This window comes from Garra rufa, chromosome 1, assembly GCF_049309525.1.
Source record: "Garra rufa chromosome 1, GarRuf1.0, whole genome shotgun sequence".
In the NCBI taxonomy this organism is placed as follows: domain Eukaryota; kingdom Metazoa; phylum Chordata; class Actinopteri; order Cypriniformes; family Cyprinidae; genus Garra; species Garra rufa.
The window spans coordinates 72101851-72163864 of NC_133361.1; the positions used below are offsets into that span (position 1 = coordinate 72101851).

A 62014-nucleotide genomic window follows, 5' to 3' on the forward strand; every position below is an offset into this window, starting at 1 on the left:
CCATTGTTTTATGGGGATTCTCCAGGAGCAATTCCAGATGCCGTCCTCATCCAACATTTTCATGGCTTGACCTCTAACAGAGCAGTATCTACCCAGCCAAGTGCATATATCTTCTCCACTAACGGTTTCATTGAACATTCGGACAATAACCATTTTTTGGGTATTGTCGGTCAGTTTCTCCACCTTAAACATGGAAAAGAGGGTCTTTACATTTTCAAATCTAGTCCAGAAGTCATTCAGCAAACTAGCTGACTTAAAACTTACATCAAAACCTTTGTTAAACGGGAGAGACAGGATACAATTTATATCATTTGGTGTAAAACTCAAAGTTTGCTGCACAAATTTTTGGGAAAAGTCTAAGCGAGACATCTGGACAGGCTTCCCGTCTTTCTCTAAGAATATAAAACAAGTGTAAAAGAAACAAAAAAGGACTTACCTTGACAGATTTCTTCTGTAGAATCTTTTTCCTTTAAAACAAAATCAATACAACAACTAAGGGTAAATAAAACAGCACAGCTGAAAGCAATACAAAACAATATACCTCTTAGCAAGTATAGAAAATGCTATAAAAGAGCACTCCCCAAAACTGACAAAGAGGCGATCGCAGCACTGCCGATTAACAAGATACTTGATCTTAGCCAAAAGGCCGAGAAGCGATGCCGTTGTGAGGCGGCGGGGAGGAAGCCGGAAACAGCGGCGGCCGCAGAGCCCTGAAACGTCGGGGGACGGCAGTACCCACCCCCGCCCGCAACGTCACCGAGCCTCGCCCCGATCGGCCGGGCGGTGGCGCTGCAGCGTTGGAGAGTACGGCATCGCTCGTAACTCCCAAACGGTTTGTCGCAGAGCCACGTGCCTTGTGTCATCGGAATCCTTGGCTCGAGCCGGACGAGAGGCAGGCCTCGGATTCGCTCGTCGGCTATTTTGGATTTTGTCGAAAACCTACTTTTGCAAACCAGCGCTAGGCATTTGGCCCAGTCTGACCCGGAGCAGTGCAGAAAGATTCCCTGGAGTCTGAGCGGACGGCCAAGGGAAGCTTTTGTTATTCATATCGCGCCCTTCCAGAGCAATTAGAAGTGCGAAGTTTGTTGCATTTGAGTTTCGATTAGAGCCATTTTGCGTGCGTGCAATACATTTGCGGCTGACTGAGCCCAGGAGGCGTCCCTAGCTGTTTCAGTAAAGCTTTGTTTGGTTGTGTATTTAACGGTGTCATACCAGCTGACGCTGAAGTGTCAGCGGAAGCGTTCAGCCTCCTCGCGTGAAGACCGACGAGAGTAAAGACCTGCGACTTGTCCTGCGCGACTTATCCGAGTAACGACACCGACAACGCACTTAAGTACTCCTTTCCTTTACCTCACTCTTCTTTCTGTCCTCCTCTATCATGTGTTTCCAACTCATTCCGGTGCTCTCTACACACCGCACTAACATCACACGCACACGTCAACGCAATCTCTCTAACCTGCGTCCTATCGACACCTCTTCCACTGAACCTTTCTCTTTCACGGTTGGACTCTGGAACTGTTAGTCAGCTGTTAACAAAGCTGACTTCATTTCAGCCTTTTCTCTGCAATCTGGCCTGAGCATCCTTGGTTTGACTGAGACCTGGATTCGTCCTGAAAACTCAGCAACCCCAGCCGCTCTCTCGAATAACTTCTCCTTCTCTCACACTCCTCGTCACTCTGGAAGGGGATGCGTTACCGGGTTACTCATTTCAAACAACTGGAAATACTCAACCCATTCTCTTCTATGCAATTACAACTCATTTGAATCTCATTCAGTCACTATAACAGCTCCTATCAAACTGCATGTTGTGGTAATTTACCGCCCTCCAACTCAACTTGGCATCTTCCTAGAAGAGCTGGACAGGCTGCTGTCCTCATTTCCGGAAGATGGCAGCCCTCTTCTAGTCTTTGGGGATTTCAACATTCACACGGACAAACCCTATGCTGCAGACTTCCATTCACTTCTTGCTTCATTTGATCTAAAACGCATTAGCACTACACACACTCATAAATCTGGCAACCAACTTGATCTCATTTACACTCGAAACTGTATTACAGATAACATATCAGTCAAACCCTTACACATCTCTGACCACTTCATTACATTTGAGCTACATCTCGCTAACTGTGCACCCCCAACCCCTCTACCTGTTACTTTCAGACGAAACCTTCGCTCTCTTTCACCCTCCCACTTTTCTTCCACAGTATCCTCCTCTCTTCCCTCTCCAACCCACTTCTCATCCCTGGATACTAATACAGCAACTGACACCTTGTGCTCCACTCTTACCTCTTGTCTAGATGACATATGCCCTCTCTCCTCCAGGCCTTCACGAGCTATTCCTTCTAACCCTTGGTTATCCGAAGTTCTTCGTGAGCAGCGCTCCAAACTTAGGGCAGCTGAGAGGAAATGGCACAAATCTAAGGATCCATCTGACTTGAGTAGGTATCAGTCTCTGCTTTCATCCTTCTCTACCCAAGTCCATACTGCCAAATCTTCATACTTCCACAACAAGATCAATAATGCTCCGGTCACACGCAACCTCTTCAAAACTTTTAATTCTCTGCTTTGTCCTCCTCCACCACCTCCCACTACTTCTATAACAGCTGATGATTTTGCCACATTCTTCACAAACAAAACTGCATCTATCAGTAACCAGTTCTCAGCTCCACACATACAGGAATTAACATTAACCACACCCACAACTGGAACTCCCCTCTTCTCCTTCAGTCCTCACTCTGAGGCAGAAATAACCAAACTTCTCCTCTTCAGTCGTCCGACAACATGCCCTTTAGATCCTATCCCCACACACCTTCTCCAAGCAATCGCTCCCACAATCCTACCGGCACTCATACACATCATCAACACATCTCTTCTCATAGGCACTTTCCCCACTACATTTAAGCAGGCCCGGGTAACCCCGCTGCTCAAAAAGCCTACACTTAACACTTCACTTATAGACAACTATAGACCCGTCTCTCTCCTTCCATTCATAGCAAAAACACTAGAACGAGCTGTTTTTAACCAGCTATCTTTATTCCTCTCACAGAACAAGCTATTGGATGCTAACCAATCAGGGTTCAGGAGTGGCCATTCAACTGAGACCGCACTACTGTCTGTCACTGAAGCCTTACGGACTGCAAAAGCTGAGGCCAAATCATCAGTACTCATTTTGCTGGATCTATCTGCAGCTTTTGACACAGTGAATCATCAGATTCTCCTGTCCACCCTCTCATCGCTGGGCATCACAGGGACTTCACTTCGCTGGTTCAAATCCTACCTCTCTGGTAGGTCTTTCAGAGTGGCCTGGGGAGGGGATGTATCCAAAACTCATCAACTGGTCACTGGGGTTCCTCAGGGATCAGTTCTTGGTCCCCTCCTCTTCTCCATATACACCACATCTCTAGGCCCCATCATACAGGCACATGGCTTCTCCTACCATTGCTATGCGGATGACACACAGCTCTATCTCTCATTCAAACCAGATGACCCAATGGTAGCTGCACGGATCTCAGGCTGCCTGGCGGATATCTCTGCATGGATGAAGGAACACCATCTACAGCTCAATCTAGCAAAGACCGAGCTCCTTGTCTTTCCTGCCACTCCAACTTTACTACATGACTTTTCAATCCGGTTAGGTTCATCGACAATTACCCCATCAACTTCAACCAGAAATCTTGGAGTAATCTTTGATGATCAATTGACTTTTAAAGACCACATAGCTAAAACTGCTCGATCCTGCAGGTTTGCACTGCACAACATCAGAAAGATCAGGCCCTTCCTAACAGAGCATGCTGCACAACTCCTCGCCCAGGCCCTGGTCATTTCTAGGCTAGACTACTGCAATGCTCTTTTAGCCGGTCTTCCAGCATGTACAATCAGGCCTCTACAAATGATTCAGAATGCAGCAGCACGGCTGGTCTTCAATGAGCCCAAAAAGGCCCATGTCACACCGCTCTTCATATCTCTGCACTGGCTACCGGTTACGGCTCGCATCAAATTCAAGACACTGATGCTGGCATATAGGACAGCCACCGGCTCTTCTCCTGCCTTTCTCCATCCACTACTACGAATCTACACTCCCTCCAGAAGTCTGAGATCCTCTAATGAAAGCCGCCTCATTGTACCACCACAGAGAGGCATGAAATCACTTTGCAGAACATTCTCCCTCAACGTTCCTGTCTGGTGGAATGATCTTCCCACCCCTATCCGGAATGCAGACTCCTTAACAGCCTTCAAGCGTCTGCTGAAAACCCATCTTTTTCGACACTATTTGACTCAATAAGAGAAAAAAAAAGAAAAAAAAATTCTTGATCTTCCCTTTCTTTCCAGCACTCATCTAACAATGCCTGAGATATATGGTATTTTTGAGCACTTCCTATGTTGAACTGCCTCCTTAGGATGAATCACTTGTTGTATTCCCAATTGTAAGTCGCTTTGGATAAAAGCGTCTGCTAAATGAATAAATGTAAATGTAAAACACAATAAAAACACCAATTAAAAGTCCTTAAAAGTAATCTCTTGTGTAAAACCGGGGGTGAGTCCTTATCAAGCATGTCATCACCCCACTCCCCAGAACAGGCCAGTGCAATGTTATTGCCTGGGCTCAGCGGAGAACCCCTCTCCTCCGGCCCGCTGTTCCCGTAGCCAGAGTGGTGAGGGTGCATCTACGGGCGGCCAGGGACGGTGGCGGCCGGGACCCTCCCTGTGTGACCCCGGCCCCCTCGTCCGAATATCGTCGCCCGGTACCCCGTAAAACACCGACCTCTCCAGCTTTCCCAGGAATCTTCGGGGTGGACTAAAAACAGAACAGACAAGTAAAATCAGGGGTAAAATCACAGATTTAAAAATTAAAACCTTGCCTTCAAACGTCATCTGTCTTAGTCCCCAAAAACCCAGTTTTTGCCTAACTTTCCCTAACATGTCGGTCCAGTTGTCCCATCCACCTCCCTCTTTGTCAAATTTTATTTATTCGTATGGATAAAACGTCCGTAGCTAAAAGAGTTACGTCGTCCATGTATAAAACACAGGTCGCTGTCAGTCCACCTGTCCCAGGAACGTTTAATCCTCTGATCCATTTATCCCTTCTCAAGATCTGTGCCAGTGGCTCGATGCAAGCCACATACAGAAGAGGAGATAAAGGACAACCCTGACGGACACCGCTGTGGATGTTTACAGCTTTGGAAAGATGCCCATTTACAAGGATTTTGCTGACTAGGCCTTTGTGCAGCAGTCCCACCCAGGCTATAAACCTCTCTGGAAAACCCATATTTTGCAGTATCTGAAGCAAATACTGGTGCGAGACCCAATCAAATGCTTTTTCAAAATCTAGATTTAGGACTACTAGTCGAATATTTCTGTCTCTCGCGTAACAGATGGCGTCTCTAATCAGCACTAGGCTGTCTGTTATCTTTCTCCCGGGCACAGCACAAGCTTGATCCGGGTGGATCACGTCCTCTAAAACAGTCGACATGCGTGTCGCTAAAACTTTGCTAAAAATCTTACAATCAAAATTTAAGTGTTATAGGTTTCCAGTTCTTTAAGTCAGTCCGGTCGCCTTTTTTGTGAAGTAAAGAAACTATCCCTATTCTAAAACTGTCTGGAAGTCTGTCGAGGGTCTCAAACTCTTTAAAAACTGTGAGTAAGTCGTGTGTTAAAATGTCCCAAAAAGTTAGATAAAACTCCAGGGGAAGCCCATCCGCTCCCGGGGACTTCCCCCTCTTAAAACCTTTAAGAGCTTTTTGGATTTCTAAAACTGTCCAATCCTAGGATAAAAGCACGTTCTTACTGTCAACCCTCTTATCCATAAAATTTAAAACTTCCCTTACTGTATCGTTGTGTACTTCCTTAAAACTATATAACCCCTCATAAAAATTTTCTACACCCTCTAAAATTTCTTTTGTTGTCTTTAATTCCCTCCCTCCTGATTTTACACTGGTTAACTTCCCACCCCTACTTAAAATCTTTTTAAAAAAGTATCTAGTGCACTTTTCACCTTCTTCTGTTTCTCTTTCTTTACTTCTTAAAATGACCCCTTTACTTTTTATATTAGCTAAAACTGACATTTCATTTTTGACCTCTTTCACTTCATTTTTTAAATCAAAACCATTATTTAAAAGATTAAAATACCTTTGTAGTCTTTTTTGCAACCCCATCATGCGTCTCTTTTCTTTATGTTTCTTTTGTTTACCAACCTTCTTAAAAAACTGTCTCGTCCGGTCCTACCCTAAACAGCCACCGGCACAAGGCCACGGGAACCAGATGAGTCCTCTCCAATTTGACTTTGCTGCAATATGGAACTTTTGCACTTTTATTGACATTTTATTTTATTATTTTAATACTGTAAGGTTGCTTTGACACAACTTGTATTGTAAAAAGCGCTGTATAAATAATCTTGACTTGACTTGACTTAACCATCTCCCACCACTGTGCACGTGTGTCATACATGTCTTGGAGGGTCTGCCATTGGCTGAGCTGTTCCCTATATTCCTTAACTACCTCCTCTTCTTCCAATAGGGAACAGTTCAGCTTCCACAGCCCTCCCCCTACCGTCACACCAGTGAGCAGTGAAAGGGTGCAAGACAGCATCATGTGATCTGAGAAAAAGAGGGGGGTTAATGTAGCATCAGTCGGCGGGCAGTCCCTTGTAAAAACATAGTCGATTCGAGAGGCTCTGGTGCAGTCACCACTGAACCAGGTGAAGCCCTCCTCTCTTTGATGCAGATTTTTAAAACAGTCGACTAGGTTAAAATCTCTAACTAAAGCCTGCAATAAAACCGACGTTTTGTCTACTTTAAAATCTTCTCCTAACCTCTTCCTGTCTTTTTTAGTTAAAACACAGTTAAAATCCCCTGCCACTATTAGGGGAGTTCTACCTAACATGTGGGGTTGCAAATCTTCTAAAAGCTCATATCTTTTATTTTTTTTCCGTAAAACCATATACATTAAGAACATTAAAATCCCTGTCTAAAAAGGTCAGATTTGCTAAAAGTGCCCGCCCTTCCCTCACCACTGTGCTGCCCTTCACCAAGATGTTAGGATTATTGATTAAAACTGCAACTCCGTCGTTTTTATTAAAATTTGAACCACTCCATATGGAGGGTCCAGATGGCCAGAGCTCCTCCAACTAGAGGTCTGCATTCCCGCGGCTCTCCCGCGGGAACCGCGGGACCCGACCAGATTTCTTGCGACGCGGGAATAAATTTCCAAATAAAAGCGGTTGCGGTCGGTAACTCTGGTGTAATTTGAACAGGAGCGGGCGGTAACAATATCCCGTTCCCGACGTCTTTTCTGAACAGCAAATCTGCGCTTTACTCATTCTTATCGAGCACCTGTAGGCTACATTCTGCGCTCAAAACTGTTATGCACTCGCTATACACTCATGGACCGGTGCTTTCAGAATCATGCATTTTACTGGCAATGTCTCATAGGCGCGGAAAGTGAGGGTACTACTGGTGTTTTTTCTGTGGGCAACTGTTTATCAGTTTATCACATTACTCCAGAGCGCAAAGCCATGTTTGGACTGCCAAAATCTTCATAAGGTTATGCTGACTGATTTTTCGCAAACAGTGTGGTTGTTAACTCCTGACCCGAGCCCATCTTTTTTCCCCTTTGCTAAAACAACTTATACTACTGTTATGGCAATTAAAATAGTTCAGTTTTGAAATGACAAAGTGGTTATAATTTTGTTTCTTTTTTATTAAGTTAATTAAGGAAAAAAAAACGTTTGGAGCATTTTTTTGTTCGTTAAATGTAAGCTTTTAGTTTCTTAAAGTAACTCAAGCGGCGGCGGGAGACAGTAAATTGACCTACTCTATGTTTGAATTTGCCTTCTCAAATCACGAATTGGCTAAAATAAAATCTATAGATTTAAATAATATTGAAATAATAGCCTAATAATAATGTTCGCTATTAGGCGCATTTCCAGAGAGTGAAAACCAAAACGCTTTTTAGGTATAAACTAATTAACCGTTTTTTTGTTTTGTTTTGTTTTTGTCAGACATGATAAATATATTTGTAGAAAGCTTTAAATTAGTACTTAACGAAATAAAACAAATCGAAAACAAAAACTCTTTTATTATGTAGCTAATCTGTAAAGATGCATTTTTCTTTAAAGACGCGTCCAATGAGGAGATGGATGAGGAGCAATGAGCATCGTTAACTTCATCATCACTGACTCAGAAAACAGTTTATAAATTATTAAAATATCTCCTTACTATATTTCACAGTCATGGTAATTATTTTTGCCGGTGCTTTGTGGCAAGCTTTATCCTATTGCGTGCACTTGAACGCGTAACCCTGAAGATGCGCTCAATGCTGCAGACAGGACCGTCCGAGCCGCTCTTGATCATGTTCATGGTAGTCATGGTAGCCTGGTCTGGTGTTTCCACCAGCACTGCATTTTTTATCACCATTTAATGTCTGAAATATCATTTTAGAACGCATTTGATCTATGACTGGCTGAAATGAAGGGCTATAATAGCCACGTCTTAAAAGTGGAAAATGGAAATATAATGGATGTATTGCGAAAAAAGTTTTATATACCCGGTATTGTTTCCTAATGGTTAAATGTGAGATTCTGGAAACGAGAACTAAATTTAGCGGGAACGGTCGGGTCGGGAAGAAAATTATTCTAAGCGGGCAGCGGGTGAACAAAGCCTGAATATATAGCGGGAGCGGGTGGGTGCGGAATAAAACCTCGCGGGAGCGGGCGGGAGCGGGACTAGAAAAGCAGTCCCGCGCAGACCTCTACCTCCAACTTCTTGTACCTGGTTAAAAAGGGCAGAGAACACTCTTGCAATAAAAACAAATCTGACTTAAAAGTTTTTAAAAAGGACAAAATGCTCTGTGCTCTGAGAGTGGACCTCACACTTCTTACATTGATGGTAGAGATGGTGAGGGCCATGAGCAGTGTGGTTAAAAAGATATGAGATAAAAAGAAAAAAAACATTAAAAGACTACAAAGGCACAATTAAAATCATGTTATGTCTTGTTTCATTTTCCCTTTCCTTTTCCCAGAGGAACTGGGATCAGGCAGGAAAATGCTCGACACCTCAGGTGTTACAGAGAGACCGTCTTGTAGGTCCTTTGTTGACGATGTTCTTAGCTTGAAGTGCAAAAAGGACACCTCATTTGGGGACTCTAGGGGCCACATGTGTCACGGGTCTTGTTTTTTTTACTCTTTCTTCTGCACTGTGATTTGGCGAACCCGACCATACGATCAGGAATCAGCGATCTCAATTCCCCCCAATAAAGACCAGGACACAGCGTTTTCGTTGACTCTTGATTTTACTGAAAGGGTGAAATAACATCCCTTTAGTGGTGTTTCGCTGCAGACATTAGGCATCCACAGCGTGCTTTTCTCTTTGCAACTGCTCGTTGCATTGCTAATGTACATCAACATAAATTTACATATAAACCAACAGCAGTATCGCAACACGCGACCACAATTTGTATGAAACAACGTTCGTAATAAACAGAAAACTATATAAAAACATACCTGAAAGGGTGAAATAACATCCCTTTAGTGGTGTTTCGCTGCAGACATTAGGCATCTGAATAAAATACAAGTCAAAATTAACCTCATGGCCTTGATAACGAGAGCACCATCCAACGGAAGTTTACAAAAGGCCATATAACTATTAAAATATACATTGCTACTTGGATTAAATGCTCAAAATAATAACTGAATCCAAATAATAAACAAAATAGCATGAAATCACCACTTATTTTGTATTATTCACAATAAGATCGCCAAATTGAGACGGAGCATGAAAATACGTACCCACAGCGTGCTTTTCTCTTTGCAACTGCTGTGTTGCGTCATCTTCAATCAAACTAAACATTCTTGTCTGCAGCTCCAAAAACAAACCACAAGAGGGCACCCTTACAACATTGAATTAATAGCTGCCATTGAATTCAGGAGGATTCACAACAACAATTCTAACTCTGTTACACTCACCCCCACTGAAATCTTCTGAATTAAGGCAGCAGTAGTACAGAAAGAATACATCCTCTCATACATTTGCATATACTGTTTACACATAGAGATACCCACTGGTAAGCCAAACACAAAGTTATCTGAAAAGATGAAGTGGTAAGAGAGGAGCGCCAGTCTCTCGGACCAACATCTGGCAGTAAGATGCCCATATACATCTTATTTTACTCTATTAAAGGCATATGGTAAGCAAAAAAACGGATTGAAGCACGTCATAGAAAGAAAATACATCAAATAAAACAAAGACAAATCTTGAGTATTGAATGTTTACAATATGCTGAGCAACAAAGCATTCAAACAAATAAAAATAAAACATTCAAACTGTCTGAATTCTGTGATTCTGCATTGACGCAACATTTTGTCCAGACATGGTGTACAAGAGTCTATTCACGGGTTTGAGTAGGCGTCCAAAACGAGACCTGTGTACAACAAACGTCCCAGAATCAGAAACTGACCCATTGTCGTCATCAACTTTGGAAATATCAGCTGAACGATTTGAAATTACCGAATGAGCAAGACTCACAGCTTCTACGTCAGAAGTCCCAGTAACACTCACATTATCAGACTGTTCAGTTTTCGCACTCATGGACACATTGCTCAAAGACGTAGCTGATCCCAACTCAGAACATCCATTTGGCAACCCCGAAACCCAGTCAGACGTTCGGTCACAACTGTCTGCTTTAGCGCTTGAAACATTGGCATAGAGAGATAACCCATCATCAGGTTTTGCAGACACTGAAGTCCCATATGACTGTGCTAGCCCACCATCTTTGACACGCAACTCGGATTTTGAACCATCAACAACCAAACTTGTCAAGGACTCATTGGGTTTTTCACATGAATCAGTCGAAGAAGAAACTCTGTCGGATGCTGCATACTCTGCTCTGTCCAAAGGCAAAAAGTTCACAGGAAGCAAAAGGTTGCGATGCACTACCTTTTCGTGACCAGTGCTCATGTCCCTTATCTTAAAAATGTGAGTGTCAATATTCCTATCCACCACAAGAAAAACAGCAGACATCCATTTGTCAGCTAGCTTTCGCTTGCCTCTTCCTCCCTTGTTTGCCAGAAGTACACGATCACCGATATCAATGTCCTGACCCTTAACCCTCCTGTTATAGAGCACTGTATGTCTGTACTGTTCCTTCGCAGCATGCGCTTGAGCTATCGACAAGGCTTCCCCTAAATCTTTCAAAAGAGAAGCCACATACTTATCGTAGCAAGTCACAGTGTGATCCTCCAGAACAGAGCGAAAAACAACGTCTACTGGAAGGCGCGGAACTCTACCGAACATGAGATAAAATGGTGCATAGCCTGTAGTCTCATGAACAGTACAGTTGTACAAGATTGCAAGGATTGCAGTTGTCTTGGCCAATTACGCTTTGCTTCAGGGGCTAAAACGCGAATCATACTCCCTAGGGTCCTGTTAAACCGCTCCACACTCCCATTCCCCATAGGGTGGTAGGGAGTTGTGTGCGATTTTTGTACCCCGGACACCCGAAGAAGCTCACTAATCAGCTGGCCCTCAAAACTTGCTCCCTGATCACTGTGTATGCGTTCAGGAAATCCAAACGCACAGAAGTATTTATCCCACAAAACACGAGCCACCTGTTTAGCAGATTGATCTTTACATTGGAATGCTTGTGCCAATCGGGTAAAGTGATCAGTGATCACTAAGACATCAACCGACTTATTATTATGATCTTCAGCAGACCAAAAGTCAATGCACACCAACTGTAATGGTCTACTGGTCACAATATTTTCTAAGGGAGCTCGACCCTCAGGCTCAGCGGTTTTACTGACAACGCACCTTTGACAGTGCCGTACGTACTCTCTAACATCCCTGTCAAGACTCAACCAAAAGAAACGACGTCTCGCAAGTCCTAAACTTCTGGACTGCCCCTGATGGCCCGCTTGGTCATGAATGCCCCTTAACACCTCTAACTGAAGCGACTGAGGGACAACGTATTGGAAACGCTTTCCCTTAGACAACGGATCATGGGAGACCCGGTAGAGAATCCCATTTCTCACAACAAACTTCTCCCAATGCTTAAGGTATCTAAGCACCTTGACAGATTCCTTTGCTCTTTCACGCCTGCTTGGTCTGCGATGTCGCTCCACATAATGAATAACTCTCGACAGCACACTATCAGAGAGCTGTTTCTCACGCAGATCACGCTCGGAATAGGTTAGTTGCATCTCTGGCTCAGAAACCATTTGGGGAAGATGATCCAGAACAGATATACCCCGAAGTCTTGCCCCATCTTCCCATGCTCTTTGTGAATCAAGCACAGCCATCACACTCTCCTTATCCAAGGAGGCCCATGCAACACTCATGGGATTACTGTGCAAAAGCTCACTACTAGGAGCGCTCAGCTTTCCTTCAGACCCACAAGACCACCGAAAAGCATTCTGAACTGAACCAACTGAAACTTCCTGTACGTCAGACAAAAGTTTGTCATATGATTCACTCAACAGTCTAGAGGCAATATTAGATCTCACAAACGGAACCCTACTTAAAGCGTCAGCCACAACATTCTGTGAGCCTGGTACATATCTGATGTCAAAATTGTATGCCGCAAGTTTGGCAACCCAACGCTGCTCACAACAGTAAAGCTTAGGTTTAGACAGGATATGCGTGAGCGGGTTATTATCGGTCCATATCGTAAAATCATGTCCCTTCAGCCAATGGCTGAATTTTTCACAAACCGCCCATTTCAATGCTAAAAACTCTAAGCGATGTGCCGGCTAATTACGCTGAGACGGAGAAAGCGACTTACTGGCAAATGCTATGGGTCTAGCTCTGGTGTCACCTGCCTGCACCTGAGACAGAACAGCTCCAATGCCATCTGAGGAAGCATCAGTTGAAAGAACAAACGGGCGGCTGAAGTCGGGGTGAGCCAGTACAACTGCTTCAACCATGGCTGTCTTAAGATTTTCAAATGCCAGCCGTGCCTCAGGTGTCCAATCAGCTACAGTCAATTTCTTCAACGCACAATTACGTTTATTTGTGTGACCTCTTTTATTCTTCTTCATTTGACCTTTCAAAAGATTAAAAAGGGGTTTTGCCACAGTTGAGTAGTTAGGTACGAAATGCTGATAATAGTTGACCATCCCAAGGAAGGACCTTATGCGTTTCTGGGACGGTGTGACTCCATCAGGTTCCATCAGATCCAAGCTGGTCATTTTGGATATACTCTCAACCTTACTTGGATCTGTGGACACACCAGACTCATCAATCACATGTCCCAGGAATTGCACAGACCTCCTGAGGAAGTTACATTTCTTGGGAGCAAGTTTTAGATTGTGTGTTCTCAATCGATCGAATACCATCTTAAGACGGTCTAATGCTGTCGTTTCGTCTTGTCCAAAAACGATCAAATCATCCAAGTAACATAACAAGCTCAGGAAGTTTTGGTCCCCAAAAATACTTGTCATCATGCGCATGAAACTTCCTGGACTATTACATAGCCCCTGAGGAAGCCGATTGTACTCATATAAGCCCATAGGTGTTGTAAAGGCAGAGTACTTTCGGTCATCCTCATGTAACGGCATATTGTAAAAGCCGATTGTCAGGTCCATCGTACTGAAGAGTGAATTCCCCCCTAACGCAGCTAAAAATCGGCCTGGTGGGGAAGTGAATGTGCATCTTTCAGTGTCCTTTTATTTAACCACCGAAAATCCGTACATACCCGCAAGTCTCCATTTTTTTTCCAAACAAGAACTAAAGGAGACGCAAACTCACTAGCTGATTTGCGAATAATCTCCTTTTCCTCCATTTCACTCAACACACGACGCAGCACCTGATAATCACTGGGAGCTACACGTCGGTACGGAAGTCGGTTTTGTGTCTAAAAGATGGATCCTATGGACAAATCCAGTCGCATTTCCACAATCCAAATGATGGCGTGAAAATATATCCTTGTACTGCATGACTATATCGGCCAACTTCTGTCTACAATGATCAGACACATCACAGGAATCTAGATCAAGCCCTTCTAGACCAACTGACCTTAGTTTTTCAACAACAGACCTCAGATCAATAGAGCCACTATCCACTGGCTGAGTCTGCTGCATATGAGAAAACATGTTCCCATCATCCAAGTCTTCGAGCGCAATACCTGGAAACAGGTCAGCTATCTTGGCATTACGTCTCAACATAACAGGTTTGTTCCATGTATTAATGAACTTCAATGGAACCCACCTGTCTCCCCATAAGTGTGTGACAAGCCTAGCCACAAGAATGCCTCTCGGTGCCGACCGCGAACTTGTAGGCTCCGTCAACACCGCACTACCTGGAGACACTTCTACGTGCTTCGGTAACCTGCCCCACACAAGGTACTCACGACCAGGCTCGAGAGAGATTGCCGAATTACATCTCACTGTGCCGATTTTGTCAGGCACCCTGTCACCCCTCCAACGATTCAAACCTGCAAGCATAGAGAGGTAAGCCTCTGACGTAGGGTCATTACAAACATTAGATGTCGAAACAGTCTTCCAAAACAATTCACACTGCTTAGAACATTGTATGATATGTTTGATGACGTTTGTACCAACAATAAAGTCATCATGCTGCCCACTGACAACTAAGGTGGGTACCAACATTTTGCAACCGTAAATCTCCAGCTCAAGCGTGACTGTACGACTGCTGACAACATTTGTGTTTTGAAACACTAGATTTTCACCACAACCAGACTGTTTTGCAGACATGAAAATTTTTTCAGCATTTGGAATATCATTTTGGGAGTTGCTATCCAAACCTGTACAGCCTCCCACCATATACAGGTTGGTCAGTTTCCCGACTGAGACTGTGGACAGGCTGAATGAGCATGTCCCGGCGAAAAACAACCAAAACATAACCTGTCTTTGAGGCAATGTGACTTAGTGGAATGTGCAGTATTACCGCAAACACTGCAGCTCCTTCCTCTACCTCTGTACCTATAATTCACATTCCTCTCAGGCTGGATATTGGTACCCTGCTGCACCCTTTCCATCACCTGCTCCAGCATACCCATCATACGGTTCAGAACAGTTTCATCTGACTTAGGAACTGCTCGATCCAGACAGCAAGCACTGCGCGACTGGTCCTGCATGGCATTAGACACAGGAGAAGGACTCACATAGTTTACAAAGCCAGCACCAGTTTCCTGCAGATGAGACATCGGTAAAAGCTTATCAGTTAGTGCAACGTCAACATTTCTCTTGCTGAAAGAACTAGCAGAGGTCAAAGAAGAGCGTTGTTCTCTCTGATACTCATCCAACCTCCCTTGCACCTCTTTCGCAGTCCATTCACGGATCGGTTTGTGCTTAAAAAGACCAGACAGTACAGGATCAGGGCAATATTTTACAAACATGTGGGCCACCTCTTCACTGATATTATCCATAGCACGTCCCTGTCTACGCAGGCCTTCATTTGCTAGATCTGCTGCTTTATTGACCCTGATCCAATAATCTACCGCAGACTCACCAGGTTTGGGCAGAGTTGAATAAACGTCTGCCAAAGGAAGGCATGATGGTGCGACACTAAAATATTTCAGCAGAATTTAGTAGATTACGTCGGGGTCACTTCTGACATCAAGAGATGTGTCACTTCTTAAACTGATTCTCACAATGTCCCCCGCTCTGCCCATCAAGCGCAACATTATCTCATCTGCCTGATTTTCAACAGCACACTTCTTCACACTTTCTGCCATTTTGACACTCTTCAAAAGTGTGCCCAATTTCTCTGCACTTCCTGCACACTACTTCCTGACATGCCTCAGCAAGATGTCCAAGTTTGCCACACTTGCGACAAAGCTTGGGCATCCCTTGATAGTGAATGTAGCCTCTGTTCTCACCCAACACAATCATAGAAGGTATGTGACTCAGGCCATGGTAGCTGTTGGGATCTGCCCATTGTTTGATGGGCACTCTCCACTCTCCAGATGCCATCCTCATCTAAAACCTTGACTGGTTGTCCTCGAACAGAGCAATATCTTGCCAACCACACTGCTATGTCCTCCCCACTCACAGTTTCATTAAACATCCTAACAATCACCACTTTCAGTGAATTGTCAGTCAGTTTTTCCACTGTGAACATGGAGAAATTGGCTTTACATATTTCAAACCGAGACCAGAAAGTGTTCAGCAAAGAAGCAGATGCAAAACTTACATCAAATCCACGATTCTGGGGCAGAGTCATCAAACAATTAATCATCAAATAATTCTAATCCTCACTCTGAACAACTCTCTAAACCATTGACCATCCAGGAAAAAAAAGAGATAAAGACCAAACCACAACAAAACAAACAAACAAACAAACGAAAAAAGAGACAAAAACCCAACTAAAACATCTGCCTTTTCAAACCAACAAATCCAGGGGAGAGCGCGAACGCAGTCCCCCACTACCATAAATTATGCAGTCGAGATTCCCACATTTGGGGAATTCGCAGGGGTCAGCACGGCCGGAGTGCAATGGACGAGCCTCGCCCTGGGTGAACCACCTTCTTGATCATGGTGTCTCCCCTGCCAGGTAAGTATGAAGCTTTAGGCCGCCTGTCAGAGGAACCGCTTCCCTGTCTACCATCCTTATCAACGGTGACCCCCATCCCAAGCAGAGGAAGGGCGGGTGCCCTGCGTTGACCAAGCCTGCAAACTGCCAAGCGTCTTCATCTTCTCTTGCTTAATGGCAGATCGCAAACAACTTTTAGGTGCGTGGCGCCACCCGCTGCACAGGAGTGTGTAACATCACGTCGTTTGAGCGTTCTTGTACTCTATTTATTAGCCCAGAGTTTTTACCCCACCTCATTATCAGAAGACTCCAAGATCTCAGATGGGCGTGCCGGGTGGGGAGACCTCAAGAAACGGGAAGCACGGCTTTGAACCCGACGTCACCAGCTCTGCTATTAGACACAAAAATGGGAAAAGCGCACCGTTCCTGGAGACACTGCAATACCAGGCCGATGCATGGAGTGGACGGAGCAAGCCCCGGCTCCAGCTCCCTGATCCAAAAATCAATTTAATATGCAGCCCCCGGGTAGGAAAATGTTTTATTGTCACCATTTTCAAACAATTATTTCACACATACATTTTTCTTTTAATACCCATTTTTAAAAACAAGCATGAATAAATAGAATAAATACATATGGTTTAAAAGGAAAATACACTTTGGATAAAAACAGAATATGCTTTTAAAACCATTGTGTTTGCTTGTTTTAAAAGTCCATATCGTTGTGTGTGTTAAAAGGTGTGAGTGTTAAAAAATAAAATACAGATTTAAAAAAACCACAAGCATCTTATGCAATAAAACACAATAAAAACACCAATTAAAAGTCCTTAAAAGTCATCTCTTGTGCAAAACCGGTGGTGAGTCCTTATCAAGAAAGTCATCACCCCACTCCCCAGAACAGGCCAGTGAGGTGTTATTTCCTGGGCTCAGCGGAGATCCCCTCTCCTCCGGCCCGCTGGCCCGCTGGCCCGCTGGCCCGCTGTTCCCGTAGCCAGAGTGGTGAGGGTGCATCTACGGGCGGCCCGGGTCGGTGACGGCCGGGACCCCTTCCGTGCGACCCCGGCCCCCTCGTCCGAATATCGTCGCCCGGTACCCCTGCAGCATTGATGTTACCTTTAGCTCGCATGCATGGAGGGGCACCGTAACGCGCTTCCCCACCAGCAGATTTCTGGTGGCCCAGATGGCATCCTTGATGACATTAAGGGTGAGCCAGAGCGAGGTAAAGTCCTGTGCTGTCAAATCCTTCAAGCCCTGGCCCACCCCAAGGATGGCGAGCTGGTACCCTATCTGGGCCCCACCTGCTGGTAGGCACGGGAAATACAGGGGGCCGGTCTTGGCCCACAGGGCCCGCGCAGCGCCGCACTCCCAGAGCAGATGCCGCACGGTCTCCGGGGAGTTGCATCCGGACCGTGGGCATGTCGGATTATTGGCCATGCCTCTGGAGTGCATAACCGCCCTGACCGGGAGGATCTTATGAGCCACCATCCACGACAAGTCTTTGTGCCTGTTCTGGAGAGCGGGGTGAGAGGCATTCCTCCAAACTTCTTTGGCCTCAAGTAATGTGAGGCCTGGAACTGGACTCACCGGTTCCCGGTCCTGCACAAGAGAGATAAGATGCTTGTGGTTAGTTAAAATGGTGACATCTTGATTCTCTAAAACAAACTTCTTTAAAAATTTCTTGATAAAACAGTACTCTTTAGGCAAATTAAAAGACACTGGGGTTTTTAAATCGACAGGTAAAATCTTTAATGTTCTTAGATAGTCACTGCATATTGAATATGAAGTGCGATAAAACGACTGCCTAAAAACAGGTGGGGGTCTGGGAGGCCTTTTCCTCCGTTTTCTGTCCTCTTCTTAATTACGTCTCTCTTTAGGCGCTCCCACAGGAAGTAAAACACCGCCCTCTCCAACTTCACCAGGAATTTTCGTGGTGGGCTAAAAACAGAAGAGACAAGTAAAATGAGAGGTAAAATCACAGATTTAAAGATTAAAACCTTACCCTCAAAAGTCAACTGTCGTAGTCCCCAAAACCCTAGTCTTTGCCTAACTTTCCCTAAAATGTCCGTCCAGTTTCCCCGTCCTCCACCCTCTCTGTCGAATTTCACTCCTAAAATTTTAAAATCATTGTTTTTAAAAGCCAAATCAAGTCCACCTGTGTCCACTTCTCCCAACGGCCCGAAGAGCTGGGCCTCGGACTTGTTCCTGTTAAGCTTAGCGCCCGAGGCCCGACCGTACTAGTCAGTCAAGTCCATTGCTCTTCGTATAGATAAAACGTCCGTGGATAAAAGAGTTACGTCGTCCATGTATAAAACACAGGTCGCCGTCAGTCCTCCTGTCCCAGGTAGGTCCAGTCCTTTAATCCATTTGTCCCTTCTCAAGATCTGTGCCAGTGGCTCAATACAAACCACATACAGGAGAGGAGATAAAGGGCACCCCTGTCGGACGCCGCTGTGGATATTCACATTTTTGGATAAATGCCCATTAACTACAATTCTGCTGACCAGATGGCTGTATAGCAGTCCCACCCAGGCTATAAACCTCCCTGGAAACCCCATTTTTTCCAGTACCTTAAAAAGGAACTGGTGCGAGATTCGGTCGAATGCTTTTTCAAAATCTAACTTTAGGACTACTAGCCGAATATTTCTGTCTCTCGCGTAACAGATGGCGTCTCTGATCAGTATCAGGCTGTCCGTGATCTTCCTCCCGGGCACAGCACATGCTTGATCCGGGTGGATAACGTCCTTTAAAACGGTCGACATACGCATTGATAAAATTTTGCTAAAAAGTTTGCAATCAAAGTTTAAAAGCGTAATTGGTCGCCAGTTCCGTAAGTCAGTCTTGTCCCCTTTTTTATGTAAAAGTGAAACTATCCCTATTCTAAAGCTGTCGGGAAGTCTGTCGAGAGTCTCAAATTCTTTAAAAACGGTCAGTAAGTCCTGTGCTAAAATATCCCAAAATGTCAGATAAAACTCTAGAGGAAGTCCATCCACTCCAGGGGACTTTCCTCGTTTAAAACTTTTAAGAGCTATCTGCATTTCTAAAATGGTAAAATCTTGGGATAAAATAGTGCATTGACTGTCAACTTTCCTTTCTAAAAAATTTAAGACCTCTTCTACTGTATTGGCATGTACCTCTTTTTCATTATATGGATTTTGATAAAAAGATTCAGTTTCCTTTAAAATGTCCTGATTAGTGCAAAACTCCCTCCCTTGACTTTTTAAAACAGTAATTGCCCCACCCCGTGAAATGATCTTTTTAAAAAAGTACCTGGTACACTTTTCGCCTTCTTCTATCTCCTTTTCCCTGCTCCTTAAAATAACACTTTTACTTTCTACTTCGGATAAAACTGACATCTCTTCCTTAACTTTTTTAATATCTTCATTAAAATCAAAACCATTGTTTAAAAGATTAAAATACCTCTGTAGTCGTTTTTGCAGCCCCATCATGCGCCGTGTTCGCCTTTTCTTTTTTTCCCTACCTATTTTCTTAAAATACTGTCTCGTCCGTTCCTTCACCATTTCCCACCACTGTGCTCGTGAATCATAAAAGTCTTGGAGGGTCTGCCATTGGCTGAACTGCTCCCTATCTTCTAAAAGGGAGCAGTTCAGCTTCCACAGCCCTCCACCTATAGTCACACCAGTGGGGAGTGAAAGAGTGCACGACAGCATTATGTGATCGGAAAAGAAGAGGGGGGTCAATGTAGCATCAGTTGGCGGGCAGTCTCTCGTAAAAAGGTAGTCGATTCGAGAGGCTTTGGTGCCATCACCACTGAACCAGGTGAAGCCCTCCTCTCTTTGATGCATTTTTTTAAAACGGTCAACTAACCTAAAATCTCGGACTAAACTCTGTAATAAAACCGATGTCTTATCAACCTTAAAATCATCACCTACCCTCTTCCTGTCTGTTTTAGATAAAACACAATTAAAATCCCCTGCTACCACTAGGGGAGCCCTCCCTAGCATGTGGGGTTGCAGGTCTTCTAAAAGCTCATACCTGTCGTTTTTCTCTGTAAAACCATACACGTTTAAAACATTAAAATCCTTACCTAAAAAAAGTCAGATTTGCTAAAATTGCCCGCCCATCCCTCACCACAGTGCTGCCCTTCACCAAGATATTGGGATTGTTTATTAAAATGGCAACACCGTCATTTTTGTTAAAATTGGACCCACTCCAAATGGAAGGCCTTAGGGTCCACATTTCTTCCCATTTCCTGTAAGTTGATAAAAAAGGCAAACCACATTCTTGTAATAAAAACACATCTGACTTTAAAATTTTTAGGTAGGATAAAATGCTCTGTGCTCTTACATTGCTCTTCACACTTCTCACATTAATTGTGGAGATGGTGAGAGCCATGAGCAGTATGGTTAAAAGGGCGGTATAAGACATTTTAAAAGAAACAATACAAAAGACTACAAAAATACAATTAAAATCATATTATGCTTTGTTTCACTTTCCCTTTCTTTTTCCCAGAAGAACTGGGATCAAGAGAGAAAGTGCTCGACCCCTCAGGTGCTACAGAGAGACCCTCTTGTAGCTCCTTTGGTGACGATGTTTTTAGCTTGAAGTGCAAAAAAGACACCTCATTAGGGGACTCTAGGGGCCACATACGTTCTTGATCTTCTGAATCAGAACTATCAAGTTGTTGTGCTGCCCTAGCTTTTTTCTCCTCTGTTTCAAACAGAGGAGATCCCGCAGGTCTCTTTTGCACTTGAGCACTTGGGAGTGAACAATCGTTTTCACTCCCACTACTAGCCTCCGAGACGGTTTTTAGGGAGGAAGCCGTTTCCTCCTCTTCCTCCTCCATTTCGCCTCCATTTTCCTCTTGTTGGGGAGTGGCTTCCTCCCTCTGTTCGTTTGACTCCGCCCCTGTGGCCGCCCCACTTCCTCCTTCCTGTCCAATCCCTGAGGTTGGCGGGAGATTTGAATCTCCCGCCAAAACCTCAGGACCCGCCTCCTCGTTAGTTTGCTGTTCCGGTGGGGCGGCCATTTTGTTGCCTTTCAGTTTGTTGGCAAAACTCTTAGGGCAAACTCTGTAGAGATGGGTTAATTCACCACAGAGGTTGCACTTTCTGCCATTTTGACACTCTTCAAAAGTGTGCCCAATTTCTCTGCACTTCCTGCACACTACTTCCTGACATGCCTCAGCAAGATGTCCAAGTTTGCCACACTTGCGACAAAGCTTGGGCATCCCTTGATAGTGAATGTAGCCTCTGTTCTCACCCAACACAATCATAGAAGGTATGTGACTCAGGCCATGGTAGCTGTTGGGATCTGCCCATTGTTTGATGGGCACTCTCCACGCACAGCTCCAGATGCCATCCTCATCTAAAACCTTGACTGGTTGTCCTCGAACAGAGCAATATCTTGCCAACCACACTGCTATGTCCTCCCCACTCACAGTTTCATTAAACATCCTAACAATCACCACTTTCAGTGAATTGTCAGTCAGTTTTTCCACCGTGAACATGGAGAAATTGGCTTTACATATTTCAAACCGAGACCAGAAAGTGTTCAGCAAAGAAGCAGATGCAAAACTTACATCAAATCCACGATTCTGGGGCAGAGTCATCAAACAATTAATATCAACCGCCTTAAATTCCAGTAGCTGTTGGATGTACTTCCTAGAAAAGTCCAACCTGGACATAGACAGGAGAGTACCATCCTCTTTTTTCTTAAAGTTAAAACGCACGCTGTGGTGCCTCCTCACGCCGGCACGAGCAGCCGACATGTTGGAGGCACCCACAGCTCTAAAAACACAATAAATACAACAATAAATAAGTAAAAAGACCTTACCTTAAAACAAGAAGATTCCCCGAGAGAACGGGTCGTCGCCAGGTAAAAAGCTGCTTGTCCTTTACCTCCTGAAGGATAGGGGCGATGAGTGACAAGCCACACACAGGCCCGAAAGGTCCCGCAAGAGGCGATCGCTGTCACTGCCGTTTGACCAGACACTAGATCTTAGCCAAAAGGCCGAGAAGCGATGCCGTTGTGAGGCGGCGGGGAGGAAGCCGGAAACAGCGGCGGCCACCTCGGCCGCGGGCGGTCGCAGAGCCCTGAAACGTCGGGGGACGGCAGTACCCACCCCCGCCCGCAACGTCACCGAGCCTCGCCCCGATCGGCCGGGCGGTGGCGCTGCAGCGTTGGAGAGTACGGCATCGCTCGTAACTCCCAAACGGTTTGTCGCAGAGCCACGTGCCTCGTGTCATCGGAATCCTTGGCTCGAGCCGGACGAGAGGCAGGCCTCGGATTCGCTCGTCGCACTAACGAAATTTTCGGCTATTTTGGATTTCGTCGAAAACCTACTTTTGCAAACCAGCGCTAGGCATTTGGCCCAGTCCGACCCGGAGCAGTACAGAAAGATTCCCTGGAGTCTGACTGTCAATAATGATCCAAAAAAACCGGAAATTTCCATTCACCCTGGCGAGGGGACCCCAAAACGTTGGAAGGTCGTGTGGCCAAGTTTGCTAAAATGGCTATAACTCCCGCAAGGAATGAGATCGGTTCACCCAAATCGGCACACCTGTGTAGGGGCTCGGTCTGTGGTCAGGTGTAAAGGGGCGCTGCGACTGGCCACTTGGTGGCGCTGTAAGGTCAAAAAAATAGGAAAAGGATACAAAAAGGACAGCCAAACAAACACGCAAACAGCTACAGCTACGCAACGCTTAGTCCAATCCACTTGAAAAGCGAGGTCTGTGAGAAATTTGAACTGAAACGCCCACCAGGGGGCGATCTTTCAAGACCGCGAGTGACTTTGTTTTCACGCACAACACACACACACACACACACCCCCCAGGTGACAGACCTCCTCACTCTGAACAACTCTCTAAACCATTGATCATCCAGGGAAAAAAAGAGACAAAGACCAAACCACAACCAACAAACGAAAAAAGAGATGAAAACTCAGCAAAAACATCTGCCTTTTCAAACCAACAAATCCAGGGGAGAGCGCGAACGCAGTCCCCCACTACCATAAATTATGCAGTCAAGATTCCCACATTTGGGGAATTCGCAGGGGTCAGCACGGCCGGAGTGCAATGGACGAGCCTCGCCCTGGGAGATCCACCTTCTTGATCATGGTGTCTCCCCTGCCAGGTAAGTATGAAGCTTTAGGCCGCCTGTCAGAGGAACCGCTTCCCTGTCTACCATCCTTATCCACGGTGACCCCCATCCCAAGCAGAGGAAGGACGGGTGCCCTGCGTTGACCAAGCCTGCAAACTGCCAAGCGTCTTCATCTTCTCTTGCTTAATGGCGGATCGCAAACAACTTTTAGGTGCGTGGCGCCACCCGCTGCACAGGAGTGTGTAACATCACGTCGTTTGAGCGTTCTTGTACTCTATTTATTAGCCCAGAGTTTTTACCCCACCTCATTATCAGAAGACTCCAAGACCTCAAATGGGCGTGCCGGGTGGGGAGACCTCAAGAAACGGGAAGCACGGCTTTGAACCCGACGTCACCAGCTCTGCTATTAGACACAAAAATGGGAAAAGCGCACCGTTCCTGGAGACACTGCAATACCAGGCCGATGCATGGAGTGGACGGAGCAAGCCCCGGCTCCAGCTGCCTGATCCAAAAATCAATTTAATATGCAGTCCCCGGGTAGGGGATGTATCAGATATTAAACTGATAAGAACAGATTTTTCTTTCGAAAATGTTTTATTGTCACCATTTTCAAACAATTATTTCACACATACATTTTTCTTTTAATACACATTTTAAAAACAAGCATGAATAAATAGAATAAATACACATGGTTTAAAAGGAAATACAATCATTGATAAAAACCAAAACAAAATAATCTTTTAAAACCATTGTGTTAGCTTGTTTTAAAAGTCCATGTCGTTGTGTGTGTTAAAAGGTGTGAGTGTTAAAACATAAAATACAGAATTAAAATGACCACAAGCATCTTATACAACAAAACACAATAAAAACACCAATTAAAAGACCTTAAAAGTCATCTCTTGTGTAAAACCGGGGGTGAGTCCTTATCAAGCATGTCATCACCCCACTCCCCAGAACAGGCTAGTGCGATGTTATTGCCTGGGCTCAGCGGAGATCCCCTCTCCTCCGGCCCGCTGGCCCGCTGTTCCCGTAGCCAGAGTGGTGAGGGTGCATCTACGGGCGGCCAGGGACGGTGGCGGCCGGGACCCTCCCGGTGCGACCCCGGCCGCCTCGTCCGAATATCGTCGCCCGGTACCCCTGCAGCATTGATGTTACCTTTAGCTCGCATGCATGGAGGGGTACCGTAACGCGCTTCCCCACCAGCAGATTTCTGGTGGCCCAGATGGCATCCTTGATGACGTTAAGGGTGAGCCAGAGCGAGGTAAATTCCTGTGCTGTCAAGTCCTTCAAGCCCCGGCCCACCCCAAGGATGGCGAGCTGGTACCCTATCTGGGCCCCACCTGCTGGTAGGCACGGGAAATACAGGGGGCCGGTCTTGGCCCACAGGTCCCGCGCAGCGCCGCACTCCCAGAGCAGATGCCGCACGGTCTCCGGGGAGTTGCATCCGGACCGTGGGCATATCGGATTTCTGGCCATGCCTCTGGAGTGCATAACCGCCCTGACCGGGAGGATCTCATGAGCCACCATCCACGACAAGTCTTTGTGCCTGTTCTGGAGAGCGGGGTGAGCAGCGTTCCTCCAAACTTCTTTGGCCTCACGTAATGTGAGGCCTGGAACTGGACTCACCGGTTCCCGGTCCTGCACAAGAGAGACAAGATGCTTGTGGTTAGTTAAAATGGTGACATCTTGGTTCTCTAAAAGGTATCTCTTTAAAAACTTTTTAATAAAACTGTACTCATAAGGTAAGTTAAAAGACACTGGCCATTTTAAATCTACAGGCAAAATCTTTAGGCTCCTTAGGTAAGACCCCATCCAAAATCGCGTCATTGCGGCTGTTTTATTTTCTTTGGATGGGGTCGTGGCATATTTAAAATGCAGGGCGGTGAAACGGCTGCCTAAAAACAGGTGGGGGTCTGGGAGGCCTTTTCCACCATTTTCTGGTCTCTTCTTCACGGTGTTTCTCTTTAAACGCTCCCACTTGGACCCCCACAGGAAGTAAAACACCACCCTCTCCAGCTCTGCCAGGAAACTTCGAGGGGGACTAAAAACAGAACAGACAAGTAAAATCAGAGGTAAAATCACAGATTTAAAAATTAAAACCTTGCCTTCAAACGTCATCTGTCTTAGTCCCCAAAACCCCAGTTTTTGTCTAACTTTCCCTAACATGTCAGTCCAGTTGTCCCGTCCGCCTCCCTCTTTGTCAAATTTAACCCCTAAAATCTTAAAATTTGAGTCCTTAAAATTCACGTCCAGTCTCCCTGTGTCTACTCCGTCCCACGGCCCGAAGAGCTGGGCCTCGGACTTACTTCTGTTCAGCTTGGCGCCCGAGGCCCGACCGTACCAGTCAGTCAAGTCCATTGCTCTTCGCATAGATAAAACGTCCGTAGCTAAAAGAGTTCATATATAAAACACAGGTCGCTGTCAGTCCACCCGTCCCAGGAACGTCTAGTCCTCTGTTCCATTTATCCCTTCTCAAGATCTGTGCCAGTGGCTCGATGCAGGCCACATACAGAAGAGGAGATAAAGGACATCCCTGACGGACACCGCTGTGGATGTTTACAGCTTTGGAAAGATGCCCATTTACAAGGATTTTGCTGACTATACCCTTGTACAGCAGTCCCACCCAGGCTATAAACCTCTCTGGAAACCCCATCTTTTGCAGTACCTGAAAAAGATACTGGTGCGAGACTCGGTCAAATGCTTTTTCAAAATCTAAATTTAAGACTACTAACCGCATGTTTCTGTCTCTCGCATAACAGATGGCGTCCCTAATCAGCACTAGGCTGTCTGTTATCTTTCGTCCGGGCACAGCACAAGCTTGATCTGGGTGAATCACGTCCTCTAAAACAGTCGACATACGTGTTGCTAAAATCTTGCTAAAAAGTTTACAGTCAAGATTTAAAAGCGTAATGGGTCTCCAGTTCTTCAAGTCAGTCTTGTCTCCTTTTTTATGTAATAAAGTAACTATCCCTACTCTAAAGCTGTCAGGAAGTCTGTCGAGAGTCTCGAGTTCATTAAAAACTGTCAATAGTTCCTGTGCTAAAATGTCCCAGAAGGTCAAATAAAACTCAAGGGGAAGTCCGTCTATGCCGGGGGACTTCCCTTTTTTAAAACCTCTTAAAGCTTTTTGTATTTCTAAAAGTGTAAAATCCTGGGATAAAAGCACATTTGGGAAAAACCTCATTTTCCACCTCTTTTGAACTATATAAAATATTATAAAAATTTTCAGTTTCACCCAAGATCTCATCTGTATTATTTACTTCCCTCCCGATAAAAGACTTTAAAGTAGTGATTGACCCTCCCTGTGTTATAATTTTTTTGAAAAAGTATCTAGTGCATTTCTCCCCTTCTTCTATTTCTCTTTCCTTACATCTTAAAATGACTCCTTTACTCTGAACTTCAGACAAAACTGACATTTCCCTCTTGACTTCTTTAATTTCTTCCGTAAAATCTATACCGTTGCTTAAAAGGTTAAAATATCTCTGCAGTCTTTTCTGCAGCCCCATCATGTGTCTTCTTTCCTTATTCTTTTTTTGTTTGCCTATTTTTTTAAAAAACTGTCCTGTCCTTTGTTTAACCATTTCCCACCAATGTGCTCGTGAATCATAAAAGTCCTGGAGGGTCTGCCATTGGCTGAACTGCTCCCTATACTCTCTAATCACTTCCTCATCCTCTAATAGGGAGCAGTTCAGCTTCCACAGCCCTCCACCTATAGTCACACCCATGGGTAGTGAAATGGTGCAAGACAGCATCAAGTGGTCAGAAAAGAAGAGGGGGGTTAATGTTGCATCGGTTGGCGGGCAGTCCCTTGCAAAAACATAGTCAATTCGAGAGGCTCTGGCACTATCACCACTGAACCAGGTGAAGCCCTCCTCTCCTTGATGCAGTTGTTTAAAACAGTCAACTAACTTAAAATCCTTGACTAAGTTTTGCATTAAAACCGACGTTTTATCAACCCTAAAATCATCTGTTGTCCTCTTCCTGTCTTTCTGAGATAAAACACAATTAAAATCCCCTGCTACCACTAGGGGGACCCTACCTAACATGTGGGGCTGCAGGTCCTCTAAAAGCTTGTATCTCTCATTTTTATCTGTAAAACCATACACATTTAAAACATTAAAATCTTTACCTAAAACAGTCAGATTGGCTAAAATTGCCCGCCCATCCCTCACCATAGTGCTACCCTTCACCAAGATGTTAGAGTTATTGATTAAAATGGCGACCCCATCATTTTTGTTGAAATTGGAGCCGCTCCATATTGAGGGCCCCGTGGTCCACATCTCCTCCCACCTCCTGTAATTATTTAAAAAGGGCAGAGCACACTCTTGCAGTAAAAAGATGTCTGACTTAAAATATTTTAAATGTGATAAAACACTCTGTGCTCTCAAGGGGGACCTCACACTTCTCACATTGATTGTAGAGATAGTGAGGGCCATGAGCAGTATGGTTAAAATACAAGCCTTAAAAGAGGGGGGAAAAAAAGACTGCAGAGGGATATTAAAATCACGTTACCTCTCCTTTTCCCCAGAAAAACTGGGATCAGGAGGCAAAAAGCTTGCTACCTCCGGGTCCACAGAGTGATACTCTTGTGGTTCCTTCGGCGACGATGTTCTCAGCTTGATGTGCAGAAAAGAGACTTCATTTGGAGATTCTGCGGGCCACATACGGTCTAGATCTTCCAATGAGGAACTATCTAGCCGATGCGATACCCTCAGCCTTTTCTCCTCTAAGGGGACTAGAGGAGATCTCGCAGACCTTTTCTGCACTTGAGCATTGGGGAGTGAACAATCCGTTTCACTCCCACTATCCACACCGATCTCTGATACAGTTTTTAGGGAGGAAGCCGTTTCCTCCCCATAATCCTCCATTTTATCTCCACTTCCATTTTGATGGGGAGTGGCTTCCTCCCCCTGTTCACAAACCAAACTTGACTCCGCCCCTGTGGCCGCCCCACTTATTCCTTCTTGTCCAATGCCTGAGGATGGAGGGAAAAGGGAATTTCCCGCCAAAACCTCAGGCTCCGCCTCCTTTTCTTCCTCTGTTTGTACCTTTAGTGGAGCGGCCATCTTGTTACTCTTTAGTTTGTTGGCAAAACTTTTTGGGCAATCTCTGTAGAGATGATCAGTTTCACCACAGAGATTACACCGCCTGCCATTGGTACACTCCTCAAAACTGTGACCAGTTTCTCTACACTTCCCACACACAATTTCTTGGCATGCTTCCCCCAGATGCCCCATTTTCCCGCACTTTCTGCACAATTTGGGCATTCCTTGATAATGAATGTAACCACTGTTCTCTCCCAACACAATCATTGAAGGTATCTGACTTAGACCCTGGAATCCACTTGGATCTTCCCGTTGTTTTATGGGCACTCTCCAAGCGCAATTCCAGATGCCGTCTTCATCTAACACCTTGACTGGTTGACTGCGAACCGTGCAAAATCTACCCAACCATACAGCGATGTCGTCTCCACTGACTGTTTCATTAAACATTCTAACAATCACAGTTTTAAGTGAATTGTCAGAAAGCTTCTCAACAGAGAACATGGAAAACTGGGTCTTACACACACCAAACTTTTGCCAAAAATCTTGCAACAGGGAAGCAGATCTAAAACTTAAATCAAAGCCTTTGTTCAGGGGCAGAGTCATTAAACAGTTCAATTCAGTCGGCTTAAAATGAAGGGTTTTCTGGATTAGCTTCCTGGAGAAGTCAAGACGTGACATCCCCAGGAGCTTACCATCCACCTCTTTAAAAAGGAAACGCACGCTGTGGTGCCTCCGCACGCCGGCACGAGCAGCCGACATGGTGGAGGCACCAGCAGCACTTAAAAACTATAAAACAATAAATAAATAACTTACCTTAAAACCAATGGAATCCTCGAATACCGAATCGTCCGATAAAAAAAGGCCACCGCCAATGTACCTCTTGAAAGTTTGGGACAAAAGTCACTATATGACCAAAGCCAGGAAACCTACAAGAGGCGATCGCAACTCAACCGTGTGACCAGACACTTGATCTTAGCCAAAAGGCCGAGAAGCGATGCCGTTGTGAGGCGGCGGGGAGGAAGCCGGAAACAGCGGCGGCCACCTCGGCCGCGGGCGGTCGCAGAGCCCTGAAACGTCGGGGGACGGCAGTACCCACCCCCGCCCGCAACGTCACCGAGCCTCGCCCCGATCGGCCGGGCGGTGGCGCTGCAGCGTTGGAGAGTACGGCATCGCTCGTAACTCCCAAACGGTTTGTCGCAGAGCCACGTGCCTCGTGTCATCGGAATCCTTGGCTCGAGCCGGACGAGAGGCAGGCCTCGGATTCGCTCGTCGGCTATTTTGGATTTTGTCGAAAACCTACTTTTGCAAACCAGCGCTAGGCGTTTGGCCCAGTCCGACCCGGAGCAGTGCAGAAAGATTCCCTGGAGTCTGACTGTCAATAATGATCCAAAAAAAACAGAAATTTCCATTCACCCTGGCGAGGGGACCCCAAAACGTTGGAAGGTCGTGTGGCCGAGTTTGCTAAAATGGCTATAACTCCCGCAAGGAATGAGATCGGTTCACCCAAATCGGCACACCTGTGCAGGGGCTCGGTCTGTGGTCAGGTGTAAAGGGGCGCTGCGACTGGCCACTTGGTGGTGCTGTAAGGGCAAAAAAATAGGAAAAGGATACAAAAAGGACAGCCAAACAAACACGCAAACAGCTACGCAACGCTTAGTCCAATCCACTTGAAAAGCGAGGTCTGTGAGAAATTTGAACTGAAACGCCCACCAGGGGGCGATCTTTCAAGACCGCGAGTGACTTTGTTTTCACGCACAACACACACACACACACACACACACACACCCCAGGTGACAGACCTCCTCACTCTGAACAACTCTCTAAACCATTGATCATCCAGGGAAAAAAAGAGACAAAGACCAAACCACAACCAACAAACGAAAAAAGAGACGAAAACCCAACAAAAACATCTGCCTTTTCAAACCAACAAATCCAGGGGAGAGCGCGAAAGCAGTCCCCCACTACCATAAATTATGCAGTCGAGATTCCCACATTTGGGGAATTCGCAGAGGTCAGCACGGCCAGAGCGATTGAAGAGCCTCGCCCTGGGTGAACCACCTTCTTGATCATGGTGTCTCCCCTGCCAGGTAAGTATGAAGCTTTAGGCCGCCTGTCAGAGGAACCGCTTCCCTGTCTACCATCCTTATCCACGGTGACCCCCATCCCAAGCAGAGGAAGGGCGGGTGCCCTGCGTTGACCAAGCGTCTTCATCTTCTCTTGCTTAATGGCGGATTGCAAACAACTTTTAGGTGCGTGGCGCCACCCGCTGCACAGGAGTGTGTAACATCACGTCGTTGGAGCGTTCTTGTACTCTATTTATTAGCCCAGAGTTTTTACCCCACCTCATTATCAGAAGACTCCAAGACCTCAGATGGACGTGCCGGGTGGGGAGACCTCAAGAAACGGGAAGCACGGCTTTGAACCCAATGTCACCAGCTCTGCTATTAGACACAAAAATGGGAAAAGCGCACCGTTCCTGGAGACACTGCAATACCAGGCCGATGCATGGAGTGGACGGAGCAAGCCCTGGCTCCAGCTCCCTGATCCAAAAATCAATTTAATATGCAGTCCCCGGGTAGGGGACGTATCAGATATTAAACTGATAAGAACAGATTTTTTCTTTCGAAAATGTTTTATTGTCACCATTTTCAAACAATTATTTCACACATACATTTTTCTTTTAATACACATTTTAAAAACAAGCATGAATAAATAGAATAAATACACATGGTTTAAAAGGAAATACAATCTTGATAAAAACCAAAACAAAATAATCTTTTAAAACCATTGTGTTTGCTTGTTTTAAAAGTCCATGTCGTTGTGTGTGTTAAATAAAATAAAATAAAATACAGATTTAAAATGACCACAAGCATCTTATGCAACAAAACACAATAAAAACACCAATTAAAAGTCCTTAAAAGTCATCTCTTGTGTAAAACCGGGGGTGAGTCCTTATCAAGCATTGTCATCACCCCACTCCCCAGAACAGGCCAGTGCGATGTTATATGCGATTTTAGCATGACTAGCAAGTCGCTAGCATGATTTTAGTATTATTTTAGCATGACTAGCATGACAAGCAAGTCGCTAGCATGATTTTAGCATTATTTTAGCATGACTAGCAAGTCGTTAGCATGATATTAGCATGACTAGCAAGTCGCTAGCATGATTTTAGCAAGACTAGCAAGTCGCTAGCATTATTTAAGCAAGACTAGCAAGTCGCTAACATGATTTTTAGCATGACTAGCAAGTCGCTAGCATGATTCTAGCATGACTAGCAAGTCGCTAGCATGATTTTAGCATTACTAGCAAGTCGCTAGCATGATTTTAGCACGACTAGCAAGTCGCTAGCATGATTTTAGCATTATTTTAGCATGACTAGCAAGTCGCTAGCATGATTTTTAACATGACTAGCAAGTCGCTAGCATTATTTTAACATGACTAGCAAGTCGCTAGCATGATTTTAGCACAACTAGCAAGTCGCTAGTATGATTTTAGCATTACTAGCAAGTCGCTAACATGATTTTAGCATGACTAGTAAGATAGATAGATAGATAGATAGATAGATAAGGTTTGAAGATAGATAGATAGATAAGGTTTGAAGATAGATAGATAGATAGATAGATAGATAGATAGATAGATAGATAGATAGATAGATAGATAGATAGATAGATAGATAGATAGATAGATAGATAGATAAATAGATAGATAAATAGATAGCTTAAAGCTTAATTGAGTATCAATGGCTTCTAGCAGTTTACATTAAACATAGTTCAAACAGACATGGACTTTTGGTCAATGAAAGTCTATGGGACCTTTTTATGATTTTTAATATTAATTTTTAAGAAAACCATAACTTAAACCAGTCTGAAAAGATATAGCAATCTAAGTCTGAACAGTATGAAGATCTGACCCGAGTTTGGAGTATGTAGCTTGAACGGTCTAGGAGGAGTTAGTGTCTAAATATTATTATAGTTTAAATAGGATTTCAGTAAGTTGGCTTTCCCAAGCCAACTTAATTATGCCTAATAGCTTGAGCTAATGGTTCTATAGCTAAAACAAAGAGTAAAGAAGATAAATCACATCCCTGTCTCACTCCTGAATGGATGATGACTCTGACATCCAGTATATTATAAATTGATCCATCTAAGAATTGATTCCCCAAAAGCCACACTCTAATCAGCTAATTAACTCAAAACACCTGCACAGGCCATTAAATGGTCTCTCAGTCTAGTTCTGTAGGCTACACAATCATGGGGAAGACTGCTGATTTGACAGTTGTCCAAAAGACGACCATTGACACCTTGCACAAGGAGGGCAAGACACAAAAGGTCATTGCAAAAGAGGCTGGCTGTTCGCAGAGCTCTGTGTCCAAGCACATTAATAGAGAGGCAAAGGGAAGGAAAAGATGTGGTAAAAAAAGTGTACAAGCAATAGGGATAACCGCACCCTGGAGAGAATTGTGAAACAAAACCCATTCAAAAATGTGGGGGAGATTCACAAAGAGTGGACTGCAGCTGGAATCAGTGCTTCAAGAACCACTAGACGTATGCAAGACATGGGTTTCAGCTGTCGCATTCCTTGTGTCAAGCCACTCTTGAACAACAGACAGCATCAGAAGCGTCTAAAGACAAAAAGTGCTGCTGAGTGGTACAAAGTTATGTTCTCTGATGAAAGTATGCATTTCCTTTGGAAATCAGGGTCCCATAGTCTGGAGGAAGAGAGGAGAGGTACAGAATCCATGTTGCTTGTGGTCCAGTATAAAGTTTCCACAGTCAGTGATGGTTTGGGGTGTCATGTCATCTGCTGGTGTTGGTCCACTGTGTTTTCTGAGGTCCAAGTGTAACCACCCTTACCCTCAGCGCAATAACCACCACACAATATGTAGCATATATGGTAGAAGGTAAGTATGGAGGAGAAGACCAGTACTCTAGGTTCTTAAGGAGCCATATAAGAGAGATAAATGAACAGACAGACAAGGTAAGTATAAATAATGATAGAAATGTTTATGTAACCAAATAAATGTTTAAACTGGTTAACTTGCTGTTTGGTTTCAGAAACCAGTCATATGTAACACAAAAACCCCCCAAAAAATAAATAAACAAATATTCACTGGTTCACAATGGAAATAAGAAAAATAAAATGAAACAAACAAAACTGGTTCTGTTCTTGAGTCTCTTCGTCTCACAAAGTTTCACTTTCCTTCTCTATTTTTTCCTAAAGTTGTATTTTTTTCTAAATTTCCTTTTAGATTACTACTTTCTAATGTTTCTTTTAAAGGTTTAATCTTTTCCTCACCATGTGTTTAGTTTAACACATATAACAATTTCTAAATTAAACACTCTTTAAATTACCCTTTCTTTTATGTTTGAATGGATTATTCAAATCAACAGCTCAGTTCACATAAACTCTTTTTTTTGTTTTAACAAAACTAACCAAATTTAACCCAGCTTCTTTATAAGTAGGTTACAAATCAAACAACAGAAAAAATAACCAGTAATAAAATGTAAAAACTTCTCAGTTCAAATGTGTGCGTCCGTTTCCATGAAACGGTCTATGAATTGGCATTGACTGACGAACATCCGTGTCCTGTGTGGTACGTGCGATTATGAAAAGCAACAGTTCAGGCCTACCGTCCTGACGAACAAACAACGAGCAGCAACACAAATGCTGAGGGAAAGTTCACGTCAAATCACCGGTTCCAGCGCATTTATTTTCCTCCGTCCGGGGAAAAACTCGAGCAACGAATCCTTCACGTTTCTTTCGGGGGTTTTAGAAGTGTCCAAGACTCGGTGGGTGGCTCGCCATATTGATCCGAATGATGATGAACTCCATGTCATCGCCGGTTTTGCATCACAAATGCTGAAATCATGTTCAATTGCAACACAACACTCAAGTTGAAATAAAATAAACAGCTTACTAAACTTTGTGTCTAGTTTAACTCCAAAGTTTGTCTTGTTTTAACTCAAATCATCCCCGCCGATCTGTCCGTGCTCGCTCATCTCCTTCAGTTCTCCCTTTTTTTTTCCCGTTCCTCACGCTGCTCAGGTTGCCTTCCCCTGATTGGCCGGCACGTTCCTCATGCTTTTCTTAAAGGCAACACTCCCTATTTCACGTGCATTGTTACAATCAGAGGAAAATGAACAAATAACAGTAAAATAAAGTACACATAATATTACCCCCATGATAACAAGGGGGGGGGGGGGAATATACATAAAATTGAGCAACAAAGGTTCAATATTAACATTTTAATATATGAATAACAAAGAACTTAATTCTAATAAACTTTTGTAAATTTAGTAACCCCCTTTTAAATTACTATTTATTATCTATAGTTGTTTTTTTCTCTTAGGGGTTACACCCTCCCCTGTTAACTCTATGCACGTCCCTGTGCATGCAACTAACAGGTTGTGCAACTACAGGTTCAAATGAGTTAGTAAAACTGCTTTCCATAATAGAGTCAGTCACAGCTGTACTAAGGCTCTGGAAAAGAGACTGTACTACCGAAACCAAAGGATTACCCAATTCAGGGTAAGTGAAAATGCGTGGTTTCTGCCTGACTCTATTAGACTTCCTCAAGATATTTCCATCACTTTCTTTTTTCTCTTTAGCAGTTTCATGCTCACAGACTATTTCTGTGTCCCCTGCAGGTATCATCTGATCAACCTGTTTGTCAGGAGTGTCTGCAGGTAAATTTTCATTAACCTCAGGTTCTTCCACCATTGGATCATCTTCAGGTACGAGATCAAAAGTAGGTGTACTGTGTATTCTAGAATCCTCTGACTCAGGCAAACATCCAACAGGACTGTCTGCTGGGACAGGCAAGTCATCAATTGGAATGTGTTCAACAGTGTCCTGAATGTCTAGAATCAAGGGAACCTCCTTCTGTGACATTGTACCAGATTCATAGACCTCTGTGAATCTGGTGGTCGGCTTAACTGGAAGATTTCGGCACATCAATTCTAAGCAGCTATCATCATCATCATCAAAGTCAACATCTGGCTGCTCTTGTGCTTCCCTACTTGGATTTCTACGGGTTGGAGGACGTTTCCTGGTCCTAGACAAATCAACAACCTCTTCAGGTAACTGCAACAAATCACAAGGCAATAAAAGGTCTCGGTGAATAGTTCTTAAAGGACCTTCTTTATCTTCCGGCCTAACAGTGTACACCGGAAGGTCTCCCGCCCTTTTCACAACAACATATACAAGTGATTCCCACTTGTCTGCCAATTTGTGTTTACCTCTTAGACGTACGTTTTTGACCAGGACCCTGTCTCCAATGTCCAGAGTAGATTCAATAACATGCTTATCAAAGCGAGCTTTGTTCCTTTCCCCAACTTTAGCAGCATTTTTCATAGCTAAATCGTAAGTTCTTTGCAACCTGGACTTCAGATTGCGCACATATTGCGAATGTGTTTTGAACTCCTCTCTGTTCTGCAGAACATCAAAAGCTAGATCTATAAGTAACCGCGGCTGCCTTCCAAACATTAATTCATATGGGCTAAACCCAGTAGAATCATGTTTGGTGCAGTTATACGCGTGAACAAGAGGTTTTACAAAACTACTCCAATGTACTTTATCACCCTCTTTTAAAGTACCGAGCATACTTAAGAGTGTACGGTTAAATCGTTCAACTGGATTCCCCCTGGGGTGGTAAGGGGTTGTCCTTATCTTACGAATTCCCATCAATTCACAAAGCTCCTTGATAGTCTTTGACTCAAAGTCAGCCCCCTGATCGCTGTGCAATTTTTCGGGAATCCCATAATGGACTATGAAATTCTCCCAAAGAGCTTTAGCAACAGTACTCGACCTCTGGTTAGAAGTAGGAACTGCGACCGCATACTTGGTGAAGAAGTCGGTAATGACTAAAACATCTTTGGTATTTCTGGAATCAGGTTCTATGGACAAAAAGTCCATGCACACCAACTCAAGGGGCCGAGTCACTTGGATATTAATTAACGGAGCAGCATGCTCAGGTAAGGACTTATGACACACACATCTAGGGCATGTTCGGACCTTCTTCTCTACATCTACAATCATTTTAGGCCAATAAAACCTTGATCTTGCAAGATCAAGTGTTCGATCCATGCCCAGATGTCCCATCTCATCATGTAGACATGTCAGAACCATACTACGCAAAGATTCAGGAAGGACCAATTGATACTGGATGTGGTCTCCCTCCTGTCTTTTCCGATAAAGGATTCCGTCCCGCAACTCCAATCTTTTCAACTCTCTCAATAACAGAGGAAGTGTAGGAAGTTCTCTTCTTAGAGAGGGAGAAACTGTCTCCCCTGTTTCTAACTGCCTAACAACTTCGTGTATGACAGGATCTGCTCTTTGTTTTTCTTTCAGGTCTTTCTCACCAAAAACTGAAATTACAGGCAGACCATCACAATTCTCACTCTGATTGAAACTACCTGGAATCGCATCAACATGTATGGCAAGTGATTCAACCAGAGCAAAAGGATCATCCCCACCAACTGAACCCTGATGCACTGCATGCTTATCACATATGGCCTGTATGACCTCAGCAGAATCAGTCTGAATGTCCTCCCCAAATAAATGATTCAATGTGAACTGACGGATTCTTTCTTGTTCTTTCTGAGAGGTGACATCATTACTCAATCCAGCATGAGGACGTCTAGACAACCCGTCAGCATCCATATTCTGTTTACCAGCCCTATATTGCAGTTTAAAAGAAAACGTTGAAAGAGCTGAGAGCCATCTATAGCTCGTGGAATCCAACTTTGCCGAGGTTAGTGCGTAGGTCAATGGATTACTGTCGGTAACCACTGTGAACTGGTTACCATACAGATAATCATAAAATTTTTCTGTGACGGCCCATTTTAGGGCCAGAAACTCTAGTTTGTGGGCCAGATAACGGGCCTCGCTCCGAGAAAGACCACGACTAGCATAAGCAATTACTTTTATCTGCCCCTCCTGCTCCTGGTACAAAGCCGCTCCCAAACCCACCGTGCTTGCATCAGTGTGCAAAACATATGGCAGCTTGGGGTTTGCAAAGCCAAGCACTGGAGCAGAAGTAAGTGCTTCAATTATCGCTTCAAATGCTTGCTGACAACTTGCAGACCAGCGGCTCCCAAAAAGGTCCTTGGGATCACGGTAGTCTTTTCTTTCCTTGACTTTAAAGCCCTTTCGAAGTGGCGGATATCCTGATGTCAAATCATTTAAAGGCTTTACTATGAAGGCATAATCCCGGATAAACCTCCGGTAGTATCCTGAGAACCCTAAGAATGATCGCAACTCTTTTAGGTTTTTCGGGACTGGCCATGTCTTCAGTACCGCAACTTTTTCAGGGTCTGTCTCCACACCACTGCTAGACACAATGTGCCCAAGATACTTTACAGAGGTTTGGAAAAATGTACATTTTTCCGGAGAAAGCTTCAAGCCATACTCCCTCAACCGATCCAACACTCTCAACAATCTGCGCTCGTGCTCCTCCAAAGTGTCAGAAAACACTATTAAATCGTCAAGAAAAACAACAACCTCTTTCAAATGGATGTCGTTCATGCACCTCTCCATAAGTCTTTGGAAGGTACTGGGAGCATTTGTGACCCCTTGAGGCATTCGATTGAACTCCCAGAAACCTAACGGGCAGACAAAAGCGGTCTTGTGTTTATCGGACTCTTCAACCTCAATTTGGTAATAGCCAGATTTGAGATCTAAGACAGAAAACCAGCGAGAACCAGTAAGGGCAGAAAAAGTCTCCTCTAGATTCGGCAACGCGTAAGCATCTTTGATTGTTTGCAGGTTAAGTTTGCGGTAGTCCACACAGAGTCGAACGTCCCCATTCCTCTTCCGCACCACTACTATTGGTGAAGAAAAAGAGGACTCCGACTCCCGGATGACACCAGCATCCAATAACTCCTGCAGATGCTTTCGAACTGCATCAAAATCTTGTGGGTGTATTGGTCGAGCTCTCTGTTTAAACGGGGTTTCGTCATAAAGCCTTATACGATGTTTCACCTTATCTGTTCTACCAAAATCAATATCATCAAGGGCAAAGACCTCTGACATTGCACAGAGTTTTTGTGAAATTCTTTCCTTCCACTCACCAGATATCGGTGAGTCACCAAAATCAAAAGAAAGAGGCTGGACCGATTCGACCTGATTGCTAGACCCAGTCACAGCTTCCTTAGTAATCACACTCTGCAGAGAATGCACTTCTGCAATAACGCTCTTTGCAGGAACTAAAATGTCATGCTCTGTTTCATTTTTTAGAATCACAGGGATTTTCTGTAATGATCCCTGGGGAAGTGTAACAAGACAAGAAGTACACAAAAGACCTCCAGGCAAAGATGATGTAGAAGGAGTCTCCATAAGGACCCATTTATCAGAGGACGGTTCTTGTGACATGATTGTACCTTCAAGAACGAGAGTTTGTCCTGCAAGAACAACTTCAGGTTTTTTACCTAGAAGTCGCACAGAACCAATTTTGCTATTGGCTTTTTGCCTGAATCTGCGTGAAAGAACATTTATAACTGCCTTGTATCCATATGGTAAAGTCTGAGGAGGCTGTGCGACTTCTGAATCAAATTGGCTTTCATAGACTAAGTCAAGGGTATTTGTGCCTATAAGAACCGGAGACTGAACATTACTGCTGGTATTTGCAGTGACTAAAGCAAGGGTGGTAATCTTAGTCTCTGTTCCAAATAAATCCTTTGGGAACTCTACTTCAATTTCAATGTACCCAAGGTAGGGGACGAACTGACCGTTTGCTGCTTCTACCTCAAGGTGTCCAAGTGGGTTTATCTCCAAATGGGACAGATTCTGCTTGTAGTAAGTCTGCGAAACAGTGGTTACTTGTGAACCTGTATCTAAAAGACAACTGCATTGTTGCCCTGCTATACTGACTTCAGCAGTGCATTTTGCTCCTACCAATCCCTTAGGCAAAACAAAAGGTTTGCTTCTAATGTTAACATGCTGATTGCAACATCTGCCCTCATACTTTTTGGGACCCCTGTTACCTTTCTCAGCCCCCATTTGTCCCACAATAGGAGCTGATTTTATTTTAAAGAAGCAGGACAGGATGATCTCATTTGAATTTCCCAAGCTGACTGCCTCTCTCTAAGGAGCTTTCTTTTAGATGCTACCAAGGCAGGATTTGCAACATTACTGCATAAAGCAGCGATGTGGCCATCCTCCCCACACTGATAGCAATACCAGGGTTTTGGTCTACCCGTTCGACCTTGAGAAACACCTTGGGGGAAATCATCAAGGCTTGTTTGCACATACTGTGATTTACTCAGTTTTGCAGTAGACTTTACTTTGTCTGGCTTTGCTGTTTTAGCAGCAGCAAACTGACTTTGCAACTCTGCCAGCTGTCTCTGCAAGTTGCAAGTCAGACTTTCATGAGAACCCCTAGTCTGTTCTTTAGATTTCTTTAAGCTTCCCACTTGGTTTTGAAGCTCTGTGATTTGCTTTTTCAAGTCAGAAACAACAGCATTCATTGTCTTGGCTTCATCTGTGGAAGCACACATAGAGTAAGAGGAACTGCGCTGCTTGGAAGAGCCAAGATGCCTTCTCATACGGAGCTCTTTTGTACTTTGTTTGTCTTCTGCTGTTCGCAACAGCAGCAAAAGTTCTGCAAAAGGAGGGGGGTCAGTTTTCCTTTGTTCCAGCTGCAACTCTGAGATGATGGCATTGTCCCAACATCCCCTACAAAACTGTCTCAACAAGTTTCGATCAGATTCACTAGGGGACAGGCCTCTTTTTTTTATTGCCAGCATTAATTTTACCTGCAACCGCTGCAAGTACTGGGACGGTTTCTCCCCTGCATCCTGCAGCGTATTCAAGAACCTGGCAAACAGCTCGTCGCCATCTTCAACCGTTCCAAAAGCAGAGTCTAATAGGTCAAGGTAAGCTCTGGGTGCCGCGTGTGGGCCCAGTGTTCTGACAATATCTGCAGCCGGGGGCAGAAGGCTGTCCAGGATTTTTCTGGATCGGGTTAAGTCAGAAAAGGAAGGATCTTGTAACATCAATTCAACGCTAGTAAGCCACATATCATAATCCACCTCATTACCTGGGCGAGGTGATTTTCCAGAAAAGGACCTCAGCTTAAAGGGAGCATGCAAATTTGAAGCAACATCTCCACTTTTCACAATGTGCTCCACTACAACACGTTGCACCTCTGGGGGATTCAAATTAGGTATGGACATTCTTGGCAATCCAACAAATGCAGCATCCCTGGGAGGGTCAGTTAGAGGCAATGCATTCCCCTGAATGTCACTAACTTGAGGAAAATCTGCCTGTATCACAGGTACTGCATCTGCCGATATGCGTTCTTCAGCAGTTCGCGTTGTTTCAGCTTTATTTTGTGTGACAGGCTCCCTACACTTTGTGAGCTCCTTATTCAAAAGGTCAGCAAAAGATTGACCACTGAGTTTGGCAATGCGTTGTAGTTCCTCTAGATAACCCTTGGTGGCGCTGCTAGCAACTGTTGGAACGTACACACTGGACAAAGCCTTCACCTCATATTTGAGATCGGCCTCTTGTGGGCTTGCAAAAGTGAATGGTAAATGAGGCTCTAAGCTCTTCACTGCACTTTCACTTTCGTACTCAATTATCACATTTTTGTGATATGGGGACTCAGGCTTGTCAATACGAACAATTCTACCAATACAGCCATATCTACTGAGATGCTCAGTCAGATAATCATCTCTCTCTGTATTTGTAACTCCGCTTACAATAAGCGAATTTAGAACCTTCACATTCTCTTCTTCAATAATTTCCATCTTTTATCACAAAATGTCTCTTTAAATCTGTCAAACCTCTTATTACCTGTCTGTCTCTTAACAGGGTATCTCTCTCTAATTATTGACTCCTGGCTGGCTCGCCACAACTGTAACCACCCTTACCCTCAGCGCAATAACCACCACACAATATGTAGCATATATGGTAGAAGGTAAGTATGGAGGAGAAGACCAGTACTCTAGGTTCTTAAGGAGCCATATAAGAGAGATAAATGAACAGACAGACAAGGTAAGTATAAATAATGATAGAAATGTTTATGTAACCAAATAAATGTTTAAACTGGTTAACTTGCTGTTTGGTTTCAGAAACCAGTCATATGTAACACAAAAAACCCCCAAAAAATAAATAAACAAATATTCACTGGTTCACAATGGAAATAAGAAAAATAAAATGAAACAAACAAAACTGGTTCTGTTCTTGAGTCTCTTCGTCTCACAAAGTTTCACTTTCCTTCTCTATTTTTTCCTAAAGTTGTATTTTTTTCTAAATTTCCTTTTAGATTACTACTTTCTAATGTTTCTTTTAAAGGTTTAATCTTTTCCTCACCATGTGTTTAGTTTAACACATATAACAATTTCTAAATTAAACACTCTTTAAATTACCCTTTCTTTTATGTTTGAATGGATTATTCAAATCAACAGCTCAGTTCACATAAACTCTTTTTTTTTTAACAAAACTAACCAAATTTAACCCAGCTTCTTTATAAGTAGGTTACAAATCAAACAACAGAAAAAATAACCAGTAATAAAATGTAAAAACTTCTCAGTTCAAATGTGTGCGTCCGTTTCCATGAAACGGTCTATGAATTGGCATTGACTGACGAACATCCGTGTCCTGTGTGGTACGTGCGATTATGAAAAGCAACAGTTCAGGCCTACCGTCCTGACGAACAAACAACGAGCAGCAACACAAATGCTGAGGGAAAGTTCACGTCAAATCACCGGTTCCAGCGCATTTATTTTCCTCCGTCCGGGGAAAAACTCGAGCAACGAATCCTTCACGTTTCTTTCGGGGGTTTTAGAAGTGTCCAAGACTCGGTGGGTGGCTCGCCATATTGATCCGAATGATGATGAACTCCATGTCATCGCCGGTTTTGCATCACAAATGCTGAAATCATGTTCAATTGCAACACAACACTCAAGTTGAAATAAAATAAACAGCTTACTAAACTTTGTGTCTAGTTTAACTCCAAAGTTTGTCTTGTTTTAACTCAAATCATCCCCGCCGATCTGTCCGTGCTCGCTCATCTCCTTCAGTTCTCCCTTTTTTTTTCCCGTTCCTCACGCTGCTCAGGTTGCCTTCCCCTGATTGGCCGGCACGTTCCTCATGCTTTTCTTAAAGGCAACACTCCCTATTTCACGTGCATTGTTACAATCAGAGGAAAATGAACAAATAACAGTAAAATAAAGTACACATAATATTACCCCCATGATAACAAGGGGGGGGGGGGGGAAATATACATAAAATTGAGCAACAAAGGTTCAATATTAACATTTTAATATATGAATAACAAAGAACTTAATTCTAGTAAACTTTTGTAAATTTAGTAACCCCCTTTTAAATTACTATTTATTATCTATAGTTGTTTTTTTCTCTTAGGGGTTACACAAGGTCAACACAGCTGTATACCAGGATGTTTTAGAGCACTTCATGCTTCCTACTGCTTACCAACTTTATGGAGATGCAGATTTCATTTTCCAATAGGACTTGGCACCTGTACACAGTGCCAAAGCTACCAGTACCTGGTTTAAGTACCATGGTATTCCTGTTCTTAATTGGCCAGCAAACTCGCCTGACCTTAACCCCATAGAAAATCTATGGGGTATTGTGAAGAGGAAGATGCGATATGCCAGACCCAACAATGCAGAAGAGCTGAAAGCCACTATCAGAGCAACCTGGGCTCTCATAACACTTGAGCAGTGCAACAAAATGATCGACTCCATGCCACGCCGCATTGCTGCAGTAATTCAGGCAAACGGAGCCCCAACTAAGTACTGAGTGCTGTACATGCTCATACTTTTCATGTTCATACTTTTCAGTTGGCCAAGATTTCTAAAAATTCTTTCTTTGTATTGGTCTTAAGTAATATTCTAATTTTCTGAGATACTGAATTTGGGGTTTTCATTAGTTGTCAGTTATAATCATCAAAATTAAAAGAAATAAACACTTGAAATATATACGTCTGTGTGGAATGAATGTATACATTATACAGGTTTCACTCTTTGAATGGAATTAATGAAATAAATAAACTTTTTGAAGATATTCTAATTATATGACCAGCACCTGTATATAAAAAAACATTAGCTTTTGACATTATCTTTACATCAGTGCCCAGTGAGGACTAAGGCCGCCAATTGTTTAAATCAGATTTATCTCTCACCTTGAATAAGAAGATAATAAGACCCTCTCTCTCTCAACATTTTCAGCATTGTCTTGCTCCCAAAATTTTTCAGAAAATTCTTTGGGCAGGCCATCTACACCAGGACTTTTATTACTTTTCATACTTATTAATGCTTTTGTAAGATCAAAAACCAACACAGCATCCACCTTAGCATGGTCAGAGAGAAATGTTGCATGTATCCCCGAATTCAGTACTGTTATTTAAGGAGAAGTAAACAAAAAAATTATTCTGGAAAAGCTCATTAAACCAACTGTACCCAGGGCTATTGATTGTTTAATTCTAAAAGTATCTACTAAACCAAATTCTTCTACTAAATTTATTAATTTAGGCAGGGTAATCTATGAGAGTGTCCTGCTTGTTCAACTCTCGATGTGAATCATGCTCCCGTGGAATGATTTCGTCAGGTTCTACATCACTTTTCCCTCCTAATTCTCTTCACTTCACTCAAGTACACTGAGTCCCGGTTTCACAAACAAGGCTTAAGCCTAGTCCTAGACTAAAATGTAAATCTGAGCTGTCAACTAAAAGAAACTTGCACTAACTGATCTTAAAATATACCAGTGCCTTTGTTTTGTCTTTAGGTGCACACCAATAATGTTTTTTCTAAAGCACGTTTATAAAAGCGACTTAAATGTCTTAATTGAACTATAGCCTTATCCTGGCTTAGTCTAAGCCCTGTCTGTGAAACCAGCCATAAAATCAGTATAGAAGCTGTGTTCGGAATGGCAAACTACCATACTGGCTGTCCACCATATTGTATTGGTCAACTTGACATCGTTCACCATAGTGATCACTGAATATTCGAAATGCCACAATACTGCACAGCTGTTGGTCTGCAAATCTATAGTATGGTGAATGACGTCAAGTTGACCGTTCCATGTGCTTGGAGCGGTCGAATAGGGCATCTGTACATATTTATATATATGGCGATAAACAAAACTGCAAAAGACATGTTTTTTAGGATTTTTTTCAGAAAAAAAAAATATATATATATAAAATTATTTTATATATGGTAAGAAAAAGACGAGTTACCTTTCATCTTATTTTGATATTCCTTTAGTACATTGCAAGTTAAAGTTTATTAATTTTGCACATAAGTACAAAATTTTACATTAATTAGTTTTGGCTTGTTAGCTTATATTTTCATTCTTCTTTTGTTCTCAGTTCTGTTCTACCAGGCCTAACTAAGTACAAAAAAATGACACTTGTTAATAAAAATTATTTTAGGTAGGCCTATACAATTAAGTAATAATATATAATAAAATTTAGCTTCAAATGGATAAAGAGCAGGCTACTGGCATATGTAATTTGTAAATTATTGTAATTATTGTATTGTAATTTGTGAAATTATGAATGAAAACAGCTCAAGGGCTATTTCTTCTTTTGCAATACACCTAAACTTATGTGACAATTTATTTTTTTAGGGTTTACATCATCACGCATACCATTGTATCAGTAAAAAGCCAGTTGGATGGAAACAGGCTGCAACAGACAGCAAATTTTTGTTAATTTTTTTCATTAATAATACAGGATTATTAGGTATACTTAGCTGTAGGTTTAGGGAGGTTTTTGTCCCAAGTGGCATTCATGTTTATAAAATGTATATATATATATATATATATATATATATATATATATATATATATATATATATGGTCATTTACACTCCATATGTTATTGCATACTGAAGTATAAATATTTTCCAATTAGTGTTACTGCCAAAAATATAATTGTTCAGTTAAATACAGCTCAGTGTTGATTCAGTTTTCTCCAATATGTAAAGTTCATTAATTATGAAATTAGTTAAATTAGGCATTACAGCATTGTTTGCTAGTATGTAGCCTTATTAACAAGCCTTTGTAAAAAGAACATTTGTTTGTAAAGGTAAAAACCTTGACAGCTGTGCTGAATTAATGTTAAGTGTTTGTCATGTGACATGCATACTACTCTGAAACATTTATTTCTTTTTGTATACTGTTTCACACACTATTCTATTCTTAAAAATAGTAGGCAGTATGAACTGTGTACTGAGCAGTAAGCAAGTATGCCATTTCGAACACAGCCAAAGCCTTTAATAGAGCCTAATTGGATCATTGAGAGCAGGTGGGAAAGCTCACCTTTCTCATTAGTTCTTAAACAAACTTGGAATCTTGAGGCTCCTTTCTTATCTCCATCTTCATCTTTAATTTGAAAAGCTTTTGTAACTGAGCAATGCAATGAAATCCACGTGAAAATAATCCTCTCTGTAAACATCACCCTAGTCACAATTCTGAGATCTTTTTTAGCCAAAGGAATTAGATCAATCTTTTGAAAACAAACTCTTTCTTTCTTTGAAATCTTTCCAGACCTTGTTCATATAACACAAGGGTAGTAAATACCACTTTTAGTTTTAGTACTCTGTAAGGCAAAGATGAAGTCAAGCTGGGAAGGATTGAACCCCAATTCACTTTGCAGTATTCTTCTTAAGGCAATGATATGGCACTGCTAGCCTTCTTATGGCCCGTACAAAATGGATGCAAGCTTGAAATGGCCCATATGTAAAACAGAAAAATGGCCCAAATGTGTCAAATCAGAAAAGATGTGGTGTTGACAGCAATGTGTAATCTGAATGTGACAATTATTATGTAAAGTACTTTTATAATCTGTTTTAGGTTATGTGTATGTATAGTCAGCTATTTATAGTAAATACATATTTAGACTACCACTTTTTAGTAAGTTAGTTGTGTTGTATTTGTTTATTTATATAGCACAGTGGTCCTGCAAGACACAACATTTCGTTCCACTGTATGTCCACACATGTAGAGGAATGACAATAAAGCTTGACTTGACATGATGCAACAAATGTGGCCTAGTTATTTAAAACACATCTGGGCCAGTTTTGGCAAAAAAATATGGCACAGTAAGCACTGGCTAATGTGGCTGTGAGCCTAAAGTGGCCCGTATATAAAATGACAAATATTGCCCCAATAATTAATAACAATTTGGGCCACTTTTGGGAAATATATAGCACAATCAGCACTGGCTAATTAGTGTGTAAGCCTAAATAGTCCCACATTTGGCATGCTTAATATACCCCATATTTTATTAAAAAAAATGAGGGGCACTTCTGGTTTGAATAATACTGACTAACTGAAAATGAAGTTTTAAATTGTAAATATGGCCCAATAGAATTTGGCTACTTTTAGTAGGATCATAGGATGCAACACAGTTAACTGATGCAGTGATATGGATATGAGTCTTAGAAGGGCTACATGCCAAGTAATTTATTAAAAAAATATTTTAATGGCAGTTTTTTATGTGTACTATGCAGCATAAAAACAGAATTGCACTTAAATGATAGCTGTAACTGTCACCGTTTTTGTTCATTTGGATTTTTCCTTTTGCCTTGTTTCCCTTGTTGTGGTGATTGTATTATTATGTTCAGGTGTGCCTAGCCAATTATCCTTGTTAGGTCTGAGTACTTATGTTCACTTTGAGTTTGTCTGGTCTTACGGATACATGTCTTGAATGTTGCTGTGCTATGTTAGAAAGACCAGGGTTAGAACAAAAATGAACTGTGGACCACATTATGGCCAGTTTTGGTTTATTTGGTTGGCTTACATGCAGCAATGCTAAGGCTTGCTTGAGGCCCAAATTAGGCAAACAGGAGTGGTCCACCCAAATGCCATCATTCTACATAGTATATGGGCTGGAGCAAGGTGTTGGATCTGAGCCAGAAGTAAAATCAATGTTTCCCAGATTGGACCAGTTATGATTTATTTTATTTATTTTCATGGCTGACATTTGGCCTTCCTATGAGTTGCTTGTGGCCCAGTTCGGGCAAACAAGAGTGGACCACCCTAATGCCATCATTCTGAAAAAGAAAAGTTGTGATTTATTGTCAAGTATGGTGACCCATACTTGAAATTGATGCTCTGCATTTAACCCATCCAAGTGCGTGCACAAACCCACAGCAGTGAGTAGTGAATAAACACACACTGTGACACACCCAGAGCAGTGGGCAGCCATAGTTCCAGTGCCTGGGGAGCAATTGGGGGTTCGGTGCCTTGATCAAGGGCACCTCAGTCATGGTATTGAATGTGGAGAGAACGCTGTTCATTCACAATCCCCATCTTCAATTCCTACAAGCCAGACTCTCTAATCATTAGGCTGCGACACAGTATGTGGGCTGGAACAAGGTGTTGGATCTGGGCCAGAATTAAAATCAATGCTTTGTTTTCCTTTATTCATGGCTGACATTTGGGACTTCTTTAAAGATGTCCATCAATGCAAGCAAGTGTCATTTGGTCAGTAATTATCTTTTGATTGTGCGGAAAGGTGCTCCACACATTCTGTTTATCATTATTTACAGGCCTCCAAAATACTCTCCAGCCTTTGTTGAAGAGTTTACATAACTGTTATCAATTAATTCCTCAGAGTTTGTTTTGCTATTGTAGGGGATTTTAATATTCACATAGATAATGCAGAAATTAATACTAAACTATAACTGTTTTAAACACTTTTGACCTGATTCAGCATGTGCATGGACCCGCAAACAATCATGGGCACACTCTTGATTTACCCATTAATAAGGGTCTAAACATTTTCATCCATTGTTATTAAGGATGTAGCACTATCTGATCACTTCTGTATTTTCTTTGATATATTGATCTCTGCTACCACAGAATCTAGATCTGTCTCTGTTAGAAAGAGATGCATTAATAAAAACACTAGTGTGCTATTTATGAAAGCTATATCTTTAACACCGACTATTTCTGCAGACTCTGACCTTCTCCTAGATTCCTTTTAACTCAAAAGTTAATGTTATTGATGACATTGCATTACACCTTCTCCCGACCCCTTTTGTCCTGCTTCCAACTCTGCCCCAGCCCCAACTAAACAATGATCTGAACACCACATTGGTTGTTGAGTGTAAGTACTAACTTTAACTGACTTTGGGGGAAAAAATATAATTCAAATGTGAGGCCCCCTGCCCCCCTTTTTCTTGCCCAATCCCTGAGGTTTGGGCAAGATGCAGTGCAAAACCTCCTCCCTTTGTTCAGTTGTTTGTTCCACTGGTGGGGCGGCCATTTTGTTACCTTTCAGTTTGTTGGCAAAACTATTGGGGCAATCTCTGTAAAGATGATTTCTGTCACTACAAAGATTACACTAGTAAGATTACATCTGCCAATGGTACATTATTCAAAGACATGACCAATTCCTCTGCACTTCCCAGATAGTAGCTCCTGGCATGCGTCGGCTAAATGTCCCATTGCAGCCACCACTGAACCAGGTAAAGCCCTTCCCCCTTTGATGCATTTTTTTTTAAAAACAGTCAACTAACCTAAAATCTCTGACTAAACTTTGTAGTACATCTGATGTCTTATCAACCTATCAACTTATCGAACCCCTGAAGTAAAACACTGCCCTCTATAGCTCTGCCAGGAATCTTCGAGGGGAACTAAAAACAGAACAGACAAGTAAAATCACAGATTTAAAAATTAAAACCTTGCCTTCAAACGTCATCTGTCTTAGTCCCCAAAACCCCAGTTTTTGCCTAACTCCTCCTAATATGTCAGTCCAGTTATCCCGTCCGCCTGCCTCTTTATCAAATTTGACAACTAAATTCTTAAAATTTGTCTCTTTAAAATTCATGTCCAGTCTTCCTGTGTCAACTCCGTCCCACGACCCTAAGAGCCGTACCAGTCAGTCAAGTCCATTGCTCTTCGAATAGATAATGTTCATAGCTAAAAGAGTTACATCGTCCATGTATAAAACACAGGTCGCCATCACAGGAACGTGTACTCCTCTGATCCATTTATCCCTTCTCAAGATCTGTGCCAGTGGCTCGATGCAAGCCACATACAGAAGAGGAGATAAAGGACATCCCTGGCGGACACCGCTGTGGATGTTTACAGCTCTGGAAAGATGCCCATTTACAAGGATTTTGTTGACTAGGCCTTTGTACAGCAGTCCCACCCAGGCTATAAACCTCTCTGGAAAGCCCATGTTTTGCAGTACCTGAAGCAGGTACTGGTGCGAGACTCGATCAAATGCTTTTTCAAAATCTAGATTTAGAACTACTAGTCGAATATTTCTGTCTCTCGCATTACAGATGGCGTCTCTAATCAGCACTAGGCTGTCTGTTATTTTACTCCCGGGCACAGCACAAGCTTGATCCGGGTGGATCACGTCCTCTAAAACAATTGACATGCGTTTCGCTAAAACTTTGCTAAAAAGCTTACAGTCAAAATTTTAAAGTGTTATAGGTCTCCAGATCTTTAAGTCAGTCCGTTACCTTTTTTGTGAAGTAAAGAAACTATCCCTATTCTAAAACTGTCTGGAAGTCTGTCGAGGGTCTCAAACTCTTTAAAAATTGTCTATAAGTCGTGTGCTAAAATGTCCCAAAAAGTTAAATAAAACTTTAGGGGAAGTCCATCAGCTCCCGGGTACTTCCCCCTCTTAAAACCTTTAAGAGCTTTTTGAATTTCTAAAACGGTCCAATCCTGGGATAAAAGCACATTTTGGCTGTCAACCCTCTTGTCTATAAAATTTAAAACTTCCCTTACAGTATCATTGTGCACTAATTTAAAACTAAATACCTACAGTCACACCAGTGGGGAGTGAAAGGGTGCACGACAACATTATGTGGTCGGAAGAGAAGAGGGGGGTCAATGTAGCATCAGTTGGCGGGCAATCTCATGTAAAAATGTAGTCGAAACGAGAGGCTCTGGTGCCATCACCACTGAACCAGGTGAAGCCCTCCTCTCTCTGATGCATTGCTTAAAAACAGTCCACTAACCTAAAATCTCGGAGGAAACTTTGTAATAAAATTGATGACTTATCAACTTTAAAATCCTCCCCTACCCTCTTCCTGTCCTTTTTTGATAAAACTCAATTAAAATACAGCTCCTCCCATTTCCTGTAACTCAATAAAAAAGGCAAAACACATTTTTGTAATAAAAACACATCTGACTTTAAAATGTTTAAATGGGATAAAACGCTCTGTGCTCGTGTATGGCTCTTCACACTTCTCACATTGATTGTGGAGATGGTGAGAGCCATGAGCAGTGTGGTTAAAAAAGAGGTATAAGACATTTAAAAGAAACAACACAAAAGACAACAGAAATCTGATTAAAATCATGTTATATCTTGTTTGACTTTCCCTTTCTTTTTCCCAGAAGAACTGGGATCAGAAGAGAAAGTGCTCAACACCTCAGGTGCTACAGAGAGACCCTCTTATAGCTCCTTTGGTGACGATGTTCTTGAAGTGCAAGAATGAATCCTCATTATGGGACTCTAGGGGCCACATGCGTTCTTGATCTTCTGAATCAAAACTATCAAGTTGATGTGCTGCCCTAGATTTTTCTCCTCTGTTTCAATCAGAGGAGATCCCGCAGGTCATTTTTGCACTTGAGCATTGGGGAGTGAACAATCAGTTTCACTCCCACTCTCTACCCCACTAACCTCTGAGACGTTTTTTAGGGAGGAAGCCGTTTCCTCCGTCGGTTCACCTGACTCCACCCCTGTGGCCGACCCACTTCCTCCTTCCTGTCCAATCCCTGAGGCTGGCGGGAAATTTGAATCTCCCGCCAAAACCTCAGGACCCGCCTCCTCGTTGGCTTGATGTTCTGGTGGGCCGACCATTTTGCTGCTTTTCAGTTTGTTGGCAAAACTTTTTGGACAATCTCTGTAGAGATGGGTTAGTTCCCCACAGAGGTTGCACTTTCTGCCATTCTTCAAACGTGTGACCAATTTCTCTACACTTCCTGCACACTACTTCCTGACATGCCTCAGCGAGATGTCCAAGTTTGCCACACTTGCGACAAAGCTTGGGCATCCCTTGATAGTGTATGTAACCTCTGTTCTAACCTAACACAATCATAGAAGGTGTATGATTCGTCCGAATATCATTGCCCTGTACCCCTGCAGCATTGATGTTACTTTTAGCTCGCATGCATGGAGGGGTACCGTAACGCGCTTCCCCACCATCAGATTTCTGGTGGCCCAGATGGCATCCTTGATGATGTTAAGGGTGAGCCAGAGCGAGGTAAATTCCTGTGCTGTCAAATCCTTCAAGCCCCGGACCACTCCAAGGATGGTGGGCTGGTACCCTATCTGGGCCCCACCTGCTGGTAGGCACGGGAAATACAGGGGGCCGGTCTTGGCCCACAGGTCCCGCGCAGCGCCACGCTACACTCCCAGAGCAGATGTCGCACGGCCTCGGGGAAGTTGCATCCGGATCGCGGGCATGTCGGATTTTTGGCCATGCCTCTGGAGTGCATAACCGCCCTGACCGGGAGGATCTCATGAGCCACCATCCACGACAAATCTTTGTGCCTGTTCTGGAGAGCGGGATGAGAGGTGTTCCTCCAAACTTGTTTTGCCTCACGTAATGTGAGGCCTGGAACTGGACTCACCGGTTCCCGGTCCTGCACAAGAGAGACAAGATGCTTGTGGTTAGTTAAAATGGTGACATCTTGATGCTCTAAAAGGTATCTTTTTAATTTTTTTTTTTTTTTTGATAAAACTGTATTATTTGGGCAAGTTAAAAGACACTGGGCTTCTTAAATCAACAGGTAAAATCTTTAGTGCCCTTAGGTAAGACCCCATCCAAAACCGTGTCATGGCAGCTGTTTTGTTTTCTTTGGATGGGGTCATGGCATATCTAAAATGTAGGGCGGTGAAATAGCTGCCTAAAAACAGGTGAGGGTCTGGGAGGCCTTTTCCACCATTTTCCGGTCTTTTCTTCACAATTTTTCTCTTCAAGCGCTCCCACTTGGACCCCCACAGAAAGTAAAACACCGCCCTCTCCAGGCAGGGGGGAGGGGGGGACTACAAACAGAACAGACAAGTAAAATCAGGGGTAAAATTTTTAAAAGATTTAAAAATTAAAACCTTGCCTTCAAAAGTCATCTGTCTTAGTCCCCAAAAATCCAGTTTTTGTCTAACTTTCCCTAACAGTCAGTCCAGTTATCCCGTCAGCCTCCCTCTTTATCGAATTTGACACCTAAAATCTTAAAATTTGTCTCTTTAAAATCCACGTCAGTCTCCCTGTGTCAATTCCGTCCCACGGCCCGAAGAGCTGGGCCTCAGACTTGTTCCTGTTCAGTTTCGCAGCCGACCGTACCAGTCAGTCAAGTCCATTGCTCTTAGTATAGATAAAACGTCTGTAGCTAAAAGAGTTACATCGTCCATGTATGAAACACAGGTCGCCGTCACAGGAACATCTAGTCCTCTGATCCATTTATCCCTTCTCAAGATCTGTGCCAGTGGCTCGATGCAAGCCACATACATTTGATCCGGGTGAATCACGTCCTCTAAAACAGTCAACATACGTGTTGCTAAAATCTTGCTAAAAAGTTTACAGTCAAGATTTAAATGCGTAATGGGTCTCCAGTTCTTCAAGTCAGTCTTGTCACCTTTTTTATGTAATAAAGAAACTATCCCTACTCTAAAGCTGTCAGGAAGTCTGTCAAGAGTCTCAAGTTCATTAAAAACTGGCAATAGTTCATGTGCTAAAATGTCCCTGAAAGTCAAATAAAACTCAAGGGGAAGTCCATCCATGCCGGGGGAGTTCCCTTTTTTAAAACCTCTTAAAGCTTTTTGTATATCTAAAAGTGTAAAATTCTGGGATAAAAGCACATTTGGGTTCTTAACCTTTTTGTCTAAAAGGTTAAAACTTCCATTAAAACTTTGTCTACCTCTTTTGAACTAAATAAAATATTATAAAATGTTTCAGTTTCACGCAAGATCTCATCTGTATTTTTTTACTTCCCTCCCACTAAAAGACTTTAAAGTAGTGATTGACCCTCCCTGTGTTATATTTTTTTAAGTATCTAGTGCATTCCTCCCCTTCTTCTATTTCTTTCCTTACATCTTAAAATTACCCCTTTACTTTGAGCTTCAGACAAAACGGACATTTCCCTCTTGACTTCTTTAATTTCTTCCGTAAAATCTAAACCGCTATTTAAAAGGTTTAAAATATCTCTGCAGTCTTTTCTGCAGCCCCATCATGCGTCTTCTTTCCTTATTCTTTTTTTGTTTGCCTATTCTTTTTTTTTTTAAGTTGTCCTGTCCTTATCCACCAATGTGCTTGTGAATCATAAAAGTCCTGGAGGGTCTGCCATTGGCTGATACCTATACTCTCTATTTACTTCCTCTTCCTCTAATAGGGAGCAATTCAGCTTCCACAGCCCTCCACCTATAGTCACACCCATGGGTAGTGAAATGGTGCAAGACAGCATCAAGTGATCAGAAAAGAAGAGGGGGGTCAATGTTGCATCGGTTGGCGGGCAGTCCCTTGTAAAAACATAGTCAATTCGAGAGGCTCTGGCACTATCACCACTGAAGCAGGTGAAGCCCTCCTCTCTTTGATGCAGTTGTTTAAAACAGTCAACTAACTTAATATGCTTGACTAAGTTTTGCATTAAAACCGATGTTTATCAACTCTAAAATCATCTGTTGTCCTCTTCCTATCTTTCTGAGATAAAACACATTTTAAATCCCCTGCAACCACTAGGGGCACCCTACCTAACATGTGGGGCTGCAGATCCTCTAAAAGCTCATATCTATCATTTTTATCTGTAAAACCATACACATTTAAAACATTAAAATCTTTACCTAAACAGTCAGATTGGCTAAAATTACCTGCCCATCCCTCACCACAGTGTTACCCTTCACCAAGATATTTGAATTATTAATTAAAATGGCGACTCCATAATTTCTGTTGAAATTGGAGCCGCTCCATATTGAGGGCCCCTTGGTCCAAATCTCCTCCCACCTCCTGTAATTATTTAAAAAGGGCAGAGCGCACTCTTGCAGTAAAAAGATATCTGACTTAAAATATTTTAAATATGATAAAACACTCTGTGCTCTCAAGGGGGACCTCACACTTCTCACATTAATTGTAGAGATAGTGAGGGCCATGAGCAAGTATGGTTAAAACACAAGCATTAAAAGAGGAACAAAAAAAAAAGACTGCAGAGGGTTATATTAAAATCACGTTACCTCATGTTGCATTTTCCTCTCCTTTTCCCCAGAAAAGCTGGGATCGGGAGGGAAAATGCTTGTCACCTCCGGGTCCACAGAGAGAAACTCTTGTGGTTCCTTCGGCAACGATGTTCTCAGCTTGATGTGCAGAAAAGAGACTTCATTTGGAGATTCTGCGGGCCATATGCGGTCTAGATCTTTCGAAGAGGAACTATCTAGCCGATGCGATACCCTCAGCCTTTTCTCCTCTATGGGAACTAGAGGAAATCTTGCAGACCTTTTCTGCACTTGAGCATTAGGGAGTGAACAATCCGTTTTACTCCCACTATCCACACCAATCTCTGATACAGTTTTTAGGGAGGAAGCCGTTTCCTCCCCATTATCCTCCATTTTATCTCCACTTCCATTTTGTTGGGGAGTGGCTTCCTCCCCCTGTTCACAAACCGAACTTGACTCTGCCCCTGTGGCCGCCCCACTTCCTCCTCCTTGTCCAATGCCTGAGGATGGTGGGATATGGGAAATTCCCACCAAAACCTCAGGTTTCGCCTACTTCTTTTCTACCTCTGATTGTTCCTTTAGTGGGGCGGCCATCTTGTTACTCTTTAGTTTGTTGGCAAAGCTTTTTGGGCAATCTCTGTAGAGATGATCTGTTTCACCACAGAGATTACACCGCCTGCCATTGGTGCACTCCTCAAAACTGTGACTGATTTCTCTACACTTCCCACACACAATTTCTTGGCATGCTTCCCCAAGATGCCCCATTTTCCCGCACTTTCTACACAGTTTGGGCATTCCTTGATAGTGATTGTAACCACGGTTCTCTCCCAACACAATCATTGAAGGTATCTGACTTAGACCCTGGAATCCACTTGGATCTTCCCGTTGTTTAATGGGTACTCTCCAAGCCCAATTCCAGATGCCGTCTTCATCTAACACCTTGACTGGTTGACTGTGAACCGTGCAAAATCTACCCAACCATACAGCGATGTCGTCTCCACTGACTGTTTCATTAAACATTCTAACAATCACAGTTTTAAGTGAATTGTCAGAAAGCTTCTCAACAGAAAACATGGAAAACCTGGTCTTACACGCATCAAACTTTTGCCAGAAATCTTGCAACAAGGAAGCAGATCTAAAACTTACATCAAAGCCTTTGTTCAGGGGAGTCATTAAGCAATTCAGTTCTGTCAGTTTAAAATTAAGTTTTTTTTGCATTAGCTTCCTGGAGAAGTCAAGACGTGACATCCCCAGGAGCTTACCATCCACCTCTTTAAAAAGGAAACGCACGCTGGCACGGGCAGCCGACATGGTGGAGGCACCAACAGCACTTAAAACACAAAACTATAAAACAATAAATAAATAACCTACCTTAAAACCAATGGAATCCTCGAATACCGAATAATCCAGATAAAAAAGGCGCTGCCAATATACCTCTTAGTAGATACGATGAATTATAGTTTGTCTATCTAGACATTGCGCAGACCAGGTAAGGCGAAGTACAGTTTGCCTATCTGAAGGCTGCCGTAATATTCTCAGCAAGACTGAGAGAGCGCGCTGAAGTAAACTTAAAGTAAATGGACAAGATGAAGTATAGTTTATCTGTCTAAATATTTGTTGAAGTAGATACGACGAAGTATAGTTTGTCTATCTAGACATTGCGCAGACCAGGTAAACCTTCAAGAGGCGATCGCAACTCAACCACGTGACTAGACACTTGATCTTAGCCAAAAGGCCGAGAAGCGATGACGTTGTGAGGCGGCAGGGAGGAAGCCGGAAACAGCGACGGCCACCTCAGCCGGAGAGCCCTGAAATGTCGGGGGACGGCAGTACTCACCCCCACCTGCAACGTCACCGAGCCTCGCCCCGATCTGCCGGGCGGTGGCGCTGCAGCGATGGAGAGTACGGCATCGCTCGTAACTCCCAAACGGTTTGTCGCAGAGCCACTTGCCTCATGTCATCGGAATCCTTGGCTCGAGCCGGACGAAAGGTAGGCCTCGGATTGACACAATTTTTGACTATTTTGGATTTTGTCGAAAACCTACTTTTGCAAACCAGCGCTAGGCAGGTCGATGCATGGAGTGGACGGAGCAAGCCCCGGCTCCAGCTCCCTGATCCAAAAATCAATTTAATATGCAGTCCCCGGGTAGGGGGCGTATCAGATATTAAACTGATGAGAACAGATTTTTAATTTATTTTTTTATTTTTTTATTTTAACAATACTTTATTCCACACCATCAACATTACATTCATTTGTCCACATGAAAAATAGAATCAGAATCAGAATGAGCTTTATTGCCAGGTATGTTTACACATACTAGGAATTTGTTTTAGTGACAGCAGCTCCACAGTGCAATAGAGTGACAGTGACAAGACAAGACATAGATTATAAAAAAGAACAATATACAAGTACACAAGGCAAAGTGCAAAGTGCAACATAGCAAAAACACAATATACAGAGTATGCCATTACTAGGTACAGGTATATTAGGTGCAAATTTGGATGTAAGTAGGTATTAATAAATGCTGAGTAGATTAGTAAAGTGTCTAATAGTGCTGCATGTTCCACGTTTACTGACAAGTGTTCATGAGATGGATTGCCTGGGGAAAAAAACTGTTCCGGTGTCTGGTCATCTTGGTGCTCAGTGCTCTGTAGCGCCGAACTGATGGTAACAGTTCAAAGAGCGAGTGTGCTGGATGTGAGGGGTCCAGAGTGATTTTGCCAGCCCTTTTGCGCACTCTGGATAAGTAGAGATCTTGAAGGGTAGGAAGGGTTGTACCAATGATTTGCTCAGCACTCCGGACTATGCGACGTAGTCTTCTGAGATCAGAATTGGTAGCTGAGCTGAACCAGACAGTAATTGAAGTGCAGAGGACGGATTCAATGATGGCAGAGTAAAACTGTTTCAGCAGTTCCTGTGGCAGGTTGAGCTTCCTCAGCTGGCGGAGGAAGTACAGTCTCTGCTGGGCCTTTTTCACAATGGAGTCTATGTGAACATCCCACTTCAGGTCCTGGGAGATGGTATTGCCAAGGATCCTGAATGACTCCACTGTGTTAACAGTGCTGTCCATGATGGTGAGTGTGGGGAGAGCAGGGGGGGTTCTCCTGAAGTCAATGATCATCTCCACAGTCTTGAGCGTGTTGAGCTCCAGATTGTTATGACTGCACCAGACAGCTAGCTCTTTAATCTCCTGTCTGTAAGCAGACTCATCACCATCTTGAATGAGGCCGATGAGTGTGGTGTCGCCTGCGAACTTCAGGAGCTTGACAGAGGGGTCTTTAGAAGTACAGTCATTCGTATACAGAGAGAAGAGCAGTGGGGAGAGAACACAACCCTGAGGGGCGCCAGTGCTGATAGTACGGGTGCTGGATGAGAATTTTCCCAGCCTCACTAGCTGCTGTCTGTCTATCAAGAAGCTGTTGATCCACTGACAGAGAGAGGTAGGCACGGAGAACTGAGATAGTTTGGGAAGGAGGAGGTTTGGGATGATGGTGTTAAAGGCTGAACTGAAGTCTACAACCAGTATCCTCACATAAGTCCCTGATTTATCCAGATGCTGCAGGATGAAGTGTAAACCCATGTTCACTGCATCATCTACGGACCTGTTTGCTCGATAAGCAAACTGCAGGGGGTCCAGTAAGGGTCCGGTGATGTCCTTCAGATGAGCCAAAACCAGTTTTTCAAACGACTTCATGACGACAGATGTTAGCGCCACAGGTCTGTAGTCGTTGAGTCCTGTTATTTTGGGTTTCTTTGGAATGGGAATGATTGTCGAACATTTGAGGCAGTTTGGTACTTCACACATCTCCAGAGACCAATTGAAGATTAGTGAGAAAATGGGGGCCAGCTGGTCAGCACAGGTTTTCAGACAGGCTGGTGTCACACCATCAGGGCCTGGTGCCTTCCTTCTTTTGTTCTGGCGAACATCTCTTTCACTGAAGTGAATTGTCGGAGTGGGGGAGAGTGGTGTTGTTAGGGCTGTTGTTTGAGGTGTGAATAGAGTTTTTTCAAACCTGCAATAGAACTCGTTCAGATCGTCTGCCAGTTGCTGATTCCCTACCATGCAGCGGGATGGTGTCTTGTAGTTAGTGATGGCTTTCAGGCTGTCCCACACCAATGAAGAGTCACTGGAAGAGAATTGATTCCTTATCTTTTCATAATAATTCTTCTTTGCCACTTTGATCTCCTTTTCCAGTGTGTATTTGGCCTGCTTATACAAGACACTGTCCCCTTTCCTGTAAGCAGCCTCTTTGGCGTGACGAAGCTGTCTGAGTTTTGCAGTGAACCATGGTTTGTCGTTGTTGAAAGTTAAACGAGTCCTGGTAGGAATGCATGTATCCTCACAGAAACTGATATATGAAGTAACAGTGTCTGTGAGCTCGTCCAGATCGGTAGCAGCAGCTTCGAAAACACTCCAATCAGTACATTCAAAACATGCCTGTAAAACCTGCTCTGTTTCGTTGGTCCATCTCTTCACAGACTTTGCTACAGGTTTAGCAGATTTAAGTTTTTGCCTGTATGTTGGTATAAGATGAACCAGGCAGTGATCAGAGAGTCCCAAAGCTGCCCGTGGGACAGAGTGATATGCATTCCTTATTGTGGTGTAACAGTGGTCCAATATGTTGACTGTATTTTGGCAGTTCACGGGAGAGATTTGCTTTGCTAAAATCACCAAGAATGATTAAAACAGAGTCGCGTCATTCAGCCAGGTTTCCGTGAAACACAGAGCGGCAGAGTTTGAGAAATCCTTGTTAGAAAGGGAGAGCAGGAAGAGTTTGTCCGTTTTGTCTCTGTAATTCTCTTGCTTGTCTCCAAAACATCCCAGTTCTCCTTTTACAGTATCTAATTATCCACGCCTTTGAGCGTTCCTTAACCATTTCCCACCAGCCCAATACATCATTATACATACTTTAACTCCTCCAACCCCCCCAAAAATACAGCATACTCTTCACAAAAAATTTTTTCCTTCAAAACTTTGATGTTCATCCTCCAATACCCCTTACCAAATTTAACTGTATTCCCCTTAATCACAAACCAGACCATCTCATGATCAGAAAAGAAAACAGGCCTCACTCCCCTTTCTCCAAAACAATATTCCTAGAGAAAAATACATAATCTAACCTTTTCTTCATCCCTCCAGAATTCCTCCATGTTGTCATGCATGCTTTAGGATTAACCCTCTGCCCTCCGTCCACCAAATCGTGCCATTGCAGAATACCTTCCAACACCTGCTGACTACTATCCCCTTTATCCCCTAATTGTATGTTGAAATCTCACCCCATTATAATTTGTTTATTAGTGGCACAAACTGTTAATAACATATCAAAAATTTCACTCCTCTCCTCAGCTGTTTGGGGGGCGTACACCGAAAGCAATCAATATTCGCCCCCTCTCTACTTTACATCTGCTCCAACCACCCTCCCTTGTGAAACTGTGAAATAATTCTCAACTTCTATTTCCTGATCCCAAAACAATATTCCCACCCCTGAAGAAAAAAACCCCACCCACACTCCATACTGCACCTCCCCTTGCCCACTCTTCAGTAAATTTCCTTGCATCTTCAATACCTTTTAAATGAACTTCTTGCAAAAAATAAATGCTAAATTTACAATTATGCAAATGTTAATCTTCGTTTAACTGGCTCTCTTATACCCCTTACATTAATAGTCCCCACAGTCAGTTCTTCAGTAGACACCCTTATTCACTCTTTAATGTCCCCTCAATTTCTTGTCCTTCCAAGCTTGTGGCCGCACTTTCACTCACCACTAAATCTTCCCAAATTAAGGGTGTTGCCTTGCAGCCAGATGACTCCTCTTCCTGCTCATCATACCCCTTAGCGTCTGTTTCCTCTGTCAGCTGAAATAAGGGCCTCGCATTGTCCATCTCAAGCCCCTCTTGACTGTCTGTAGATGACGATTCCTCTGAAAAACTCAACTTTAGAACAGTTTTGGGCTTTTCTAGCTTTTCTAACTTTCTCCCCAACCAAAAAGGAACTGGAAACACATACGATAAATAATTTAGGCTTGGGAGAAGATCAGCCTTTACCACCTCCAACCTTCCCCACAAAGACAACCTTCTAGAATCCCACCTTACTATCTTCCCCCGCGCCACCTTCAACCTTGCCTCCCAATTCTCCTTTCCGCTGTCTCCAGAATTTTCAACCCATCTACACAAATACTAAACCCTCCTCTTACTTCTGCTCTTTCAGCCCACTGACCAAAAAACATGACTGATGACTTACCCACATTCACTGTGCCCCAGACAGCTGGCAAAACTCCTCCAGGATTCTACCAACCACCTCAAAGTCACGCTCCGAGGTAAAAAAAGGTTGTATCATCTGCATAAGCAGCTACTTTGGCGCATACAAAAGCCTTCTCCTGATTTACGCTCAAAACGGCTAAAGGAAGCTGCCTTTGCTCCACCCAGCTGATTATATCCTTAACTAGAGCCAAGTTCATAGAGACTGACCTTCCAGGCACCCCACACGTCTGGTCTAACTGAACAACTGCTTCTATGACTTTCTTAAGCCTCTCTGCCAAGACTTTTGCCAAAACTTTATAATCCGTGGTCAGCAAAGTAATAGGCCTCCAATTCCTTCGCCCCTTTCTTATACAATAATGTAACCAACCCCGTTCTCATTGTTTCTACCAACTCCCCCCTTCTAAAACATTCCTGATACACTCCCACCAGTTCCCTTCCTACCCACGGAAAGACCAACTCATAAAAGGCAGCTGGAAGGCCATCACATCCTGGAGCTGTGCCTTTTTTCAGAGAAGCCACTGCAGATCTAACTTCTTGCAAGGTCAAATGACCTTCTAATGTTCTCCTATCCTTATCCTCTAAAACCCCTTCTAGACCCCCCAAAGCCTTCCCATATGCTGTAGCTGAAGGGGTTCTATCACTGAATAAATCTTTATAAAACTCCTCAGCCACCTCCAGCATCCCCTTCACTGAGGTCTGTACCCCTGCTTCACCCCTCAAACCCTCTATATGACTTTTCCTTTACCTACCCCGCACTGTTGCAAAGAAAAAGCTGGTTGGCTTTTCATCATAGAGCCGCTTCCGGACGCTTGAACCTTGCAAAAAGACTTCGCTTCCTGCCAGTAATGATCCTTCAATGCATCCTGCAGATATTTGGCCCTAGACCATCCCTCCGTAGTCCCCAAAGCTCCCCCTGTCCAAAGAGCCTGCAGTTCCTCTGACCACTTACCAACTTCTTCCTGCTTACTTCTTGCTTTCTCCCTAGCCCAATTCCAACAAAAAAACAAAACAAAACTCTAGCCTCTCCTTGAAT

At 43.3% G+C, this 62014-nt stretch overlaps 4 non-coding genes and 3 pseudogenes across 4 annotated transcripts; all 7 read right to left on the reverse strand.

Moving 5' to 3' along the window:
• Positions 1–16346: 16346 nt before the first annotated feature.
• LOC141346877 (U1 spliceosomal RNA) lies at positions 16347–16510 on the reverse strand. The gene has a single exon (XR_012357265.1). It is a non-coding gene; the product is annotated as a U1 spliceosomal RNA (small nuclear RNA).
• Positions 16511–16891: 381 nt separating this feature from the next.
• LOC141347336 (U2 spliceosomal RNA) lies at positions 16892–17014 on the reverse strand (annotated as a pseudogene).
• A 6400-nt stretch (positions 17015–23414) lies between these two features.
• LOC141347048 (U1 spliceosomal RNA) lies at positions 23415–23578 on the reverse strand. Its single transcript, XR_012357295.1, has one exon. It is a non-coding gene; the product is annotated as a U1 spliceosomal RNA (small nuclear RNA).
• Positions 23579–23959: 381 nt separating this feature from the next.
• On the reverse strand, positions 23960–24130 carry LOC141347274 (U2 spliceosomal RNA; annotated as a pseudogene).
• Positions 24131–30515: 6385 nt separating this feature from the next.
• LOC141347073 (U1 spliceosomal RNA) lies at positions 30516–30677 on the reverse strand. The gene has a single exon (XR_012357299.1). It is a non-coding gene; the product is annotated as a U1 spliceosomal RNA (small nuclear RNA).
• Positions 30678–31042: 365 nt separating this feature from the next.
• LOC141347262 (U2 spliceosomal RNA) lies at positions 31043–31214 on the reverse strand (annotated as a pseudogene).
• A 25547-nt stretch (positions 31215–56761) lies between these two features.
• LOC141347328 (U2 spliceosomal RNA) lies at positions 56762–56945 on the reverse strand. The gene has a single exon (XR_012357329.1). It is a non-coding gene; the product is annotated as a U2 spliceosomal RNA (small nuclear RNA).
• Between the last annotated feature and the right edge of the window lie 5069 nt (positions 56946–62014).